At 40.3% G+C, this 71654-nt stretch overlaps 5 protein-coding genes and 1 pseudogene across 7 annotated transcripts; 2 read left to right on the forward strand and 4 right to left on the reverse strand.

Annotated features, from left to right (window-relative positions):
• Positions 1-11490: 11490 nt before the first annotated feature.
• On the reverse strand, positions 11491-12444 carry LOC113032089 (G-protein coupled receptor 1-like; annotated as a pseudogene).
• Positions 12445-13827: 1383 nt separating this feature from the next.
• LOC113032373 (chemokine-like receptor 1) lies at positions 13828-17093 on the reverse strand. The gene is made up of 2 exons (XM_026185275.1): positions 17016-17093; positions 13828-14933 (listed from the first exon to the last, which is right to left on the reverse strand). The coding sequence occupies exon 2, from the start codon at positions 14911-14913 to the stop codon at positions 13828-13830; it is 1086 nt and encodes a 361-aa protein (XP_026041060.1). The 5' UTR covers positions 14914-14933; positions 17016-17093.
• Positions 17094-21754: 4661 nt separating this feature from the next.
• Positions 21755-25207, reverse strand: fpr1 (formyl peptide receptor 1). Its single transcript, XM_026185342.1, has 2 exons — positions 25151-25207; positions 21755-24388 (listed from the first exon to the last, which is right to left on the reverse strand). Exon 2 carries the CDS (start codon positions 24375-24377, stop codon positions 23241-23243), a length of 1137 nt encoding a protein of 378 aa, XP_026041127.1. The 5' UTR covers positions 24378-24388; positions 25151-25207; the 3' UTR covers positions 21755-23240.
• A 5731-nt stretch (positions 25208-30938) lies between these two features.
• Positions 30939-32098, forward strand: LOC113032423 (trypsin-3-like). Of its 2 annotated transcripts, none has more exons than XM_026185343.1 (5): positions 30939-30994; positions 31120-31273; positions 31356-31636; positions 31733-31869; positions 31948-32098. In XM_026185343.1, exons 1-5 carry the CDS (start codon positions 30955-30957, stop codon positions 32095-32097), a joined length of 762 nt encoding a protein of 253 aa, XP_026041128.1. In that variant the 5' UTR covers positions 30939-30954; the 3' UTR covers position 32098. The 2 variants fall into 2 exon arrangements, with proteins under 2 accessions (XP_026041128.1, XP_026041129.1); XM_026185344.1 differs by having other exon boundaries at positions 31374-31636.
• Positions 32099-35818: 3720 nt separating this feature from the next.
• has1 (hyaluronan synthase 1) lies at positions 35819-37893 on the forward strand. Its single transcript, XM_026185315.1, has 4 exons — positions 35819-36514; positions 36612-36837; positions 36953-37085; positions 37218-37893. The coding sequence occupies exons 1-4, from the start codon at positions 35819-35821 to the stop codon at positions 37891-37893; spliced, it is 1731 nt and encodes a 576-aa protein (XP_026041100.1).
• A 21077-nt stretch (positions 37894-58970) lies between these two features.
• spaca6 (sperm acrosome associated 6) lies at positions 58971-64347 on the reverse strand. 2 transcript variants are annotated; one of them, XM_026185018.1, is made up of 9 exons: positions 63651-64347; positions 63474-63560; positions 63215-63286; positions 62965-62988; positions 62779-62856; positions 62186-62289; positions 61642-61798; positions 59356-59536; positions 58971-59197 (listed from the first exon to the last, which is right to left on the reverse strand). In XM_026185018.1, exons 1-9 carry the CDS (start codon positions 63862-63864, stop codon positions 59119-59121), a joined length of 996 nt encoding a protein of 331 aa, XP_026040803.1. In that variant the 5' UTR covers positions 63865-64347; the 3' UTR covers positions 58971-59118. The 2 variants fall into 2 exon arrangements, with proteins under 2 accessions (XP_026040803.1, XP_026040804.1); XM_026185019.1 differs by lacking the exon at positions 59356-59536.
• Positions 64348-71654: the final 7307 nt, after the last annotated feature.

The raw sequence follows: 71654 nt of genomic DNA on the forward strand, positions 1-71654 counted from the left end.
CACGGCAACCCCTCCTCTGCCTAATAGCTGGTGTTTCTAAGTAAGAACAAGACTCTCCACTAGAACCACTCACCTCAGCCCTTTAATTGTTTCCCAGATCAGTAAAACCTCTCTCCTGTGTTTGCAGAAGTTCCCGCCCATGTTCTCCTTGTGTTCCATGTCCGTTTCCCCGACCTCCGGTCTCCCTCAGTTCCTGCGTATAGTTTCTGCTAGACCCAGCCTTGTTTAAGTACTTTTCCCCTTCAATAAAATCAATCAATCAATCAATCAAGGCTTTATTCACCACGTGTAGGTTGCCCTGCAGTGAAATAGGACACCCCCCCAACCTTACACACACAACACAGACATCACATGGGGATACAGGTCGGAGATTGGTAGCGTTACAGAAGAAAAACCCCACTGAAATATACACTACAATGGGAAAGTACAGGAGGAAAAAAAGAGACCTCTACTCATGCTGGGCTCCTGGGAGGACAGCATGAGAACAGAAAACAAAAAAACTACTCTGCACAAAAAAGCACATAAATGTCCACAGCACAACATTATGGAACACGTGACAAGCCACAGGGTCGGGTGGAAGGTGAGGAGTAATCCAAAGCAAACACAGCAGCCATCCTGCCCAGCGCTACCATTCCAGCGCGGGCTCAGACCCGTCGTGTTCCCAGGAGGGAACAAGCATCGAAGGCGTTTGGAAAGGGAGGGGGGATGAGTGTGTGCATATCAGTGTATATGTATGTGTGTGCGTGTACATAGTTCGAGCAATTGAGTCTGCTCTTGAGCCCACAGCATTCTTGTTTGTGACATGTGGACTCAATTATTATTATGTGTTTTCGCTGCATTGTGCTGCTGTGTGTGTCCACATTTGTATGTATAGGCAGGCATGTGTGTGTGCAGTGGTATTCTGACAGGCACCTTCAGGCCTGGTGGGTGTGGCCCTGCTAGGGGGGCTGGCCACACCTGAAGACCATGTCAAGCTCGTTGGGTGAGCTATTTAAGAGCATGAGGAAGCTCCTAAGGGCAGGGGATTGTTGAGTTAGACTCTATGTTAGTGGTTCTAGTGTTAAGTGTATGCCTGCTGGAGTTTGGTGTCCTGACAGCTGCGTCTGTTGTTTTTCGTCAGGAGGAGAGCGTACCACAGGACTGCAGTATGCACAGGGTGGGCGGAGACACGGGAGCAGAGAGCAAGGAGTACAGACACTTGGGAGAAGGCACAACACAGGAGTTGAGGGAGCGCACTAGAGATTTATTTACTTCACTATAAATAAAAGCACTATTCCAGGATTTCGGTCCCTTCTCCAAATGGCAAACCATGGCAGGTATTTGCTAGAAAGCCAGTCAGAAAGTTAAGCAATGGATTAGGCTGGACAGCCTATCCAGCTGATGAGGCTTAAAGGACATATGCAGCTGATTGTTATCGGCATAGAAATGATAAGAAATGTCACTAAAAGATTGAATAATACTGGCTAAAGGAAGCACATAGAAAGAAAAATAATTATGGACCCAAAACTGAACCCTACAGAACCCCAGGTTAGGGAGGCAGTGTTAGAGGTGAACTTGTCAGTCCTATACCAGCCAAAACCTCAAGCCTGTTAAGTAGAATTTTGTGGTCAATGGTATCAAAGGCTACACTGAGATCAAGCAAAATGATCACAGAACAATTCCCTGCAGCAGCCATTAAAAGATCATTATAGACCCTTAAGACAACGGTCTCAGTCGAGTGCTGCTTTTGAAAGCCAGGTTGAAAAGAGTAAAAAGCCTTTAATCTGCATAGTAAGATTCTGAACATGATTTTCTACATTTTTTTTCTAGTAATTTGCTTATAAATAGCAATTTTTGAAATAGGCTGATAATTAGAGCTGGGATAGAGAGTCTGTTTTTTCAATAGAGGAGTCACCTCAGCATGTTTAGAAATAAGATGGAAGCAAGCAACTGGGCAATTTTAATACACTGCTCCTGTTGTCAGTTTTGGTGTTTTGGTAATTTCTAATCTTTAGGTTTTGCTTCTTTGCCTCCCTTGTGTTCCTTGCGTTACATCTAGTTATCCTGGTCTCAATGTTTGTGTATTCCATGTTTTACCTCCAAAAGTTCATTCTGTTCATCTGGACATAGCGTTTCGTGGGAGAAACGTTTCGTCACTCATCCAAGTGACTTCTTCAGTCTCACCTGAGATTCAGCCTCAGATGCTGACAAAACAGGATTATTACTAAAAGTCTGCAAATGAGCTCTTCAGTTAAAGGCTTCCGGGCAACAAAAATCCTCCAGAAGGCACAGCATCATTTGCGTCTCAACTGTTCCGATACTCCTGACACGTATGGGATCACCACAGGTTTTCAGTGTTGGGTAAGTTACTTTAAAATAGTAACTTAGTTACATTACTAGTTACTTCTTTCAAAAGTAACTCAGTTACTTCAAGTTACTCGTTACTTTCAAAGTAACTAGTTACTAGGGAAAGTAACTTTGGTTTTACTCAGAATTCTCTTGTTAATGTGTTTCTTCCATAACTTTGCCAGTCTTCTAGCTTGCTTACTTGCCACAAGTGCACTGTGCCACCTACCAATAGAAAGGAAACGATAATGTGCATATTTCCACGAGAGAAATCCCACGCCTGGATCGTCATTGACTGCTGCCATGATTCTAGCCTACGTCACAGAGTCATGTGCGCCTTTTACATCCAACACAAAAACTGCAGTCGTGGTGCTTTCGATTGTACTCAGAACTCAGAAATTCTGCCTTCTGAATAGGAAGATGTAGGCAACACCAGACTGCAGATGAGCTGCTTACAGGGCTGGACTGGGACAGAAAATTGGCCCGGGCATTTTGACTAGAGACTGGCCCACCATTAACAGGGAAAGGGGGCACAAAGAAATACTTTTCTTTCTTATTCCCATTTAAAATGTCTAGCTTTTAAAAAATAATTATCTGAATCTTACAACAAACGATTGATAGATTGATGCATATATACCATCAACACAGTGAACATCACTGTCACAACAGTGTTTATTTTCATTCAAAGGCTTTATGATTTTTCCTATAATGGTGGGCCGGTCTCTAATCAAAATGCCCAGGCCAATTTTCTGTCCCAGTCCAGCCCTGTATGCAGCTCATCTGCAGTCTGGTGTTACCTACATCTTCCTATTCAGAAGGCAGAATTTCAGAGTTCTGAGTACAATCGAAAGCACCACGACTGCAGTTTTTGTGTTGGATGTAAAAGGCGCACATGACGCTGTGACGTAGGCTAGAATCATGGCAGCAGTCAATGACGGTCCAGGCGTGGGATTTCTCTCGTGGAAATATGCACATTATCTTTTCCTTTCTATTGGTAGGTGGCACAGTGCACTTGTGGCAAGTAAGCAAGCTAGAAGACTGGCAAAGTTATGGAAGAAACACATTAACAAGAGAATTCTGAGTAAAACCAAAGTTACTTTCCCTAGTAACTAGTTACTTTGAAAGTAATGAGTAACTTGAAGTAACTGAGTTACTTTTGAGAGAAGTAACTAGTAATGTAACTAAGTTACTATTTTAAAGTAACTTACCCAACACTGCTCACAACACAGTTCTGAATTGTATTCAGACAGGACTGAGGAGAAAGAAAATGAAAAAACATATAAAAAATGACAAAAGGGTTGGGAAGGGAGTGCGATGGAAAGCACCGGGCATTAGCCCAAGGGTCCTGCCCTTCTGTAGGCACACCACCTGCAGGAGGCGCCGTAGGGTTTGTCTACTGCATACATATGTTATGTCATTTTAAGACAGATTTGGCCAAGACAGCAGCAAATATATATATATATAGTAAATATAGCATCACAGCTCTATAACCTCTTAAGACAATTAAGGGGGGGAAAGAAGCGTGTTGCATCAAAATGTCTTCAATATACACACATAATTCCAAGGTCAAAATGGGAGATGCCCCCTAAGGTGGTCCAGAATGACCGAACTTAGATCCTGTGGGACTTCCAGATACAGACGGACAAAAATGTTGCTAGCTAACCAACTATTTATAGGCTGTGTCCAAATTCAGGGGAAGGATGCTCCGAAGGATCCTACGATCATTCGACGGCCGGGTAGGACGGAAGTGAGCCGCTGTGAAATTGGACAGCCTTCTAGCCTTCGTTCAAGTCCGTCCTTACTTCTGTTTTTTCTGCTCACTAATGCCACAGCGCGAAAACTTTAAAATTGTTGTCTGCTACAGAGTTACAAGTATTATATTAGTAGTAATATAGCATCCACCATCTCCTGCTTGCATATTTCTGAAAACATCGTACTGGTGTAGATTGAGCCAGCCCTGCAAACACTGTGGATGGACGATGCAGTGGACAGTGGGAGGAAGCATCCTAAAGCTCTCTTTGCAGACAACCCTGTGTGATTCTCCACTCTATCTTATTCAGTCCCCAAAAATCTATGCAAGGCCGAAGTGTCTTATCCTTCTTTTCAACAAAAAAGAACTCCGCACCCAAGGGCAACGTGGAGGGTCCAGTTATACCAGTTGCCAATGAATCAGTGATGTAATGTTCCATGGATTCTTGCTCAGGCTTAGAAATGTTGTAAAGCCGACTAGTGGGCAAGGGAACACCAGGGATCAGATCAATCCTACAGCCGTACAGCTGGAGGGCGGGAGAAAGGAGGCCTTCTCTTTGCTGTATACCTGGGCCAATATAATGCTAACATTGAGCTAACCATTAAATACCTAGGGCAAATAACCATGGTTTCAGGATATGTTGATGTGTTTACGTGTGATGTACATGATAGTGAATGGCTTAGTGTTTAGTACTGTAAAGGCAAGTCATTTATAGCAGAAATGTAATATTTTGTTTTTCATTTCTGTATTACAGTTTTACAGTGCTTACAGTAACCATCTAAAATGTACCTGCTGACTCCTGGATGTTTATTATGGACCTGTTATGCTATCTGCCAGTCTAGAAACCAGCTTTACACCCTAGTCAGGGCAGAATAACCCTTAATTCCCTAATTACATCCTTAGGTAAAAAAAATGTACATGAAGAGAGATAAATGGAAAATTCAGCTTAAAAAAATAAAATGAGCAATAGTTTGTAGGCAGAGCATAACTCACATCTCCTGGCTTTACTTTTTCTGCATAAAACAACTGTAAAAGTCTATTCATCTCATTAATAGCCTTACAACTCTTTGCACCCACTTCTGAACATTGGGTTGGAAGGTATAGGAGGACCACGTCTCTTCCTGTATGGAAAATGTTTTGTCTGTTTTTTTGAATTCTCATGGGAAACTGAACAGCTGGCAGTTGTTAAACAGAGCATCAACATTTTCTCTAAGTCTTTAATCGTTGTGTCTTTGGTGGAAATGCATTGGAAACTTGTCACTTTTCTGTATTCTGGATCAGACTCTATTCCTTTGTTCAAAAGGAATTCCTCCTGCTTTTCATTTCACCTCGAGGTAAATGTGTTTCTCATAGAAACAAATGGGGACGAAGTAGCAGGTGGATATTATGCAGACTGCAGGACCTTAATGATTTTGAATAATCAAGATGAAGTATTCCTGCTGCTTTTTACCTAATCTGACAGCAATAATGTGTGTGCGCTTATTTTGCCCACAGGCTAAGAACATTTCATCTTATAAACACTATAAATCTTGTTTCATTTGTTTACTTACTCTTGATAATATTTGGCTTTGGAAATCTGCCAAAAGTACTTATGCTTCAGAAATGACAAATGATTTCACCCTTGCCTGTGTAATTGTAATTGTAAGAGAGGGCAAATGTCAGAGGACACTGACTTTTGCAACTTAGTCATGTGCTGCTGTGTTTTGTATTATTAACACGTGTTCTGTTATTGGCTATTTGATAATAATCTTCTTGTGTTAGATGTATTACATATGGGATCAAGTCATACACATTTGACACTTCATTTATAAATGCAGAATAACAAAAAAGATGGTGGTGTAGAGGCTAAGCCTACGCTTGAAGCCACTGAGATGGTCGTTAACGGGGGTGACGCGATGTCACTGGTATGCATGAATTAAGTTCACAGTCCAATAACTCCAGCAGTATGTATCTTGTCCTTTTTGGTCTTTATTCCGTATCGACTTAGCATAACAGCGCAATGGTCACAAACTGTTTGCCTTCTCAATGACACACCTGACGCCAATTACCTTAAATACCTTTACATTACATAACCAAAACAGAAAAAGGTGACCTCTAGTGACCACATAAGGTATTAACCAAAGAATGGCTCCTACAGGTGGTTTTGTGCATTCATGTAGTGATCATGAAATTTACATTATATGTGCATAGGCAGTAAAGTCATAAAATACTCTGGCCATACTAATTTAATGATGGTAAGCAAAAAAAAAAAAAAAAAAAATCACAATTGTCATTGTCAGTAGGGAGTCAGTAGGGATATATGCACAAACACACATCTATATCTATCGATCTATCGATCGATCTATCGTCCCGATTGAAAAATAGCAAGAAATTATGTTTTGAATGGTTGGATCTTAACAAGGTTCCAAGTAGAACTTCAACATGCAACAAGAAGAAATGGGAGTGAGACAAAAACATTTTTTGAGCATGCACTTTATTGAAAACAACACTTGAACTGAAACGGGCTTTTCAAATCTTAGGACCACACCCTCAAAAAAACCCCCTGTAAACCCCCAAAGCAGAAATCAAAGTTCCAAACATGAACTTAGTAATGAGTAGCTCCACCGTTATTATTGATCCCTTAAAAACTTTGTTGTGGCATGCTTGATGCAAGCATTTCCATGAAGTAAGTGTGAACATTTCTCCAAGTGGTGAAGATGGCCACACAAAGGGCATCTACTGTCTGGAACTGTTGTCCATTTTTTTTAAACTCCCCTTGTCATCCATCCCCAAAGGTTCTCTTTTTTTTTTTTTTTGCCTGTCCCGTTTGGCTCTTTTGCCATCAGAATTGTTGTCTAAAGGCAAAGAAAGATGCCCAACGGATTTACTTTACCAAATTGACCATCCCAGCCTTGCCGTAATGGTCCATTTGATTCACCTTTTATTGTTCATTTTATTTTCACTTACTGAATATGGGACAGACTTGACTGGGGGAAAAAAGGGGAGAAAGAAAGAGGGAAAGAGAAACAGCTGAGAAGAGGAACGGGGGAGAAGGGTAAAAGACAAAAACCAACAGAATGAGCAGAGAAATTTTTTTAAAAAAAATAATGCATATATCAATCACCTGGTTCACCTGCTGAGAAAGAAAAAAGAAAACAAGCAGAAGAGAACAAGAGTAATAGAATAAACAACATCACAATGATATATGGGAATATGACAGTAAATACTAAATATTAAACATTATTGTGCAGCACATAAGATCAACAGAACACAGTGTGCTTTGAGGTAGGAGCCAAAAAGGGTGTAGTTTGTGAGTGTGATCACCCGTGTGTACACCTGTGAGCATGGACGCGTTTGTTTTTTGTTTTTTAAAAGGTTCCTTCATGTAATGATCTGCTAGAGGGTGTGGGGGGGCCACAGCCCCGTCCTCCAGGGCATGAAGCAGGTATGGAGGAGATCAAAACTCCAGACATCCAGAGGCCCCCAGAACACAAGAGACCAAGGAAGACCAACAGAGGGGCAGCCGCGCCACTGTCCCGGAAAGAGCTGAGGAGAGTCCCAGATGAGGGCTCACTCAGCAGCCGCGGAGCAGAAACCAGGGGGAGTTGCAGTGACGCGCCCGTGATCTCTGATAACAACGAGACGGCCTACCTGAAGGAGATTAGGAATCTGGAGAACTGGTGCCAGAGGAACAACCTCCTTCTAAACGTCAGTAAGACAAAGGAGCTGATAGTGGACTTCAGCACTAAGCAGGAGAGGAACTACCAGACCCCCGTCATCAACGAGTGCCCAGTGGAGAGAGTGGACAGCTTCAAATACCTCGGAGTTCACATCACGCAGGACCTGTCATGGTCCTGTCACATCAACACCGTGGTGAAAAAGGCCCGACAGCGTCTCTACCACCTCAGACGCTTGAGAGACTTCCAACTGCCCTCCAAGGTGCTCAGGAACTTTTACTCGTGCACCATAGAGAGCATCCTGGCGGGAAACATTTTAACCTGGTTCGGGAACAGCACCATGCAGGACAGACGAGCTCTACAGAGGGTTGTGCGGTCAGCTGAGCGCACCATCCGCTCCGAGCTCCCTGACCTGCACTCAATCTACAGCAGGCGGTGCTGGACCAAGGCCAGGAAGATCGTGAAGGACCTCAGCCATCCCAACAACAGACTGTTCTCTCTGTTGAGGTCAGGAAAGCGATTCCGCTCCCTGAAGACCAACACAGAGAGACTGAGGAGGAGCTTCTTCCCGCAGGCGATACGGTCTCTCAATCACACCACCACACAGTACTGACCCACACATACAGTTCTTACACACACACTGGACTTTCTGGACTTTGGTTTTGCACAACACTGGTCACTATATTCTTCATTTCCGGTTAATACTTGTACAGCTGCTGTTATTGTGTATATATTTATTTATATTTAGATTTCTTCATACATTCTTATATAGTTCTATATTGTGTATTGTGTATTTTGTTGTACAGTTATTTTATTTTCAACTTTAATTTATATATTTATCTTTATCTTATTCTTCCCAGTTAAATTTACCCTTCATTCTAATTTGTGTTGTACAGTTATTTCATTTTTAACCTTAATTTATATTTTATTCCTTCCTAGTTAAATTTACCCTTTTTAATTTTTCATATTTATTTCCTATCTTATTCATAGCCTTTTCCTTTTTTTTGTTTTCTTTAGGTCACGAGCAGTTGTCCAAGCATTTCACTACATATCGTACTGTGTATGACTGTGTACGTGACAAATAAAATTTGAATTTGAATTTGAAAAGAGTAATCTTATTCTCCTGGAAGAAGTCCCTTCTCCTGCAGGCATTGTGTAATATAGCGATGATCTATTGAAAAACCCAGTCATTACCACACAGACGAGGGCCCTGAGTCATGAGGCGTTCTCTCTGCAACATCTGGACATAGCCAGCGGCTATGACCTCCTGCACCCCCCCTCGTCAAGCTCCATTGTTCCACTGAAAGAAAAAGCACCCCAGACCATTATGGCATCCCCTCCACTGTGGCACATAGAAAACATCTCAGGTGGGATCTACTTGTCATCCCAGTAATACTGGAAACCATCAGGACCATCAAGGTTACATTTTTTCTCATTGGGAAATAAAACTTTCTTCCACCTCTCAGTGTCCCATGTTTGGTGCTTTCTTGCAAAGACCAAACAGTCAGTTCTGTGGCGTTCAAGCAGACGAGGCCTTTGAAGACGTTTTTTGTTTTTGAAGCCCTTCAGTCTCTGATGGTTGTGGGGCTGCATTCGGCACCACTAATGGTCTTAATTTGTGTTGAAGATCGTTCAGTGTCTTGACAGACAGCCAGTTGGATCCTCAGACTCAGTGCTGGTGAAATTTCTTCAGGTCTTCCACTTGCCTTTTTTGTTCCATAACCTGCAGGATTATTTAAGAAATTCCAAATGACTGTCTCACTCTCACTTGCATCCCACCTTAGCAGCAATGGTGCGCTGCGAGAGACCCTGCTTATTCAGTTCAACAACCCAACCACGTTTAAAAAGGGAATGTTCTTTTGCCTTTGCCATCAGAATGTCATGACAATGTGACTACCTGACAGAAAATGACAATGAATCCATGTTTTTGCACAGATTTGGCTTTTTAAAGGCTGTAAAACAGTTGATCAGCTGTAAAACAACTGGTTTCAGTTTAAGTGTTGTTTTCAGTAAATTGCATGCTCAAACTAATGTTTTGTCTCACTCCCATTTCTTCTTGTTGCATATTGAAGCTCAAACCTTGTTAAGATCCAACTATGCAAAATATGATTTTTTATTTTTATTTTTCAAGTACTCTTAAACTTTTGATCAGGACTCTATATATACTATCCTAGGTACGTCTTAGATGGACGTACAATGGTTCTTCGTTTATCGTGGGAGTTACGTTCTAAAAATAACCCGTGATAAGTGAAATCCATGAAGTAGCCAACTTTATTTTTTACAATTCTTATAGATGTTTTGAGGCTGTAAAACCCCTCACTAGACACTTTATACAATTTATACTCAGGCACGAACATTTTCACACCTTTCTCTCTTGTTTAAACACTCAACACAATTTAAGTGAGATCAAACCATTGAACAGTTTTAAATATCCAATGATTAGTGGTTCAGAATGTGCCTTGTTTTCCCCAACACTGGGATGCTCTTTGCTATTTTTGTTTTTAGATTTCTAACATGAGGCTTCCAGCAGATTTTGCAGTCTGACGTCACACCCCTTCTATAATATTTTTTCTGATTATAAATCAAACATTCTAGATGTGGTAGAAGTGGAGACTATATAGACTTTATAACCTTAATTCTTTATTTGTAACAGGGACAATGCATTTTAATAAACATTGCTTTAAATGTACCAGATTTAGCTATGAGCCAATTTTTTATCTGTAGTTCCCAGACAGAAAGAAAAGATAACAGAAACACAAGCAAAGGTTGCAGGGCATAGACCCTTATCGTGATGGAGCCGAGGCAGTTTGTTTTCAGTAATCTCTAATGAAAAAAGAAAATATAAACAAACATAAATGATTATGATACTGAATGCCTGATAAACATCTAAAACAGGAAACAAAGTCTTAAATGTTGTTGTGATCATAAAAGTTGGGATCAGATACTGAACAAAACTAAAAATAGATATATATTTAGTAAAACTAAATACTAACATATGCAAGCAAATATGCAAAACATTTTCTCTCTCTTTTTTTAAGATGCCTAAATTAAGACTAAAACTAAATGGCATTTTAGGCAAAAGAGGGAAATGTCACAATTAACAATGGTGGAAAAGACTAAGGTGAGAAGAGTGCAATTGAATTTAAGTTATACAGTATATAATAATATGTAAAAATAAAGAATAAATAATTATACAAAGCTGCAAATGTTAAACACAATAAAACACAACAACCATAACTCGTATGTCATATATTAACAGGGAATATGCCAGACTGCTGTTATGCTAAATAAGTAAGAAAAAATATGAAAATTCACATGATGGTCTTACAAGGAACTCAGTGGTATTCCAGTCATAATAAATATATTGACTGAATGTGTTATCTTTATTATATAGTTAATAGTTTAAATGCCCACCTCTCTTACCTAATATGGCATTTGTGGGACAAGTCACATGTCCAAGTGTTGTGTTACACAAAGTCGACCAGAAACAAATGTAATACTTATTTTGAAATTACTGACTCATTCTATTTTCCAGGAAGTGGCATTTTACAACCACTTTTAGTTCCATAATTGTACAAACATAGCACAAACTGCAACTGTGAGTTAAAGAGACATGAACAACTTTAGCTACTTCCATCTAATTAACATTATATATTTTTATACAATTCAAACAATCAGGTTTAGAATGATTTCCTCTGGAGTAATGTTTCTTTTGTTTCTTTGTTTCTTTAAGTCATTGCAAGCCTTGAACATTAGCATTTAAAACTGAGTTGTATTTGTGTTTACTGACTTATTGTAAGTGTGAGAGTGTTTCTCCTCCTCCTGGACGACAGTTTTGAATACATTCATAATGGATTTGCAGACTTCTTTCTTAATAAAATCTTATTCCATAAACACATGCAGCAGTGGATTCAGGCAGCTGTTGAGAAAGGCCATATTGGTGGCCAAACGGATGCCAATGATACAATTTGAAGTATCCATTTTTTTTAGCTATCACAATTTGATCCATAATATGAATAGGAGCCCAGCACAGAAAAAAAAAACACGACTCAACTGGGTGGCCAGTGGTTTCTTATGAGATGATTGTTTTGATTGTGACAACATAAGAGGAGACAATGACAGTGGATGGGACTGCAAAAAGCACAAGGAACCGGGCGATGATAATGGGTGGATGATGAAATTGTCGCTGTATATTGGGAGATTCTGCATTACAGTCATCAGAAACCACGTAGCTGTTTAAGCAGAGAGTTTTGCTTTCATTCTTACCATGATGATGGAATATGGAAAGCCGATCATCAAAGCCACCCCCCAAACACCCAGAGTCACAACCCTTACATACATTTTTTTAATCACCACCACAATGTAGACACTATCAAACATGTTCAGAATAAGTACCATGGTGTTGTGCTTACATATGAGTTTGCCAAAAGGCCAGTGGAAGTCTAAAGCAAGATTTATTAAATTAAGGGGTATAAATGCTACAAAGTAAATGAAGTTGGCCACAGGAAGGTTGAGGTACCAAAATGTGGGTACTGTTTTCCTTATCTTGAATCCAGTCGTCCAGATAACCAGTACCATTCCTGAGCACACCAAAGACAAATATCAGGAAGTGAAAAATGTTAGACACAGTAATGAAAGACTTTCTAATTTCACTAGTGGTTGTACTGGTGTTAATACAAGAGTTAATGGTTTGTTATTGTTGGTCTCCATCATTTTCTTGCCAAAGTCAGTTATAGTTTGGTTATACTCAATTAATTACCCCCAAATAATTACTTGATGTCAAATACAGTTGAAGTTACAAAGAAAATGAATTTTGTCGACATGAGCCCCCAGTGCTAAAACAACACGAATAGTGATCCGGATTAAGGCACTAAACTATGCCAAATTACAAAAATTACAGTAGTAATGAGTAATGAGTAAAAATAAATAACTAAAAGTGAATAAGAGCAGTAATAATGTCAAGTTATGAGGTTAATTAAACATTTTAAATGTTCAAAGTTATCGAAAATTTATCTAGAGGCAAATTATAATACAAATATAGGGCGTTACTACAAAGTGAATCAATATATTCAAGGTTCATTCCATGTATTTGAGTTTTATTCAATATATTCAAAGTTCATTTTATTCCATTTATATTTATGTTTATTTGACTAGATTTTATCTTAATCTGAATAAATGTCTCTGAGAATATGCATTTGTATTTGCTTTCAGGTGCAACTGTGTGGCTGAACACAAAACTGTGCTGAAAACAAAACTGTTCAAAATGCATGTTTCATGAATCTTATATATTTGTTTGTGTTGTGTGTTTATTTATTTACACAGGATAATTACATGTCATCTTATAAACACTGTATTCTCTTAATTCACCCTTTATTTCACTTGTTTGCCTACTTTTAATAAATAGTTTTGGCATAAGAAGTGCACCAAAAATGATTATGCTTATAAATGGAAGATTTAACCATGCATGTCCTGTCTAGTCAACACATAAGAGAAACAAAGCGCATTTTGTCTGATTTTCTTAATTTAGTTTTTAGAAGTTGCAACTCAATCATGTGTGGGGGTGCCATGACGTTTTAGTATGCAAACGGCTCCCTCTACTGGTTGATGTTATAATAATCAGTGTTTTCTGTTACTTGTTTTTTGATAGTGATAAGCTGCTGTCATTAGATCAGTGGTTCTTAACCTTGTTGGAGGTACCGAACCCCACCAGCTTCATATGCGCATTCACTGAACCCCTCTTTAGTGAAAAATAAAATGTGATTTTTTTACTGGTGCACAAAATGAGCCATGCATGTCATGGCGAAGGCTCTGCCGAACCCCTGAGACCGACTCACCGAACCCCTAGGGTTCGATCGAACCCAGGTTAAGAACCACTGCATTAGATGCTTCTTATTAGATGTTGGATTAATTGATACACATATGAGGATTTATTTATAGATATACAATGCAATACAATATATATATATCTTGAGCCCACATGTGGTGATTATAGGATGTATAAGTGGAGAAACAGTTCACATATCTGAATCGTACTTAAGGTAGTAAAAAGCCCATAAGCAATTTGACATATGCTTTACAGCTTAATTATTTCGTTTCTTATACCTCAGTATTCAAATCTGAACTCTCTTGGTTCTGACTGGTGTCCACTGACTTTGTGTAAGTGTAATTGCGTGTCTCCTCTTCCTGGAAGGCACTCTCCAGCACAATCAGGATGGATTTGCGGACTTTATCTTTAAAATCTTGGCCCATGAACACATACAGCAGTGGATTCAAGCAGCTGTTGAGAAAGGCCACGCTGGTGGCTATCGGGAACCCAATTGTGATGATATCATCTAATATCTCACTTGAATATTCTGGCATGTGATATGCCATCTCAATTAGACCCATGATGTGAAAGGGAGCCCAGCAAAGAAAGAAAGTGATGATAATGGCAGCGATGATCTTAAAGGGGCGACTTGACTGATTGGCCAGTGTGCGGTTTCTTCTGAGACGATGGATTATAACAGCATAACACAAGACAATGAAAGTGAAAGGTACAGCAAATCCTAGGAGTACGTGTGTGATAGTCATGGCCTGATGACGAAATTCCCTTAACTTTTTCACTGATGGTGTTTCATAGTCATCAGAAAGAGCATAGTTGTCAAAGCAAATCATTTTGTTAGAGTCTTGTTCAGTGTCCCTGAAGATGAAGTATGGAGCACTGAGAATCAAAGCCACCACCCAAACACACAGACTCACATAGGATGCTCTGCGTACATTTCGGTAGTTCTGAGCCCAGACGGGCCACACCACAGACACACATCTATCCACACTGATCACCACCAGAATGTAGACACTGGCAAACATGTTCAGAAAGCTGATAGTGGTGTTCAGCTTGCACATGAACTTGCCAAAAGGCCAGTGGAAATCCAAAGCTGTGTAAGTCACACTGAGGGGCAAAAACGCAGTGAAGAGGAAGTCAGCCACAGCAAGGTTGAGGTACCAAACTATGTTAACAGTTTTCTTCATCTTGAACCCGGTCACCCAGATAACCACTCCATTCCCGAGCACACCGAGGACAAAAGCCACGGAATAAATTATGAGAGACATGATGTTAAGCCCACCATTGCTGTCACTATTCTTGGAGCCATTTCCATTAGGTGCAGCAGTTGTATTGATTGGATTGAAAGAGTTAGTGGTCATCTCCCTCACTGACTTTAGACCTGCAAAGAAAAACAATAAGTAAAAAGTTCAGCTCCCAGTCAAAGTTAATAGGAAACTGAAACTGAAGCTATGGTGACATTCAGTCTAAGGCAGTATGTCAACATAGCTCCCAGACAATTAGACAAACATGAAAGGACATTATCTCTACATTTGAAATCCTCAAAAAAGCACACATTTTCTGTAATCAAGTGTTGTAAGTAAAGTTGTAAAGTGTGATTTCGTTTTTCTTCTTTTCTCTGCTGCACCCTTTAAGGGTCACCAGAGTGGATCATTTGCCTTCGTGTGACACTATCCCACATAGCAGCAGTGTTGGGCAAGTTACTTTGAAAAAGAAATTAATTATAGTTACTAGTTACTTCTTCAAAAAAGTAACTGGATTAGTAACTGAGTTAAAAGATTCTAAAAGAAATTAATTACTTGAAAAGTAACTATTGCGTTACTTTAAAAAAAAAAAAAAAGTGGGGTCCAGGGTATGATTAGCCATTTTTAACTAATTTTCATGTTTCCTCTACATTTCACCTTTAAAAACTATTTACTTTACCTTGTTTGGTATCGTCCTTTTCAGCACAACCTCATGTGTCTGAATTTACAGTTATGTTTTCATTTTGACATACTGTATTAACACAATTGATCTAAATTGAGACAAAAAGCATAAAATCCGAGTAGGAAAAGTTATATTTTTTACTGTAAATAACCATTTCAAACTATTTACATAACAATCAGCTGTTCTGCATTCAATAAGATGCCACACAAATTATTTGTGCCACTCCAAATATTTCTGTCCACTATAGAGAAGAACATCACAGCCTGATACCTGCAGGTCTGACAGCAGGAGGTGTATCACTGCCGGTTTCTATCTGGAGACAGCAGTCGCCTCATTGTTCAGACATACAACACAAAACTATCCACAACACTACACAAGACTACACACTGGCTACACACTCCAAACACGCTAAACGTCACAAATCTCTTACATCTCAAAACTCGCTCTCTCTTTTTCTGCTCTCTCTCTCTCACTCCTAAAACTTCCCCCTCTTCCTAAACAACCAAATGTCATTTTGCCATATCATTTTTGATTGGTGGACGTGGTACATTTTCTCACCAACACAAAGGGCTGTTTTTGTCTTGTTTTTTTTACATTTTTGGTCATAAGCAGAGAGTGCTTGCTAGCACTGTCCTTAGACAGTAAACGTGACAAAAGTATTCAGGAAAAACAAGCATATATATTGTTTATCCCCCATCTTACACTTCCTTTGTCCAATATATATCCATTATCCCTCTGCACATGTCAAAACCATCACAGTCTTGCCTCTAATGTTCACCTGAGGTGTTCCTCTGAAGGACTCATTTCTAATTTATGTACTCAAAATGGTATTGTTTTTGCCACCCCATCTGAATCCCATGTCACTCAGAAGCCACACTAACAAAATTTCTCTAGATTTCCCTGCTACTCTGTCAATACCGTCACCTCTTCAGGTTCTCTTCCACCTGCTCAGTCCTCTCACTAAAGAACACAATGTCATCATAGTCCACAAAGACGCCTTGTTGACCTCATCTGTCAACCTAATGTTGCAAACAAGAAGGGGCTCAGAGCCGATCCCTGATGTAATCCCACCCTCACCTTGGATCCATCTGCCACTCCTACTGTCTCGCTGTTCTCATACATGTCCAGCACCACCATCACATACTTCTCTGCTGCTCCTGTATGAATTCTGACCTTCTTTATACTTTGCATCTACATTCTCAAGGCAAACATTACATCTGTAGTGCTCTTTCTTGGCATGAAGCCATAATGCTGCTTATCAAACATCTCCTCCCTTCTTAACCTGACTTCAGCAACTCTTTCACATATCCTCGTGGTATGGCAACAACTTTATCCCTCTGTAGTTTAGATACAGCTTTGCACATCACCCCTGTTCTTGAAAACTAGCACTAGTCCTGTGAAATAACACTAAATTAGCGTTTTTACATCATGTGACAGTGTAAGAAAATGAATTTCCTGTTTTTTTTATGCACATATACATATTTAGAGCAATATTCCTGGGAAATCTTTCATGCTTGGTGAAAAATGAAGTAAATACCTTGTGAAGCTGTCTTGTTGGTTGTTAATGAATCCTCTGCAGAAGAATGTTTGATCCAACTCTGACAGCTTAGCTGAGACTCGTGTGGGGTGTATGTCGCTGCTGATAAACATGCAAATCCACAGGAAGTTTGTAAAAGTTAAAACATGAGAGAGCATTCTATGATGGTTGGGAGCATGAGGGTTTGCAATGCCCTCATGCAAAATTTGGACTGCAACATATTGCATCAAGAATGCAGCATTATTTTTCTAAAAGCAAAAGACATGTAATATTAGAACATATATATTCTTGTGAGAGGGCCACAGTGTAACACGGCTAACAGCTGGCTGTTTTGCTATTTAACACCATTATCTTTCTGTTGCAACCTTGGGTTTGGTGAGTATCAAGTCATGAAATATTCTGAGGACAACCAACCTGTTTCCATAATCAGTAGCATATAATATAATTCAGTAAATAAAAGCAAAATATTAACTTTCTAACTTATTGCCTTGGGTGTTTATTTTGTTTTTGTTTTTATTTGCAAGAAACATAAAAAATACTTTATGTTCATGATTAGTGATTTTTAAAGTTCTTCAGGTTTATAGAAAAATATCTGATGTATCTGAAGTTCTACAAATATGTTATTTAGTAATTTAGCAAAGCTCTTTTTTTGTGGATGAATTCACTAAAGATTAATGAAACAGTTAATGGATGATATGTCACCCCTTATAAAGAACTAGATCTACAGGAAGTTTGCACAACATTTAAAATGAGAATGTTTCTATTCCTTTTCAGTGATGCAGTATGGGGCTCTTATCAGCATCCGGTTTTGCAATCTTGATAAAATACTTTTTATGCTGAAGGCCAGCTGTCCTTTTCTTGTGTCTGCACAATATTCTCACGAAAAAATTAAAAAAAAAAAACTCCATGTGGAAATGTAACTAATATGTCAACTTCTCAAGGAATAGCAGCTGAAACAGCATCTGTAACAACAGAGGATAATTTATTTAGGGTCTGACAGCAGTTTAGCATCTGTGTCCAGATGCTCATACCTTTTTTCTGGACTGTACATTCTTAACAGCTTCAGATCATCATCATCATCATCATCATCATCATCATCATCATCATCATCACCACCCTTCTTACATCTGCCATGCATTTGGGATTTAAAGGAAACTTAACTCAGTCTAACAATTACCAAAATTTGACCCTTTGAGCGAGTATGGTTAAATCTGATTTTCTGTTCCTTTTAACTTATGATCAGAATTGAGACAGAGAATTTTTTTTGCGTCAGTTCCAACACCTCTACTGATGTTGTATTACAACTCATTTCTGCTTAACCCTGAAATATGTGTATTGAGTCCTTTTCCATTCCATGAAAAACAAAACTATAATGTCTTCATGGCAAGAGGATGTCACTAAATACTCCTTGAAATAAAAATGTAGAAGCTAACCAGCAAACCTAAAAAAAAAGAAAGTGTATCTATATAGAGTGCTATATGAAATTTATCTGTGAGCCAAACACTCAGTGGTCCAGAAGAAGATGGAGCAGCTGCTGCTCGCCCTCCGACATGATAGCAGGACAGCATTACACTACTTGTCTTGAAGACCCAAAAGGAAAGTCTCCTCACCAGCAGGAGATTTAATAATAGTGTCATTAAGGTGTATCAGGTGTAAAATTTACACTGTTGGCTCACACAAGCTCTGCCAAAGCTCCAGACCACATGAGCTCATCGCCCATGAAACAGTCAGGCATGAAACAGTTATAAATCGACAATATAATAATACTTTAAAGTAAAAGTAGAGCATATTTTCTGGAACTGCAGTTTCATTACAACATGACACAGTTATACAAATAATAATAATAATAATAATAATAGTAATAATAATAATAATAATGAAGCGCACTCTCTGGACTATTCTCTTTTAAGTGAATAGTATTGCATTTGGTATATAAAGTAAGTAATAAATAATAGGCACTGAATGTTGCTTCTAATCTATGGAAGAAAAACATTCACTGATTCTAATCAACAAGAAGGATTCCCCTGCCACCTACAGCTCAGTTTGAGGTATATTGTGTTGATATCCCTGGAGCTACAAAGGAGTTGATTCTATGTGAGTTTGCAGTTTAACTTTGAGTGGGACATTTACATGATAATCCGTCCATCCATTTTCTTAACCAGTTCTCAATCAGTGGACAAAGAAAGAAATGAAGAAAGATTATATTTATATTTTCCATAAATCATGAAGGTTGGGGTTAGGATTCAGAGCTACAGTTAAGGTCATCGCTGATGTTGACTTAGGTGTCAGAGGGTTGACCTTTGCCTATCTCCATTTTATTAACTGAATAATAGTCTTTGACACCTGATTTCTATGAGACTCAGACCAAAAGTGCCTTTCTTTATGACGCATAAAGCAACTAAACTCATTTAAAAAAGATGGAAGAGTGAAGAAAAAAGAAGGAAAAAGAGGAAAATATGTAAAAGATACTAGTAGTAACTGAGTTTTATTACATAAAATAGCTTATCAAACTCCATTTATTTACCAGCAGCCTGACTTCTTGACCAGAATACACTTACAGTGACAAAAAGATGGGGGTTTACTGGCTGATTTGTACCCAAGCATGTTGCTGCAATTACATCATTAAAAACTGCAAATCAGCCCGTCTGTGCTCATGTCTTCTTCTCAAGACTGCTGCACTATATCAGTAAAGCAAAAGCGTAAAGAGTCCCTCTGCTGGACAGACATATACAGTGCAATAAAAAAAGCATTCGCACACTTCCTGATTTGGAAAGAAAAGCAACTGGACTTCTTTAAGTTGCTTGAAGACGTTTCACCTCTCATCCGAGAAGCTTCTTCAGTTCTAAAGGGTCAAATGGTGGAGAGTCCCAGATTTAAACCCAGTGGGAGTATCCTCCCAAAGAGGGATAAAGGACCCCCTGATGATCCTCTACCTAATCACACGAGCCAAGGTGTGAAAACGGGTGTTTATTGGGGTGTTTTTTGCATTCATATGTTTTAGTTACTTAAGATTACCAATTGTTCACCTAAATTTCTGTCATGAATTACTGTATTGCAGGAATTACTATACAAAAACAATACAAAAGCAGGAGCCAGGAACTAACAATCCAGGAAGGATCAGAGAAAACACAGCTTTGAGGTAGAACATGACAAAGAACACAGGGAGGCTTAGACAATAAATACACAGCAGGTAATGAGGCTGCTGTGTATTTAAGGGAAAATAGGTGGGAAACATAACACACATGGGCAAATAGACTTAACTGTGACAGTCCTGGGTCAGTTTACCCAGTGTATATATTTTGGCCAGAGGTTTTATTTATTTAATTATTTATTATTTTTAAATATATTTTTGTTATTATTTATTTTATTTTTTTATTTATCCATTGTGATCCCTGGTTTGTTAAAGGTTTATGTTCACTTCATGTGTTCTTTAGTGTTTTTAGGTTTGCTCCTAGTTCTCAGTTGGTTTAGAGTTTAGCTCTTTTCCCAGCGTTTCATCCACCGCAAAGTCCATTCACATGTCTGCGGTTTCCCTATTTAGTTCTGTCACTTCCTGTTTTATTTTGGAGGTTGTGTTCCTTTTTCATTGTCTTAAATTTTGCTTCCTTTCTCTGGTCTGTTATTCTCTATTCTGTTCTATTTGTTATCTTCACTGCTGTAATCACCCTTTTAAGTATATATAGTTATTGCCTTCTCCTTGATCTTTTTCAGAGTGTCAGTTCATTTTCCCCTCTTATTTTCCAGCTCCAGCACTCCCTTGCCTAGTATTAGTTCTCAGTTTAGGTTTCAGTTTCTTTTTTCCCTTTAGTTCTTTTTTTGTACTTTGGTCATCAGCCAGTTTTTTGTTTACTCCATCTACCTGTGAGTCTGAGTCAAAAAGCTCAAATAATCTCAAACAGCTTTATTAAACATGACAGTGAATTAGATGACCTCCACAGTCGCCAGATCGCTCCAACAGAGCATCTTTGGGTTTTACATAATGGATGTGCAACCAACAAATGTGTAGCAACTGTGTGATGCAATCATGTCAATGTCCTCCTGAAAAACAGAATATTCATTTATGTCCTATTTGAACTACCCTGTTAAGGCCTGATCTACTAAATAGAGGACATCCTGGGCTTTCCATTGACAGCTTGTGTGTTTGGGAGGCTTCTTTTAGCTCCAAAGAGGAAGGAAGTCTTAGGAAAAAGTTCAATGAGTAGATTCTTTTTGATATGGATCAAAATTTCCAATGTTTTATCCACTGCCTGAGAACTTCACTGTAACACACTAAAGAGGGGAAACAGATTGGAGCCTACTGACTGATTTAAGGCCTTTAATTGTGCAAAGTGGTTTAAGGCAGTAATCACTCGATTAAAAGCTACAAATCAGTCAGCATGAGCTTATCTTTATCTTTCAACACTGCTGCGATACTTCTCATCAAAGGTATAGCAAAATAATGTTATTTTAATAACTACTGTGTTTCTCAGTATCATCCTTTAACCCTCTCAGGCTCAAATTAAACTTTTTGTTGCTAATGCACAACCAAGTCCTGCAGTGGTACTTCTGAGTAAAAAAAAACCTCATAAAATATGTATGTGGGGTAATCAGGTTGTTAGTTTTTAACTGTTGCAAATCAGCAACACCTGCCTTGAGAGGGTTAAATATTCAGTAGAGGGAAATAAGTTGTTTTCTGCATTTATGTTTTGATAATGAAATGAGATGTAGGTCGACATTATCAGTGGGAAAGCATTAAAGCCAAAAATGTTTTATTGATGCAAATAATGTTGACAGAAATATTCACAATAGTAATACAATACTTATAGACATTTAAAGACAAGTAGATTTGGCCATTTGGGATTAAAAAAAATTAAAAAATACATTTTTTTCTTATAGTGGAATCAAGATTATATAATGTTGACGACATGCTTACCAAACTCATAACATTTTTACCGATTGGATGATTATTCATTTGATAGATCGAGGACTGGCAACAAGGCTGACAACTGTTCCTTCTAGTTTAGTTGTTGAGGTAAACCTCCAAAAGGCTGATTTTATCTCTGAAATGTAAAAAAATGTAGATTTGTAGTCTTTTTGGTTACAAACAGAATTAATTAATATTTGAAGAATTATAGCAATACTTATGAAGGCCACAGACATTGACCTCTCACTCCCTATCAGCTTTCCAGTGGTTCTATAGTCACTATGTATCCATTAGATCTGTTGTTCATTATGCTCAAATAAATAAATACTAGAATAGATTTCTGTCAAATGAGAATTTGATTACAGGGTTACACATTTTACTTTCATATGTACCTAAAGGTGCCATTTGTTTTCAATATTGTGAGCCAGTTTTGTCATTTACAATCATAATTGTTATCAGTTAGTTCAGTGGTTCAAAACTTTTATTTCAAACTCCACCATTTATACTGGGCAGAATCAGTTTTGTAGATTCATCTAATTTAAATTCTGTTGTATTTATGTATTGACAAATCATAACAAGGGTCACCTCTAGGTGCTTATTTACAGGGTAAAATTTGATAGGTTAATTAACAGGACAATGTATTGTCTAGCAAGAAGCACAGTCTTTATTACTATGTCAGTGATCAGTAAAACCATAAGTTAAGGCCTATTCTTGAACTGGTAATGCACTTCTAATCTGGTTTCTTTTATGTCTCATGCAGAGAAGAAGAAATTTACTGGAGTGTGAACAAAAGATGCTTCCTTCCTACAGATGATACATTGGTATTGCTTGTGTTGCATGAATTCAACCACAAACAAATTACCAATTCTGAAACTAGTTTCTCTTCTCGAAAAATTTGCAGATCTTTTTATACCCTGAGTCTGAGAAAGTGTGACAGCAAAACTAATAAAACATCACACCTACCATAGATCGATACATTTAACTCAGATTGTGAACACCTTAGAAGTAACACGCATCTCATTTCAGGTGTTGCTATAAATACTAAATAGTTGCCACTGAAACAATTTTAACCATCCTCAATGCTTTAACACATAAATGAATTGCAAGCTTATTGTACAGTATCACTAAAACAAAGTCTAAGAGGCTGTAGCTGAGAAACACTCTGCTGTCACAACAAAAAAGTGAAGATAAAGAGGAAATCCTCCTGTACACCTGACAGATTAACTCTTTTGATTAAGAGAACTTTTGATTAAAAGTTGTTTAAAAGTGATTTGTTATACAGTTATTTCTACTCAGAAAGTTTATTCATGTCTTTAACGGCCTTATAACTCAGCATCAGAAAATGACTTATCTTTGCTGCGAGTGGTGACCATTGAGTTTGTATAGGTGTATGAGCGAGAAACCTCTTCCTGGAAGGCACTCTCCAGCACAATCAGGATGGATTTGCGGACTTTATCTTTAAAATCCTGGCCCATGAACACATACAGCAGTGGATTCAGGCAGCTGTTGAGAAAGGCCATACTGGTGGCTATTGGTAACCCAATTATGGTGATATCATCTAATATCTCACTTGAATATTCTGGCATGTAATTTGCCATCTCAATTAGACCCATGATGTGAAAGGGAGCCCAGCAAAGAAAGAAAGTGATGATAATGGCAGCGATGATCTTAAAGGGGCGACTTGACTGATTGGCCAGTGTGCGGTTTCTTCTGAGACGATGGATTATAACAGCATAACAGGAGACAATGACAGTAAAGGGCACAACAAATCCTAGTAGGAAGCGTGTGAAAATCATGGCCTGATGACGAAACAACTGAGTGTCATTGTATGTGTCTTCATCATCAGAAAGAGCAAAGTTGTTGAAGCAGTTGATGATATCCTTATTGTGGTACGATGGCCCGATGTCCCTGAAGATGAAGTATGGAGCACTGAGAATCAAAGCCACCACCCAAACACACAGACTCACATAGGATGCCTTGCGTACATTTCGGTGGTTCTGAGCCCAGACAGGCCACACCACAGACACACATCTGTCCACACTGATCACCACCAGAATGTAGACACTGGCAAACATGTTCAGAAAGCTGATAGTGGTGTTCAGCTTGCACATGAACTTGCCAAAAGGCCAGTGGAAATCCAAAGCTGTGTAAGTCACACTGAGGGGCAAAAACGCAGTGAAGAGGAAGTCAGCCACAGCAAGGTTGAGGAACCAAACTGTGTTAACAGTTTTCTTCATCTTGAACCCGGTCACCCAGATAACCACTCCATTCCCGAGCACACCGAGGACAAAAGCCAGGGAGTACACAACGATAGACATGGTGTTCAGAGAATGTCTCAAATCGGCGTGGTCGTTTCTGTAGTCATACTCTGTGCTTTCATCATATATAGAGCCATTACTTCCAAAGTCATCTGTTCCATTAAAGAGATTTGGAGGGGTGCCAGTCATTAACTCCATCATTGTCTTTGAACCTACAACACAAACAAACATGAATATTAACCTTTTTAGATTTTCCTGAGATTACTAATGACCAACAAAGCAAAACTCTTTAAATTGAAACATAGAAAGCAGTTCAGTCAAATAAAAAGAAAGAAAGGTTGCCTTTATTTCATTCCCCCCAAAATCATACCGAAACATGACATAACTCCAACATGCCCTAAACAGGGCAACTCCATTATCCACCCATTTAGTGCACCCTAAAAGTAATTAGAGCAAATATTAAAAGCATTTTAATAAAGTTTACTTCTGCGTGCTTTTTAAAATTTAATTTAAAAAAGCTCAAACCTCCTCAAGTTTTGTGCAGCGTGCATGTGCAAATTTCCCACTGTGTTAAAAATCACATGAACGTAAGTTGGGGTTTTTTTGGGTGTTTTTTTTTTAAAAAAAGGAGAGAAAAATACGGAAGAGGATTTAAGGTTTAACCACAGATAACTACATGCAAGAAACAGTTCCCACGTATGAAAATATGGCTATACGTAATAATACTTACATTTAATACATATAATACGTTGCTAATTGCATAATGTTTATATAGTTCACGGCTCCACAAAACAATTAAAAAGCCCAGTTCCCGACGTTTTTCCAAAAAAAAAAAAAAAAAAAAGCCCAACCATTCTAATGTGAGATGCTTCGCAGAAACAGTGTATATTTCTTACATTTAATTTTCTTTTCCTACTTTTTCCCCCTTATTTTTCTTCGTCTGAATAACAAAGCAGAAAAAACTACAATCCTACCTCTCTCGGCGACCCACTCAGATCTCTTATGTCGAACACCCTCCCTTTACCTCCGACTGGGCTTTGAAAAAGCTGGAGCTCAGATCGCGGAGTCGTTAAATATGTGACGTCAAATCTGGGACGGGGGGGTGCTGAGGTCCCGCCCTCCAACTACCATAACTCTCACCGACAATGAACTTAAATTAACTTCTCGAACTTTTGATTTCCATGCATCGCAACATATTCTAATGCACAGTGCTAAACCAGCAGTTTGTCAGTGATGACTTATTAAATCTGTCCACGCAGAGTGGAGATTTAAGTGTGTGTTTAAATGTGTTGCCTGCACACATTAAATCCAACCCGACAGTGAAAATGATGCTCTAATCCGCAAGAACTGCGCTAGTGCTTCACTAAAACTCCTGCAAGATTTTCTTCAAATGTCTGCCACAATTGTCTTCATTTTTCTTCGGGAAACTCCAAAAGTGAAAACCCTGAGTAACCAAACAACTAAATGTATAAATTGTGGGTTGTTGAAATGACTACCTGAGAAGGAGTGGAGCCTGGACTTCTCATACGCCCACCTGGGCTCCTGCTGCGTAATGTGTTTTTCTCTGCGTAGGTTGAGCTCATGTTTGCTTGTGGTTAAGTGTAATTGCTCTGTGTTGTTGACTGATTTGACATCTTTGCATGTTGGTATATGCATCTCCAGCCTTCCAGCATCTGTCAGTATCTGTTGCGCTTCTGTAGATAACAACCCGCAAAAAACAAACAAACAAAAAAAAAATGATACTGGAAGCATTTTGGATATTTCAGTTATAAACTTGTTAGAATCAAATAAGCAAACTTTTACTTGTTAAGTAGACTTCATTTTGTTGACCTGTAAATTTTGGATGGACTTTCAAGTTAAACACACTGGGATATGATGCAACACTTTTGGTCACACATCACTGAAATCCATGTATTTCTGAGGCATTTTACATTTAGTGTATATGCCAAAAAAAAAAGAGAATGGGACCAGCAATCAACTCTAGACCTGATCACATGCCTTAAAAAAAGAGGAATTCACACAACTACCCTGGAGCAAACCTAAACTGTAATCCAGAGCAATTTCATTCATGACATCTATCTGGCACGTTCCTCTTCTTTGCACTTTATGTGTTTTCTGTTGTACTTTACGTGACTCTTGAGCTTCGAGAACTGAGAACTCATCAACAGTCATTCTTTAAATCAGTTTACCTTATTTTCTATGCTTACATCAACCACATCTGGACCATCAAACTGAATTATGACAATATCCAATTAATCAAGTTTCAGGAAGAAGAGGGCTGAATAGTAGATATATATAATAAGTTCAAGATGGTGGATCTAGGGAACTTTTAGCCACAAACATCTCACATCCCCCGAGTAAAGCCCTACCTTTCACTTGGGGTGGGGGATGTTCATCTGAGCTTAAATTCATACTCATATTTCCTCCCACATGGGCTCCTGCTACTCTTGGTTTTGTTGTTCTGCTATCCACACATTTCTACATCTGTGTTTTATGTTTAGGAGCTCATCGTGTGAGCATCAATACTTTGTCTCTTCACCTTTCACATGGCCTAACTCTAAAGTTGCAGCTATACTGTTTTCTAAATTGGCTGCTAGCAGATTTTAATCCTCTGAATCAACCTGAAATACCCTCCCAAAATATCAGTCTCTAAAACAAATATTTGTAGCACCAAAAGAAACTCTGATGATACTAATAATTCAGGAAAACATCAAGCTAGACAATGGCGGTTATAATAAGTGAACTTGTTCTCACAGTAAAGCACAACGAGTTTTAACTCCTTCACCGATCAGATTCACACAGTTCAAGCTTCTGCTAGAACCTGCCCAACCCAGAAACTGGGTCCCCCTCTAATGTACACACATCACACAGGAACTGGGTCCTGCCAGAAGTCCAGATGTGAGGGGGAGGAAGAAATGACAGAAAGTTGTGGGAGGGACAGAGGGAGGAAGAAACACTACATGTGTGCGTGTATGTGAAGATGTATGTGCTCTCAGTCGCTGCGTGTGTTCAGAACAACACCCTGATTTGAGTGTGTGGGAGGACCCATGAGTCTATTTTCTTTTCTTTTTGTCTTTTTAGTAAAAAAAAAAATCCCCAGTGAGCGATACCTGATGCTCGGACCAAACTCATTCCATTAGCTACAGGAAACTGCTCGCATCTTTTCATCTCCCTTAAACACAACATTAAGCTGTTCAGCTCCAAAACTAAAGTACATGCCTGTTTTAGCTGAAGTCTAGACAGCGTTTAATTTTATCACGGTTCTCTTGAGCAATACATCCACTATTTTTCTGCAAAAATGTGTGTGTGTGTGTGTTTTCCCCATTTTTCTGCTGTGCTGTTTTGTTACAGAACTTTAAGGCAAAGCATTTTGCTAGAGTCTGTAGAGGATATTAATAGCTATCTCAGGGCTATAGTTTGAGGGAAGCTTTCAGAGCCCAAGGCTTGATTTACCAACCAAACCTGCAATTATGTGTATGCCACACAAATACCAATTTGGGTGTGTAGAACAACCAGTGGAGGTTTAAGGAGAATATAGATTTAGCAGAGTGTGATGCCCACTGTTGAAGTTTGGGGAGGGGGGTTATTATTTAATACAGCAGCTGTGAGCAACTGTTCTGGAAGGCACACCAAACATATATGTACATTTATACATGTATCTTTCCCTGTCTGTGCATGTGTGCGCCTTTGTGTGTGGGATAGTGAAGTACTAATGACATACTGCAGCTTCCAGCGTCACTGTAATACACCCAGTATTTTGCTTTTGAGTGCAAAACAGTGTGACCTTGCAACTTTTCTAAACTCTAAAGAGGAATGTGTAAATTCCCGAGTTGTTTCACGGGGGAACATAAGTGTTGAAACTTCTACACCTCCATTACACTGCCATAAAGTCACAAACAGTGGGAATCTGCTGTGTCTTGCAACCTCAAAGGTTTGTTGATCTTATTGCGGTGCTGACTGGAAATCAAACCCTCATCTCACTTGTGCGGAGAGGTCAGGAATTTTGTTTTTTGAGTCAAAACCCGTGCCAACTGTTTTTGCTCATAAGGGTAGGAAATGTTATTTTTTTTTCCACAAATAAACCACACACAGGGAAAAAAGCTGCACCTCAGTAACCAAAACCACTTCCTTACATTCGTCCCCACTTTAAACCGCAGTCCCCCTCAGCAGACCTAGTGAATATGAATACTCAACCTCAGCTCTGTCTGACAGAAAACAAGCATGGCACTGCATAAGTCATACAGATCTGACACAGTGCTCTCTGTCTTGTCCGTCTGAGAGTGTTTTGAGGTAAAGTGGAACGGGATTAGGGGAACCGGAAGTGGTTATGCAGGCAGTGCCAGATGGTGAAATAAATGGAAGTTTTTATGCTTTCCATATAATCTAAGCAAGCGTTAGGGTAGCAAATGTGGAAAAACAGATGCTGCGGTGTTGGAAATAACTGGAGGTCAATGACAGTCTTAGGCTGCAGAGAAAGCAGCAGTGAACTTTTTTTTCCTTTCTTAATTACTTAATTCATCCAGCTGATCACATCCTGAATGATGTCTTGCAGATGTGCAACTAAACAGGCATCTGGCTATCATATGTGAGGCTGTCACAGATTTGAAACTTTCCAACAGTTAAATCAGCGATTTTGGGACTTAGTCTAATAAATACCACTGTGGGTTGCTGTGATGTCTTGCAGTGTTGTAACTTCTTTTGATATTGCGATGAAATTTGTCAGCAGGTCTTGTAAAATCTAGACTGAGAAGAGGTAAAGTGCTGCTCATATCGGGGAACAGATAAGCAGCCTGATGTGTTTTTGACTTTGGTGAGTAAGTCCAGTAAGTCTACCAGCAGAACCAAGCAGCTGTTTCCAGTCAGAAAAAGAAGAAACGAAGATACAGGTTGGACGAGGAGTGAAGCAGACTATGCGAGTGTCTCATAGCAATGACAGGGTGAAGAACCTGCCTGTGCTGGATGGGAATGCGTTATATTTTAACCTTAAGTGTATAATCACAGGGTTTGGGTAAATGGGCCCTAACATTTCAATGTTTTCCTGTCTGGTGCTGATAAACACCTAGGCTCACACATGAGTAACAGAGCTTTGTGCTTTTCAGTATATCTCTATTGTGAAATTATGACTCAGCAGTGTTGGCTTAATATTTTTGTTTAATATTTTAAACTGGACAGATTAAAATGATTCACTGATTTCCCAAGGTACCAGACAGACTGTGTATCAAGAGCTTAATACTCCAGCAGCACTTGTAATTGTGTCTCTTGATGGAAGTACGTGAAGTTGTGCCAGAAAATTCTACTCTGTACAGTTTCAAGACAGGATTACTTTACATTTTCTAGATTTACTTCTTTAATTTGCTGTGTTAGTAGATATTACTAAAAAGAAGAGATGAAAGGAATACTTTAAAGGTCAAAAGGTGACATTTCAGTCCTTCTTCTACTTGTTCTTCTTCCTTTTTTCCTTTAGAGGCCAACTGCCCACATTACACCCGATCGCTAGAATCTTTCTCTGTCCACCAACCTTCTGCATGTCCTCCTTCACTACCAACATTGGGGTATTGAAGTAGTGAAGTGGGGTTTTATCATCATTCAATAAAAGTTGTGTATTACACATTCCTTATAGGCCTACTTCTCTTAAAAGTAATGGAGTTTGTTGCTTAATTGCTCCCCAGAGAAAGTTACTTGGTACACTACCTATTAGATTACTTTTACCTTCTGTATTCTGTAACATGACCTGAAATGCATTCTAACATAATAACCAGTCCCACAAACAAAACACAATCCGTTTTCTAATGAGGACACACCTTTGATCTTTATTGGGGGTCTATGTGTGACCACAAAACTGACAAAAAAACCCAACCAAAGTTGAAAAGCAGCTCAAAGGGACTTCAAAGCGATTGTCACTGTGATGCTAGTGTGGAAACGTCTGCGTACACTCAGTTTCTTCAGTTGTGACACCAGCACCACACACCATGGTTCCTTTGCTAACTTTGTGTTAGCGTGCTGTCTGTCCAGATGTTTGCAAAGATCTGAAACTCTGCTAGCAGGATAATGCAGTTCTTTCTGTCCTATATGCAGCTATTATCCTTAGATGCAATAATAATATCACTACCATCTTGTAAACCTTCCCTTTCTCTCTTGCTGCTGTCATTCAGTCACAAATCCCCCCTGACACTCATCTCCAGGCAACAAATTTCTTATTCTACCTTAAATGAAAAAGGCTAACATTTATAGGTTAAATATTGCCACCTTAGTTCTCTTTAAATGCATTTTTTGCTGTCTTTGTGCTGAAAAATGGTACGTGAGCATCTGTAACCACATGAGTTTCACCCACATGCACAGTCATAACTTCCATTGACGTCACTCTGTGGGTCACTTGAAGGCAGTGCATGTCATGTAAAGTATTCAATTTATGATAAACCTGCAATAAAAAGTATAATGTCACATGACTGTTCTGTGAAGAAAATGTATTTAGGCAAAAGTGAGCTTTAAACATGCTCACGTAATGCAGCACAAAGGAAATAAACAAGAATGCACACTGTAAAGTGTAGCACTCACATTGTTTCCTAATCCAAGCTATGTTCTAACTTGTATTGAACTGCTGTTTTGTTTCTCCTATATAGTGTACTTCAAGCACAGTATCACTGGGGAAATGTAACACCTGTTTAGTGTCTGAGGCGTGCCTCTGGTGGCCCTGAGAAAAGACAGATAAGAGGGACTGAAATACCTGAAACCAGGAGAATTAGGGTACATTGATCTGCCAGTGAGAAAAACAGAAGGCATGAAGCTTTTCCTTCTCCTGATTCTCTCTGGAGGGGCAGGTATAAAATCTAATTTATAGATTCAAATGACGAACACTCAAGTGTTAAGGATAGGATGCCGAATCACTGATACAATAATTTTCTGATTTTGCCACTTATTTAATTGTATTTTTTTTACTCTACAGTTGCGCTGGAAGGAGATAACAAGATTGTTGGAGGATATGAGTGCCCCAAGAACTCTGTGCCCTACCAAGTGTCACTCTTCACTGGGTACAACTTCTGTGGGGGGGTTCTTATCTCTGATGAGTGGGTGCTCTCTGCTGCACACTGCAAACCAAAGTAAGGCACACAATCCCCATCAAGCCTGAATCCAAGCAGCTTTAAACTTTAAAATGAAGTCAGGTGTAAGAAACTCTCAAAGTGGGCTTTGTTCTTTCAGCTCAAATCTAGAAATTCGTCTGGGGGAGCACAACATCTGGGAACCTGATGGGACTGAACAGCACATCATGTCTGCTGAGTTTATTCGCCACCCTGACTACGATTCCCGTACACAGGACAGCGACATCATGCTGATCAAACTGAGTCGACCTGCCACTCTGAGCAGCTACGTGCGTCCTGCTGTGCTTCCTTCAAGGTGTGCCAGTGAGGGGACAGTGTGCCAGGTCTCAGGATGGGGGAATCTTCGTCCCAGCGATGAGGGCTGTAAGTTAAACTGTGCTATACGGCCTATCTGTGTTGCTTGAACAGGCAGTCAACTCAGGTATTTTTAAAGATATTGATCTGTTTGTGTCTTTGCAGCAAGATACCCAGATAAGCTGCAGTGCCTGGAGGTCCCTCTCCTGAGTGATGACACCTGCTTTAACGCATATCCTTTCCAAATTACTGAAAACATGATCTGTGCTGGATATCTGGAGGGAGGGAAGGACTCCTGCCAGGTAAGATCAAAACAGGAAATGTTTATGCGCCGTGATAAAAAGGTTGAACCACTGAAAAATCATTTATTTTAACTCCAGGGTGACTCAGGGGGCCCATTGATGTGCGACGGAGAGCTCCAGGGAGTTGTGTCATGGGGGCACGGCTGTGCACAGAGGAACAAGCCTGGGGTGTACACAAAAGTTTGCAATTATGTTTCCTGGATTAAGAACACAATGGCATCTGAATGAACAGAAAAGATTCATGCCAGCTGGTTAATTTCAGTAAAGTCATCTACATGATGTGTGGTGTGTACATATATGTCTGTTTGTGCGTCATTTGAAGTTTCTAAAAAGAGAACACGTGTCTGCCTTGTGCTTAATATTTTCCCAGACATACGAGTTCTCTTTTAGACCTTACCTAGCAGTAAAGTGACAGGCAATGTGCTAAAACAAGTGTGTCCAAAGTATTTGGCTTTGAAAAGCCCACTTGTGTGTAATTCAAACTTTAGTATGTAAGACCGTAAATCAAGATGTCACGCAGGAATTTTATGCAGTGTGTGACACATCTAGCAGCCTCACATGCCGTCACAGCATTTGCAGTTACAAGCCCTGATTCAAAATGGCTTTACAATGAATAGGCATCCAAGTTTCATGCTCAGGGATGTCTTAGTAGTTAAGAAGCAAACCGAGCACTTAAAGTCAGGCAACAATAAATCACAAAGAGCAAAATACGCCGCCACACTCCTCTCTGTGGGTTGAAACTGTAAAGCATGTTGCACACAGGGCGACTCTCCATAATCACTGATTATAGTAGAGTGCTGCTGCAAATGTGGTACAGTCAGTTTCATGATGTATCGGTTTAGCGTTAATGTTAAGCTATCAGCTAAAGAAGTAAGCATCTGTCACAGCAGCACAGCATCAGGTGCACACATGGGAATGCTCGATTAGAAAATCCTGAAATGATTTAAGTGGATTTCGGTTTCCTGGGTGTGGCGCAGAGCAGCTGAGTGAGTCACCAGGCACTTGCTTGACCACCACATAAAGACCGGGACCTAACAAGGTTTCTGAGGACTTTTATCCTCCTCGTAGCCTCCCTACAACGCCCCCCCCCCATAAAACAAATGCTATATGGCATGTGGGGGCTGACATGTTTTTTAGAAAGCATGATCCTGGTCGATATGTTTATTCTGGCAACACAGCTGTCTGTGTTTTGAATCCATCTGGAACCCCAGAAACCATGTTTATGAGCTACTTAGAGGTTATGGCAGGTTGGTAAAGGCATCTTCATCCTTCTGCAGTGCGCTTTAGAGGACACATTCTTGATGTGGCCACAAACTAATGCAGTTTAACCATCAGTAACTGTAAGGATTAGTCAGGCATATGATAGAAGAAACCACCAGTTTAGCCATGATCTTTTCAAATAAGCTCGGTTATGAAAAGGGATGGGAAGCAAAGGAAAAAAACTGAGGAGCTGAGTGGAATAAAAGTAACATGTGAAAAGCTTTCATGAACTCTAAATGTGTCCATCTTAATATATAATAACAAAAACATTTAATAGAGATGATAAATTGAACTGACAAAATCATAAAAACACAGCTTAATGCATACACTGATATCATAAATCAGTATCATATGAGACATTGGCACACAAGTATTGCCATATACAGCTGGACTTTAGGAGAAGTTTAAATCAGGAGCATTGTTTGAAGAAGTTTCTGTTTGAACCAATAAATCTGCAGCACATTGTTGGAAAGATTCAAAAACATAACCATTAAGTGAAGCTTGTTCACCAGCCCTAAGCACGCATGGGCTCCCTGCGTGACATCAACGTCCCTGTGGCTGCTATTTGGGCATGTTGATGGCTACGGCCAGCTCAGAGGGTGTGGACCATCATGAGTGGTCAACAGAGTTCCCTTAAAGACACTCTCCAGGGATGTGATCATGTTTAAATCAAGAGTTGTAGGCAGCTGTGGAATAAATCATCTGGGAGAGTTTTCTTCTTCAGAGAGGGCAGACTGTTTTCAGTTGTGACACAGAGGAGTGAGTGTCACATAGTGTGTGTGTATAGTGTGTGTGTGTGCATGTGTGTGCAAGTGTACACACACACACACACACACACACACACACACACACACACACACACACACACACACACACACACACACACAGAGGAGTGAGAGCTGGCAGCATTTACCAAAATTAGACATCCTCACCTTGGAGCTTCATTTTAAAGGCAGGTCAATATGACATGTTGCAAATATTCATCATTAGCAGTCTTGTTAAAGCAAACAGCAACTGTATTTTTATGATCCCATATGCTGTTTTCTTTACTTTGTTTGTTTTGTTTTTTAGTATTTTAGGTTCTTTTAATATGAAAACATAGCGCAATGTAACTGGTATCATATACATTGTTAATTTAAATCACAGCCTCAACCCTTTTTTTTTTAACTTGACGTGTGGAGTTTCAGAAAAGAACCACAAGAGGGCAACATCTAACTGTGAACAAACCCTTAAATGAGCGAAAATGCTGCACACACGGTAACAACAGCTTCTGTAAAACATAAAAACATAAAAAGGATTTTCAGCTTACAGCTTCGAACAGCCTGATATGGTTTTTACACTGTTAGTGGATGGAAAGCTTCTATCTGCAAGCTGCAGATCATTGTAAGATGAATTGTCATTGTAACTGAAGTTAAGATCGGTCTCATTGATAGGCTTTGACTGATTACATTTATCAGTTGATTGTCACCAACAATAAAACGGCTAGAGATTTTTCATACATTAGATTTATGACATTTTGGATTACACTTATAACACATTAACAATTAAAAAAAGAGTTAAATATATATTTTTTAAAAAACAACAACAATAAGTAAACAAATAAATAATGTTCGCACCAAACGTCGGTTCTTTGCTCCGCAGAGCATCTGTGAAATGCTCCTATAATGGGAAGCTTGGGAATTCCCTTCTTTACAGCAAACGGCAGCATGGTCGGAGGTCACTCTCTACACATCTCCATGGTAAAGAAAGAAAACATAACAGCTGTATGCAATCTGCACAGTGATGCCCTCACGTTAAATGGACCACCGCCTTGCTCCTGACGCACGACTGACTCAGCGAGGTTGCGTGAGCGTGAAAAAAAAAGGAGGCCCCCTCCTCTCCTACACTACACTTTAAAACTCATGCATTTCAAACCAAGTTCTGAGACAAAGAGAACTCCGGGTGGATATCACATAATTCTACATGAAGCCAGTGTTAACATCAGGTAGGGTTAAAAATATGTGGTTTCATTATTTTATTCATGCTCTTATTATTATTATTATTATTATTATTATTATTATTATTATTATTATTATTATTATTATTATTATTTGTTTTTGCTTGGAAACTAACATTCGACTTAAGTGGTATAATAATAGTATATAGTATTATCCTATATTGAAAGTTTTATATATAAAATAGAATTAGATACATTAAAATTAAACAAAAATTCTGATCAGTTACTTCAGCAAATTGTTATTTCTATATACATATATATGTTGTATCACTTTTTTCCGTATGCTTTCGCACAATAGGGCACAGTTCTTTTGACAACACCTTCTAGGATTATCAGCCGTGATAACTTGTTCACTGGTTAATACAGTGCAATTATAGATAAATTCTGTGGTGTATTTCACCCCTGACTGTAGATTGGTAATGAGTCCCACAAACGTTTTGCATAAAACAGTTGTTTTCACTGAATTCTTTTTCTCCCAGTCTGAGTGTCTGTGTATATTCCAATGGATAAATTTAAAGGTATGACAAAGAGATCTGCTCAGAAAAGTTTCAGTCTTTAACCGATTTTTGTCATGTGCTGCTAAACAGAAAACATCTTTCACTGCAATGTGTTGACATTTTGACTGACAAGCTTTCTTGACTGTATTTAAAACTTTACTGATATGTGTTGTCTGTGTCTCCTTAGGTGAAATAAATGGAGCTAAAACCTTTATTGAAGAAGCTGGGTTCAATAATCCGCGCCATCCTCACTTTTGTCTTTGCTTTGGCCGTCCTGGGTGTGATGGTGTGGGCCTACGTTCAGGGCTATCAGCTGGTGTCGTCCATGTATGGCATCATCTCATTTGGCATTTATGGACTCCTACTCTCACTCCATGTGTTGGTCCAGAGCTTTTTTGCCTTTGTTGAGCACCAGCGAATGAAATCTCGAACAAAACCATGCTCCTATACCAAAACAATCGGTTTTACTATATCGGCTTACCAAGAGGACCCTGTTTATCTCAGAGAGTGCTTGAACTCAATCAGGGCCCTCAAGTATCCCCCTGAGCTGCTGCGCATCATCATGGTGATAGATGGGAATTCAGATGATGACCAGTATATGATGGACATGTTCAAAGAGGTGTTTGCAGACCAGGATCTGGGCTACTATGTATGGAATAACAACTATCATACCTGGGATCCCACCCAGGTCCAACATGATGAAGAAAATGGCTCAGCAATGGGCATTGAAGGGGGTTCTGATTATGTGGTAGGAGAGGATCCACAGAGAAAAGAAGTAGAGCGCCTGATCCAGACCAAGAGATGTGTGTGCATCATGCAGAAGTGGGGAGGCAAGCGGGAGGTGATGTACACAGCATTTAAAGCCCTGGGGTCATCGGTTGATTACATGCAGGTATCTACTTTTACTTAAGTGTTTTCTTTCTTATTTTTTTATGAAAATAAAAATGAAATGTTTCCAATTTTCAATGACGTTATGTCTCATTTCTCAGGTGTGTGATTCAGATACGAAGCTGGACCCTTTGGCCACGGTGGAATTGTGCAAGGTATTGGAGAGTAATCCCAAGTATGGGGCTGTAGGAGGGGATGTGATGATCCTCAACCTTAAAGACTCTTACATCAGCTTCATGAGCAGTCTCAGGTACTGGATGGCTTTCAACATCGAAAGGTCCTGCCAGTCCTTCTTCAACTGTGTGTCCTGCATTAGTGGCCCTTTAGGTAAGGGAACTCTTTTCTAGCTAAATAGTATTATATTAAAGGCTTAAAAGCATTGATGTAACTCATTGTCACCAACATCTTTTGAATTTGTCATTTCTTGTACTTGTTCATGCAGGTCTGTATAGAAATGATATCCTTCAGCAGTTTCTGGAATCGTGGTACAATCAAATGTTTCTGGGAACTCATTGTACATTTGGTGATGACAGGCATCTCACCAACCGTATGCTGAGCATGGGCTATGCCACTAAGTATGTTTTCTAGATATTATTAGGCACAGAAATTACATAATAGGACCCAACAAAGCTCAGTAGCTACAATAATGATCCTACAACATCAAACAAGCAGGTTCTAAAGGTCTATTTTTTACCCCCTTTCTTCAGATACACTGCTCGCTCAAAATGCTACACAGAAACACCCGCTCAGTTCCTTCGCTGGCTCAACCAACAGACTCGCTGGACAAAATCTTACTTCCGGGAGTGGCTCTACAATGCAATGTGGTGGCACAAGCACCATCTCTGGATGACCTATGAGTCCATCGTATCAGGTATTTTCCCCTTCTTTGTCACGGCCACCATAATCCAGCTGTTTTGGACAGGCACTCTGTGGGACATCCTCTGGGTTCTGTGCTGCATCCAGCTTATCGGGCTGGTGAAAGCAGCCTACGCCTGCATCCTGCGGAGAAACATGGTGATGGTGTTTATGTCACTTTACTCAGCTCTCTACATGACCAGTTTGCTGCCTGCTAAGTACTTTGCCATTCTCACGATGAACAAAAGCAGCTGGGGAACATCGGGCAGGCGTAAGATGGTTGGTAACTACATTCCACTCCTTCCCCTGTCGGTGTGGGCTGCCATTTTATTAAGTGGACTTGGTTACACCATCTACAAAGAGAGCAAAGAGGACTGGTCAACTGAGGCTAAAAAAATGGAAACTAGATTTCTTATTTATGGCTGTGTAGCCTACGTATGCTACTGGGTTCTTATGATGTTCCTCTATTTTGTGTGGTTCCACAGAGCATGTAGAAAGCGTTCTGGAAGTTACAAAGTGAACGTATAAAGCTGGGCATACACTGTGTGTTATTCAGCTCCTGCTCAAACTGAATCGCAGGGGTTAGAAGTTTGTAGGTCACGATGCAGGGTCTCACACTATAAGGCCCGATGCTGTGATGCGACCTGAGTGCTCACACTGGTCGTGTTAGTCGTGTTAATCGCTTTTCGTTTACTACATGATGCACGGCACACGATTAAGAAGAAAATTGGGCTGATCCCCAAAATGGTCGCACGACTGAAAAGTCGTCTCAAAATGGGGCCAAAAATCACACAGTGAATGTTCAGCTTAAGTCTGAAGAGCAAAAGTAATTTATTCAAATTTAAACCTGACTATGTGTATTTATTTTGTGTCACATTACTGAAGGACAGGGATGTTCTACAATGCTGCTAAAGAAATAAACTGAAAACTCTTTTGAGAGTCAAAAAAAAAAGAAGAAGAACAGTATTGTTTCTAAGATTGGGGAAACCTGCAGTCAGCTGAGACTGAAGAAGTCTCTTGGATGAGGGACGAAATGTTTCTCCCACTGAAGACGCTACGTCCAGATGAACCGAATCAACTTTTGCAGAAAAAGAATGAAAATAATAAAATATTAAAAATCTGTATATAGAGACAAACAATTTTTTATATGGAGATGGTGTTACGTATTCTTTTTTAAATTACACTGAGATGTTTTGTTGTCTGAGGTTCTCTTTGAGGTTAATGGAGGTGATGCGTTTGCATAATATTTATTTATCAGAATTGTGGTTTTTTTTTAATGTTTGTGTATGTCTATGCTGATAATTTAATTTAATTTTAATTTTACCAACACAACAAGTTCAAAGGTGTGTAAGGTTTCTACAGCATTGTTGGTGTCATTGCACTGGATCCTGGATGCAACTTTCTGCAGCACTGCAAGCTTACTTGAAAATAAATGTTATAATATACTGCAGTATGAAATTAAAACAAGCAGAAAACTGTTAAATTACTGCGACATGAATCAAGAAGGACTTAAATAATGTATCACATTGTTTGCTGTATCAAGAAAAGTGAAGTAGGGATGTATTTTGTACAGTGCACTTTATTCAATGCTTTGTTGGAGAGAAAATTTGAGAAAACATATGTATTTTTTATGAATCACCTTAGCAATTGTTTGTAATGGTGGAATTTTTTAGGAAAATGTGAAAAAGAAATGACGAAATAAATTTGTTTTATCATGGACACTTTTGTCTCTGGTACAATTCATGTTACCAATGGAAAACTATGGAAATGCTGACTTGGTAAATGAAAGAAAAGTGGACACAAAGTTACATAACACAAGAACATTTCTAACATTCCCACATAATTCACAAAGCACAAAACCAAAGTCTTCAAATGTCTGTGCTGGAAATGCATGAATTCAGGGTGCGACTATAGGGGACGAAAATCAGTCATTCACACAGTGATAGATTATGGTGCAAAGCACATTTAGGAATATAAATCAAACACAGTTTTTCCACATATGGCTAGGTAGTATATATATTTTTTCACATATTAACAGATTATCGTGGTGACTATTCCCAGACTGGAAATTAGATTAGCAGTGTACACTACAAGTCTGGAAACACCCCTTATTTCTTTATATTTTGCTTCCAAGGAGACAGTCTTTTCTTGTGATTTTTAAAGTGGTCTTAAGCAGTAGGTCTCCAGGCTTTCTGAAGGTATTTCAGTGCTTTTCTTTGGACATTGGCTACTTTATTTTAAATTCGTTTGTGATCTAGTCCTATTCATTTTTTTTTTTTTTTTTTTTTTTGTGTCCCGTTTGGATCTTTAGCCATCAGAATTGTTGTCTTAAGGCCAAGAAAGATGCCAAGCGGATTTATTTTACCAAGTGGATCATCATGGCCTTGCCATATTGGTCCATTTGATTGACCTTTATTATAATTATGAATTTATTTTATTTTCAGTTGCTACAAACGGGACAGACATGACTGGGGGATAGGACAGGGAGAAAGAATGAAAGAAAGAGAGGGAGAGAAAGAAAACCAAAGGGGAGAAGAGACGATGAGAAGGGGGGGAAGAAAGAGAAAAAAAACAAACAAACAAACAAACAAACAAACAAACAAACAAAAAACAAAAAAACACCTGGGTCACCTGTATGGAGAAAAAAAAACAGAAGAGAAAGCAAACAACAAAGAGCAACATAATAAAAAAAAAGAACGGCACCATCACAATAAACTAGCTAGCAGTAGATACTAAATAATAAACGATATTGTGAAGCACGCAAGATAGACAGCGCACAATGTGCTTTGAGGCAGCAGCCAAGAAAGCTGTAGTCCGCGTCTGTGAATACCTGTGTGTACACCCGTGTGCATACCTGTGTGGATCAGCATGCTTGCATTCCAAAGGTTTCTCCATGTAACGATCTGCTAGAGGGTGTGGGGAGCCACAGCCCCGTCCTCCAGGGCATGAAGCAGGTATGGAGGAGATCAAAGCTCCAGACATCCAGAGGCTCCCAGAACACAAGAGACCAAGGAAGACCAACAGAGGGGCAGCCGCGCCACTGTCCCAGTAAGAGCTGAGGAGAGTCCCAGATGAGGGTTCACTCAGCAGCCGCGGAGCAGAAGCCAGGGGGAGTTGCAGTGACGCGCCCGTGAGCTCCGCCGGCAGCCAGCTGTGCCTGAGTGACCGAGCCCCAGGCCGAGAGGCCGGGGGCACCCCACCTCCGAAGTGGCCCGAGCGAGCCCCAGGCTCCAGGCCCCGATAAGCGGCCGCCAAGGAGTGAGCCGGTATGTACCTGGACACCCATCCCCAGACACAAAGAACCACCAACGCACCGACACCTGAGGGAGTCCGCCACTGGCAGGGGAAGTGGTGGTGGGTGGAGATAGGCCTCCAAACCTTGGAGGGCCTGAGATGTCCCCAGAGAGGTGGCGTCTGATACCCAACCTGACATATAGACACAGACATACAGGCACACACAGACACAAACATCCATTCCCACCCTCATGCTCTCATATGCACTTACTCCACACTCAACCAACGTGGAGACAGACATAAAGAGACGCTGTACACACGATCACACTCCCCAAGCGTACTCTACGAACCGGGTCTAGGTACCCTTGCCCCTGGAGGGGGGAACTGCACCCAGACCCAGGTGGTGTTACCCTTTTCCCTGCGGTGGGGAGAGGCAGACCGCCCCGACTCCGCAGCAGCAGGAAGGCCCCACACTCCAGACCGCAGTCGGACGGCCAACTCCTCCTAGCCCCCCCGCTCCAGCAGGCCGCAGAGAACGGGGGTGAGAGAAGACTCCAAACCTCCCTCCACCCGCTCATTGTAGTGTTGATGCATGTGTGTTCTAAGGTGCAATTAAAACCCAGGAGGGCATGGAGCTACCTGCCAGAGAGCAGCAGGTAAGCGCATAGTCCCTCCTGCTAGCCCTTAATGTCTACGTGTATTCAAAATTGAGAGGGGAGGGAAGGAAGGGAGGGGCAGGTGACCCCTCCCTGGGGCCAGCTCCCCCGGTGACCCCAGTAGGCACTCCCATACTCCGCGACCCGCCAGAGAAAGGGGGCCCAGGCCCATCCAGACTGGGGCCCAGCACAGCAGCGCCACCCGGCCCCACAGAGCCCGGGATAGTCCTCCCAACCCCACCACAGAGAAAACTGCACCCACCCCACCATCCACTCATCTTCCAGACTACATGAGACAATAGACGCCCAGGCTGAGATCTTCCTCCACCTCTCCTGTATCTCCCCCTCCTGCAGAGAGTTCCTGAGGAGAGGAAAGCTCCTGCAAGGTGTGACAATCTCCCCCACCAGTTGAAGAGCCCCCCAGGCGGCTCAACGCACCGGCGGCACCCTGCGCCAGGGATGGGCCCCCAAGCATCCACCCGCCCACAACCCCGGCAACACACAAACCAGGACCCAAGGCCCCGAGGCCCGGCCAGGGCCCAGCCCAGAGACGGAGCGCCCCCAGAACCTCACGCCCATCCCGGACCCACCCAGGGGCAGACAGGCTACCAGGTCAGTAACCCACGTCCGTCAGCACAGACCCTCCCCTAGCCCCGCTGCACGCAGCCACGAGGAAACAGTCACCCGAGAGCCAAAAGAGCCCCCAACCGGACATGACCGCTACCCCGGGTTGAGCCCCCCAAGGAAGCTGCCTCCGGGGAACCCCCCGACGCCCTACGCCTGTCCCTACCCCCACACCAATCACAACAGTGAAGGCGGGACCAAACTATGACCCAACTAAACTTGGGTTTGATCTAGTCCTATTCATGACCATTTTTGTTTGTTGGTGGTCTGTAGGATCACTCTGGAATCCATGAAAAGGAAGCGACTGACAAAGATAAAAACATGGAAGTTAAATAAGGAAGAATAAGGAAAAATGTTGCACAGGGTTCAGGAAGAAGTTGGGACAGGGTCTGTGTGGTAGGGAAAGTTACTATAAATAGCTGGAAAAGTACAGCTGTAGTGTTGTTGTACGAAGGTGTTTGGTGTAAACTCTGAACAGAGGAAAAAGGACAGGAAGTACAGGAAAGTATTCAAAGAAAAAGTGGGAGAGGCAAAGTACTGGAAGGCTAAGTGTATGGCAAAGAGAGAGGTAACAAAAAAAAAGAAAGGTTTATAGTGAGTTGTTTGTGAGACTGGAAACTGAGGAAGGAGAACAGGGCTTGTATCAGATGGCTAGGCAGAGAAATTGAGCTGGAGAGTGAAACAGGTGTGTCAGTAAGATGCAAGGATTAGATGTAGTGAACGTAGATGAGAAAATACTGTAAAAACAACTCAAAGTGCAGTTTAATTAATCTCTGCACCTATTTTTCAAATATTAAGAAATGAAGGGTGGCTCAAGACCTTTGCACAGCACCATAAACACTGACGTAAACACCAAATCAGAGGTGAAACTAATTAAAACGGATTAAACAAAAGGTGTGTAGCTGTGATAAAGTATGAATGACATCCATCCATCCATCCATCGTCATCCGCTTTGTCCGGGGTCGGGTCACGGGGGCAGCAGCCTAAGCAAAGAGGCCCAGACCTCCCTCTCCCCAGCCACCTCCTCCAGCTTGTCCGGGGGAATACCAAGGCGTTCCCAGGCCAGCCGAGAGATATAATCTCTCCAGCGTGTCCTGGGTCTGCCCCGGGGCCTCCTCCCGGTGGGACATGCCTGGAACACCTCACCCAGGAGGCGCCCAGGGGGCATCCTTGTCAGATGCCCGAACCACCTCAGCTGGCTCCTTTCGATGTGGAGCAGCAGCTGCTCTACTCTGAGCCCCTCCCGGATGGCTGAACTTCTCACCCTATCTCTAAGGGAGAGGCCAGCCACCCTTCGGAGGAAGCTCATTTCTGCCGCTTGTATCCGCGATCTCGTTCTTTCGGTCACTACCCACAGCTCGTGGCCATAGGTGAGGGTAGGGACGTAGATCGACCGGTAAATTGAGAGCTTCACTTTTACACTCAGCTCCCTCTTCACCACGACGGACCGGTGCAACGTCCGCATTACTGCAGCTTCTCCCATCACTCGCGAACAAGACCCCGAGATACTTGAACTTGAATGACATTACAGGCTTTATTACTGGAAAACATCCTCAAAGGAAGGGAAGCTATATTTGCATGACATTGTAAATTTTAGTGGTAAAGTTAGATAGAAATGCTTTATTGCTAAACATATATCCCATATGAAAATAACAAAATGTTTATTCATGGGGCTTAAAATGTTAAAATAAGTCAATATTCTTTTCAAATAGTATTACAAAACCATTTTTTGTTTTTGTTTTTTAAGACATTGTGCTTAGTAGCAGTTTGTAAGAGCGTGACCTGCTCCTCACCCATTAGCTTGCACAGGCTCCAGCCCTGCTAATTTTTGAAGGACAGATAGATGGATACCTTTATGGCTTTATATCTGTTTATTTACAATGCAGAAACATTGCTCAATAGTATCCAGTCTACTCTTGATTCCAGCATTTCAAGAATTATATAGCTTGAGAAATTCATTCTCAAGTTATATAATTCAGTCAAACTGACATATTGACAGATGACTTGTTTTACATAACATTCAGGGTGGGATACAGTATCTGTTTATTCTTTTTAAAGAACATGAGGATTGTGACCTGTCACTCAGTTCTGAAGTGGGGAATTATCCTATTGATGATCAACACTTGGGATGAACTAAACAGGTGATTCTTTGTGTTTAGTAGAAGAGAAACATCATAAAGGTAGGTGTTTCTCCTTGTACAAATATGAAAACACTATTGACAAATGAACACACAAATAGCATTATCAGTAATATCAGGTGCACCTTTATCACTCTGTGCATTCTGACGGTGGGTGTGGATAAGTGGGATTCTCTTTACACAACCGCTCATGTACACAGTGACATATGCAAAACCTGTGTTTATTCTGGATATTTAATGCAAGAGGTTGTATTTGACCAAGAACCAGTTGATTTTTTATATTATTACTAACTACATGAACAAATTTATCATAGAGCAACATAATAAGAAAGATTTGTAACAGAGAACTTGGGGCAACACCACATTACGTAGTTTCACTTTGAAGTGATTAAAAGAAGGTGTTCACTGGTAATGGTAATGGCCTGCATTTGTATAGTGCTTTTCTAGTCCATAGGACCCCAAAGCGCTTTACACTACATTCAGTCATTCACCCATTCACACACACATTCACACACTGGCGATGGCAAGCTACATTGTAGCCACAGCTGCCCTGGGGCGCACTGACAGAGGCGAGGCTGCCGGACACAGGCGCCACCGGGCTCTCTGACCACCACCAGTAGGCAAACATGGGGTTAGTATCTTGCCCAAGGATATTTGGCATGCAGCCAGGAGGCAGCCTGGGATCGAACCACCGACCTTCTGATTAGTGGCTGACCTGCTCTGCCAGCTGAGCTACAGCCACCCCTGTCAGTCTCACTGACAAATCTCTGTCACCATCTGAAAGGCAGGAGGAAAAAATAAATCAAAAGTGACCCCCTCATTGTCTGTGTGAGTGATTAGACTGGAAAGCCCCTGATAAGAAATGCACAGGGTAATGTGGGAGGAAGCATGTAGTTTTAAGCTTAACAGATACTCAATATTATTTTCTCTGGCAATATTATCTCCACAAACAACATTTTTGGACATTGAATCTTTGTAAAAAGATGATGTCCTATGTTGCAAACTCTAGGACCACACAGATATTGTCCTTTAAAAAGTTTTTATTTGAGGGTAATTTTATCATTTTATCATGAGACCTTCTGGAAATATCCTGACCCATGTCTGGTTAACTACAACACCACTAATGGGATCACAATAATAATGAGTGGACTCATATGATTTAGTCCTAAATAGTATCATTAATTCTCAGAGAAGAGCTGCTTTTGTGAAAGAAACAATTTGTAAGATTTTTTAGCAGAAAACATTCAAAAGTGAACTCAGTGGGAAGATATAGTAATAGTGACAGTCTCTGTGCTGCTTTGTATATTTATTAAACAAAACAGATAAACAAAAAAATTAAAGTTAGTATGTTAACTGTCCATATGTTATTTACCACTTAGTCCCTATAGCATTCACTCTGCTCTTGATTCCAGCATTAATGAAGAAGACAAATTACAGTGTAGCTCTGCCTAGAGATCATACTTTTATTTTATACATCTTGGATTCTAACCTCTCGTAAGTCATGCTGAAGGGCAGGCAGGCAGTGAATTGAACAATAACATCTGAAACATGCGCTAAGTAACCAGGGAGAACTGGTAAGCTAGGATTCATTTTTATCTAATAGCCCTTTTCCACTAGTGCCTACTCGGGTCAGCTTGGCACAGCTCAACTCGATTCTTAGGGTTTTCTATTAGATACCTATTAGATACCTGGTATCAGGTACTTTTTTTTTTAGTGTGTACACAGCTGGGGTTCAAAGTGATTGAAGACAATCTTAAAATGTGATGTCAATGGACTGCTTGCCACCGACTGGCTATTCAGTGATGTCACTCGATAAATCATGAGATAAAAATCAGCTCTGTGTCGTTACGAATAGGGCTTAATTTTGACATCATGGTGCACAGAGCACATAAGGAGGGCAAGGACATCAGTAATGAATAGCAATGAAAGTCTGGTCAACTTAAAAAATAAAAAACCACATGTAGAATAGAATAGAATAATCCTTTAATTGTCCCACAAAGGGAAAATTGGTTGTAACAGCAGCAGAAGAAAAGCACATATACAAACAGAACACGACACAGGACAGAAACACACACAATTTTTGTCATTAAAAAAACATTTACATCATGGACAATAGTATGTAGTAGTAGTAATGTAGACTAAATGCCCCACTTCTGTTTCATTTGGAGCTATCTCACAGAGAGAATAAAACTGCGTCACAGATTTGACGTCAAAGAAACACACCTGGTGTATTGCCAGGATGTTTCAGCAGATGCTATCCAGGGCCAGTGGTCGCAGACTAAAGCATTTTCTCATGCTCGGTAGATGTGACTAGAGATCCCACTGCGTTAGTCATTAGAGTTTGTAAAGATATGGTGGTCTCCAGCCAATGTGGGAATTAGAGCTGTGAGGTGATTTACTGGAGGAAATCACTTTTAGTTTAGCTGGAGTTTTAATGAGTCAGAGAAAGGAGAAGGAGAGAAAGAAATGTAGAAGCATGACGAAGCCAAACATCACTTCCCTTCACGTCTGTTTTTAATTAACTTGTCCGCCCCCACCCTGTCTCAGCTTCCCTCCCGTCTGCCTGAAATGGGAGCCATAAGTTGCGTTTCACACCCTGGTCTCATTCCATCTGAGCAGCTCACGTTGCTTTAGAGGAAGCTGTCCCCCCAACCTTTCTCACCACTGCTGTAGCTCTGAAAACCAGCATGGTGATCATGATTAGTGTAACCTCCAACGTGGCTGATAATCCATACAAGGTTTGTACAGAAAATCAAGAAAGGGACTGATGTGAATTAAATCAGTAATATATATAGCAGGTACACTGATATAATGTTGATTAACGTTATGTTACATTGTTACAACATGATTACTTTCCTTACTACAATAAGATGATAAAGTAAAACCCAAAATTTGGTTTTTATGTTTTTGTTTGGTGTGGCTTGTACTTGCAATTACCATTGTAATATTTTCCACATTAACTCGATTGCCTCCAGTTCTTTACCATACTAGTCTTTCCTGTTTAAAAAAAAAAAGGAAAAATGAAAGAAAACAAAAAGTAGATGGGCTGGGAGAAAAGAACCATTTTTTCGAACAAGAATGGACAACTCTGTTAGCTCATTTAGTTATTTCTGGCTCACAGTATATGAACAAATTAAACCGAGGGTGTTTCCCCCTTCTGCAGAGACAGCTTTAATCTGTCAACATGCAGTGGGCATACTCATGCTGGTGAAGCAGCCGTCACGTAATGGAAACTACGCGAAAACACATAGTTTGAAGCAGCATACCATGAAACACCAATGAGTGCCCACAATTGTTCCTAAAACTTTTTCAAGTTACTGGAGCAGTGAATTTTTTAAAAAAGCCTCTCTTTCATGATGACACAAACAGTGTAATGACTAGTCTGAGGTCTTTAGAGTCATTTGTCACGCTGGATCATCAAAAAACAAGCAAACGAAAGACTAACAAAATTCTGATGAAGTAAGACCGCACAGTGATTGCTTCACAGCAAAAGGTCCCGGGTTTGAATCCACCATCTGGCTGTGGACTTTCTGTGGAGCACGTTCTCTCACGGTGTGTTTCAGCTTCCTCCTGTGGCAGCTGGGATAGGCTCCAGCTCAACCTGATTTGAATAACCAGAAGAATATGGATGGATGATGAAATATCCTTTGGGAAGGTACAGTTGTATATCAGTTTGCCAGAAAGTTAGTCCCAGCTCCACTGTGAAGGTTTGGATTCATGGCGCAACTGGTTAGAGTCAGAAATTTCCTTCTGTCAAACAACAGTTAAATTAACCTTTTAGTATATAAAATTATTGCTACCCCTTTTTTTAAAAAAACAGCAAAACAGAGAGATATCAACAGGAAGTTTTAAAAGAAAGAAGAAACAAAAATATAGTTTTAGAAGAGAAAGCAGACACAAATTTTACTGTAAGTAATTTTTGTATGTAAAGACTACCGTGTGTATTTTTAACTAGATTAAAAAGATTCTAACTTTTATTGTAATTGCTTAATTCATTAAGGCGCAGACTGGAGGATGCCTTGGTAATTTAGTTCTATAGAGAGAGATAGAAAGGGTGCAGTGCATTTGGCTTATATGGAAAATATTCCTGGTTCAAGACTGGGATGAGACATAAAATCAGCCTCAGCCTCAAGCCTGGATAAATCGGACGGTTGCTTTAAGCTACCTGTAAAGAAATTATTTTCTTTACAGGTAGCTTATTTAGAGCTTTATTTAGGAGGGACAACGCTGATGACATAAGCTTCAAACCAAAATAGGTTTGCAAAGACTAAGGAAACAAAATGAACAGAAGTATTCACCAGCTACACCAGCAACATCAACTTTTCATTGCTGAGGATAAAAATGGATGCCAAACAACAAGGACACACACACACACACACACACACACACACACACACACACACACACACACACACACACACACACACACACACACACACACCAAATACCTTGTATAACTACTGCTAAAATCAAAGTGAAAAACAAGGACAGGCAACTTTGTGTTAAATTACCTTCAAATTATGACACTGTTTCAATTCAGTTTTGTTTTAAGGTATGACATATACACCTTCAACCTTTCTCACTGAGAGGGCTTGTCAGAGCTCTTCCCTTTGGAACCTACCTCTTCTTCTGTAAACTCAGCTAAAGTTTATCACAGCTGGAGCGGGAGGGCTAGGTGGAGTTGGCCGTCCGACTGCGGTCTGGAGTGTGGGGCCTCCCTGCTGCTACGGAGTCGGGGTGGTCTGCCTCTCCCCACCGCAGGGAAAAGGGTAACACCACCTGGGTCTGGGTGCAGTTCCCCCCTCCAGGGGCAAGGGTACCTAGACCCGGTTTGTAGAGTACGCTTGGGGAGTGTGATCGTGTGTACAGCGTCTCTTTATGTCTGTCTCCACGTTGGTTGAGTGTGGAGTAAGTGCATATGAGAGCATGAGGGGGGGAATGGATGTTTGTGTCTGTGTGTGCCTGTATGTCTGTGTCTATATGTCAGGTTGGGTATCAGACGCCACCTCTCTAGGGACACCTCAGGCCCTCCAAGGTTTGGAGGCCTATCTCCACCCACCACCACTTCCCCTGCCAGTGGCGGACTCCCTCAGGTGTCGGTGCGTTGGTGGTTCTTTGTGTCTGGGGATGGGTGTCCAGGTACACACCGGCTCACTCCTTGGCGGCCGCTTATCGGGGCCTGGAGCCTGGGGCTCGCTCGGGCCCCTTCGGGGGTGGGGTGCCCCCGGCCTCTCGGCCTGGGGCTCGGTCACTCAGGCACAGCTGGCGGCCGGCGGAACTCACTGCAACTCCCCCTGGCTTCTGCTCCGCGGCTGCTGAGTGAACCCTCATCTGGGACTCTCCTCAGCTCTTACTGGAACAGTGGCACGACTGCCCCTCTGTTGGTCTTCCATGGTCTCTTGTGTTCTGGGGGCCTCTGGATGTCTGGAGCTTTGATCTCCTCCATACCTGTTTCACACCCTGGAGGACGGGGCTGTGGCCCCCCCACACTCCCTAGCAGATCGTTACATGGAGAAACCTTTGGAATACAAGCGCGCTGATCCACACAGGTATGCACACGGGTGTTCACTGCTCGTAGACCCAAATTACACCTTTCTTGGCTGCTACTTCGAAGCACATCTGTCCTGCGTGCTGCACAACAACATTGAATAATTAGTATTTACTGCTGTTTACACTTAGCTAGATTAATGCGAGGGTGTTTCACTTTGGGGTCAAAAGGAAAAAGATAATCCAGAAATGGCTAAGCCCATTCCACGGCAAATGCATTTTCTCTCATGATCTGGCATAAGTATCAAAATACAGTACTGTGCAAAAGTCTTGAGTCAAATGAGAAATAGATGCAGTGATTTAATGAAAAATATGTAAATGTGCATATACAGTATGTAAGGCAAAAACAGAGTTGGTACAATTTTAACAAGCTCGAAAGTCAATATTTGGTGTGACCATCTTTATTCTTCTACACAACTTGAACTCTTATTGGTAGCTTTCTTGTCACTTCTTTAAGTCGTCTTCAGGAATAGTTCTCCAGGCTTCTGAGAGGATCTCACATTGCTTCATTTATACTGATTCTGAGGAGGAAAATCCATGAGTGAGTGTGTTCCACTGTATGTTTTTCTATCCAGGTATGTTTTGGCTGCACTGCCATTGTGTTTAGAATCACTGGAACACTGAAAAATGAAGCTGATGCCAATCAGATATTTTCCAGATGGCATTGCATAGTTGATCTAAAACCGGACAAGATCACCAAAACCACAGACCGAAGTGCAACCGCAAACGGATCAATTGAGGTTCTTTGCAGGATAATTTTTTCCCTCTTAAGGACATGACTTTCAGATACTGTTTATGTTGTGTAGATAGATTCCACTACTACTTGTTTTTTATTTTATTTCCTCAGACTTTTATATTTGTGTTTTAAGGAACACATTGCACACCTTGTGTGTGTGTACCATGTGTTTGTGTTATTTTTGTGTCATTTTTTTTCATAGATTAAACCAGAGGAATGGAAACAAATTGTGCTGTTTTGCAATGCACTGGTATTAGTAGAGTGCCTGAACATACAATTTAAAATTGGTTCTTTGCTAAGTTGTCTGTTATGTATAGAGACAAAAAGGTTCTTTAAGTTGGGGGCTTTTTTCTTTTCTTTTTTTTTTCTTAGATAGATATGTGTTAAGTGTTGTAACAAACAAACAAAAAATCCTCTGAAAATGGTGACGTACAAGGACTGGACTAAAACTGAGTAAAGAAATTTAAAAAAATGTAAGAGTATAAGATCATCTGGACAACTATTGCTAAAGCCCAAATAGCAAAGAAATCTTGTTCCTTGGAACTAAAATATTAAGATTTCAGAGGTGACTAAGGCCTTTTTTTTGCACAGCACTGTAAAAACTTATGTTCTCATTTTGATTGCATCAAATGTTGGCCTGGCAACATGGCAAGCAAGTGGAAAAATACAAGTGATCTGACGGTTAGATGACATGATGAATGTTGAGTCATGTGTGACTAAATTTAGGATCGCCACAAGAGCTTTATAAGGGTTAGAGATTGTAGGCTGTCTTCATATTGTCTTTCTCCACCAACAGGACACTATTCATGTCAGGAAAATACAGACACTCAACAGATTTATTTCTCTTTTGGACCAATTGTTATAATCTTACAAGTAGATTTAATAACATTCCTCTAGCTTTCTCTCAAAGCAATTAACCAAAAAAAAAAAAAAATTAACAGAATAAAAGTAAAAAGTGTGTTATAGAACATTTTAAACAACAACAGGTCTTTTAAACGTCATGTTAAAGTCCTGTTGCTAAAATAAAGTATTTTATCTGAATTTTTAGAGAATAATGATAATGAGTTTCAAATTCATCCTTTTATCCAACAGGCTAACAAAACAGGAAGTAATTTTTGAAGATCCGTGTTGATCCTGACCTTTGGTCCTTGGTTTTGAAAGTTTAGCTTTACTTACAAAGGTAAGAGAGGTGGGAGGCTTGACTTGAGACATGGCAGTAAAATAATCCTGAATTAAAATTTGTGGCTGAATTCTGTAAAGATGGAGCAAAAAGTGTGGCTGTGACTTGTGCAGTTAGAGAATAATGTCCTAAAATTGAGTAGCATGATCTTTAGTGCAGTGGTTCTAAATTGCTGAAGCTGTACAAGCATTAAACAATTTTCATATCAGTGTGATCTAGCCATCAGGTTAACTCCAACTAAATTACAGTCATTAAAGATAAGTTGTTACTAGGTTACAGCACTGTTTGGCTAAATGATCACTGAACAAAAAAAGATTTGGCGTTGCTGGAAAGACATTCAGAAGTTGATTCTCAGTGAATCTGTTTAAACACAAAAAAAGACAAAAATCTCTTCAATGTAAGATCTGATCTTTTTATATTATAATGAGCCTTTAAAATGTCAGAAAATATTTGCCTTCACATTAAAAAATTATCTTCCTCATTATTTTCCTCTCTCTGAACAAACTCTGTGTAAACACTCTTGGTATCAAAATAAAGCGAACACTTGTGAGATTTCATCAGAGGTGTAAATATTACAGCAGGTGTTACTGTGTCAAAGTTACTGAGGCTGGAACACAGAAAAAGTAAGTAGATTTATTCCTCCCTTAATTAATGAATTAAAAAAAAATTTGAGCATGTAACCCCTTTAAAAATATGCTTTAGTTCACATTTTAAATCAAAAGATCATTAAACAACATATATACACATCACCTGTGCAAAGATTTATGCTTCTGAAGTGAAACAGTGAAAAGTGTCTGCACTTTCAATAAATAAATATTCAGGTGTGCAATGTGTCCAAATCTGGCACACACTGCACACCATATATGAGTTGAATTTTTCGGGTATGAACAGCAGAAATTATTTAATTTAATTTACGTGCCTAGAAATGCTTGTTTCTTTTGTTTTTTATATATATATTTTTGAAGAATTACCCATACACTCATGTCCAGTGGGCCCATTCTCCCTTGTGTCATATATAGTATAAATGGACTCTGGCGCTTTAATCTACAAATCTGTGATTTTTTTGTGTTACATTGAGTACTCACAAATGCGTGCTTTGACTAATAAGTAACATTCACTAATAAGTAAAAAGCCATTTGAGGACATGTACATCTAATATCATATAAAAATATTTTGTATATCTTTGAACTTGAATATTTATCATTTGCACAGAAACGTAAATTTTTTTGGTTCCACAAATCTGATCCTTTTTATGTTCAAAGAGCTTTGTGCACGTAAAAATATCATAAAAAAGATGGTTAAATGCGCATGCACGGATCACCTGCTGTGGACAAATGTCATGTTTTGCATGCAGGTTTTGAGACTCATCGACAGCAATAAAAGATATGTGCAGCCACAGTTTATGAATTCTGACACATGAAGATGTGCAATTTCTCCATCTCGATCCGGATGAGTTGAAACTGATGTTACGAGTGAAGGGTGGATCTCCCTCTTAAATTGTGTGTGGAAGTTTGCTTAGGAGGAGTAAAACATAAAGTTCAATTCAGTTTTATTTATATAGCAACAAATCACAACAACAAGGCACTTCGTTGTTTTTCTTTTTTAGACTCCTTTTTTAAAAATTAACTAAAGTGAGTGACTGGGCCCATAAACCCGTTAGCAAAATGTAACGAGGTCAAGTCCGGTGGTCATTTTTAAGACTTCTATAGAACAAGAAGCCTTCATATTCACCATACATTCATCTTTTATACCAGAGCTTCCCAAAGTGTGGAGCCCGCAGAGCCATGGCAGGGGGGGACAAAACGCTTGGACACTGCTAGCACGGGCGCCCACAGAAACGCAAAGCAGGAGATGAAGCATCGCTGAATATGTTTCCAAACAAACTTCATTCTAAGCCAAAGGCTAGAAAATATGGTGAAGCATATCTTCCCGTTGGCTTCACCTGCACAAGTGCCGAGGCAGGTCTCCCCTGCAGAATTGGTTTTCCCTTCGTCGGGAGCAGCGCTGGGCTCTTCAAATCACGGACAAACAGTATCCCACATTCTTGATTTTTAGTTCACAAACACTTGTTGTAATGACTAACTACTCCTGACATTTTGGAGATGTTAGCTCTTTATACAGTAAAGTTACAGCGGGATACAAATAATATCAGGCTGATCCTGCCACGATTTGTCCCCGATTCAAATCACGGATAACCAGTATCCCACAGTTGTTTATGTTTTTAAACCCATTTTGCACAGAGAGGCATTTTTTGATATTATAGCAATGTTGAATATTATTACACAGGAAAAAACAACTACATGGAGGGAGAGTAACTGCGTGTATATATGTAAGCTGTAAAACCCAAAGATAGTCAGATTAACAGTATTTTGTCTCTATCTTCCATTCTGCAATTCATCTCATGTAAACAATAACGTGGCGCACAGCGTGACGTGAAAAAGGCACATATCTTTGACGTTGCGTGACCAACTCTGTATTCCTCGTCCACACGTAAACGCAAAAAAGGAGTTTTAAAAAAATCTCCGTTTTCGGTGATTCGAAACGCCGTTTACATGTGGACGAAACAGCTGCGTTTTCAAAAATACCCGTGTAGTTGCGGACGTAGCGTAATAGAGTTAGTAGTTTATTTTCTTACTACCTGTAATTTATCGCAGATTACTTGTATTTACTTAATTGTTTAATAAATGTTTGAGGTGTGAAATAAACCGTAATGGAGCAAAATATGGGTGTGTGTGGTTGGAGGATGTGTGCGTGCATGTGCGTGCGCGCGTGGACGTGGGGGCGCGAACATTTTTCTTGTAAAACAAAGGGGGGCCTAGCAAAAAAAGTTTGGGAACCACTGTTTTATACTATCATTGGACTCCTTTTACATGCAAAAATCCTCAAAGTGTCAAGAATTGCAAATTGTGGACCTAAGTAGAGATTGACAGGCAGACAAACAACAAAACAAAAGAAATGCTGGTCAGTGCTGCCCTCAGCTTCCAGAAGACACACCTGTGTCATCAGTTTCAAAATCTTACGTCACATTGTTCTCAAGTTATTGATTTCTCAAAATTTTCAGAAAGCTTACTCTGACCATGAGCTTAAGATTGCTGAGATTGAAAGTCATTCAAGATTTTTAGTAGATACATCCATGGTATGAATTTGAGAGTTATCGCATTCACAAGATTTTTACAAGACTTGACCTTAGACCTTGAGGTCAAACTCACTGAGATTTGAACTCATCCAAGATTTTTAGTAGCTGTATTGATAGTATTAATTTAAAGCTCCCATGTCAGCTCATTCTTGAGATATCACATTCACAAATCTCGGTGTCCACACACCAAAGAAGAGCTTTATCTTTATTGGCATCATATAAAGAAATGCATATTAATTGGATCGAGATCAATGGTTATATTGTTGTCATGTGCTTTTATGTCTGTGTGCATAAAACTGAGGGCAGGTGTGGCTTTTTTGAAGAACAAAACAAAAAATATAGTTACTAAAATAATTAAATGCTGATTTTTTTTTTATTGATAGTCTTTTATCATCATAGGCTATTGGTGATTTATAACATTTATCCATCATAAGACATGTCTACATACTAGTCAAAGTACAGTATACAGGGAGTGCAGAATTATTAGGCAAGTTGTATTGTTGAGGAATAATTTTATTATTGAACAACAACCATGTTCTCAATGAATCCAAAAAACTCATTAATATCAAAGCTGAATGTTTTTGGAAGTAGTTTTTAGTTTGTTTTTAGTTTTAGCTATTTTAGGGGGATATCTGTGTGTGCAGGTGACTATTACTGTGCATAATTATTAGGCAACTTAACAAAAAACAAATATATACCCATTTCAATTATTTATTTTTACCAGTGAAACCAATATAACATCTCCACATTCACAAATATACATTTCTGACATTCAAAAACAAAACAAAAACAAATCAGCGACCAATATAGCCACCTTTCTTTGCAAGGACACTCAAAAGCCTGCCATCCATGGATTCTGTCAGTGTTTTGATCTGTTCACCATCAACATTGCGTGCAGCAGCAACCACAGCCTCCCAGACACTGTTCAGAGAGGTGTACTGTTTTCCCTCCTTGTAAATCTCACATTTGATGATGGACCACAGGTTCTCAATGGGGTTCAGATCAGGTGAACAAGGAGGCCATGTCATTAGTTTTTCTTCTTTTATACCCTTTTGTTAGGTATTTTAGTACCATGGTAGCATTTACTGGATATTGTTTTATAGTGACATTATACAGGAAAACTCTGTCATTCAATAAGGCCCCTTTGTTTTAGTTATTTTTCTCTTTGACCCAAGAATTGATGTGTGAGAATCACAGGCTGGTACAAGGTTGAAATACCACAGAGATCACTCCCTCAGCTACATTAGTTTCTTAATCTTTTAGACGCCTGTTGAAGGCCAAATGGTTTGTTTCAGATTTCACTAATGAAAGAACTCTTTGTTTTGTGCCTTGAAAATATGTCGCTGAGATAATCACAATTGTAGCTGAACTGATAAACTACACAAAGGATGCTTCTTCACCCAAGGGCAGGAAGACGCTGCCTTATCTTGGTCTGTACTGGTTTAAACTGATAATCTGCTGTCTCGTGAATTTTACCCTCTATATAAACTGTTATACTTGTGAATAAAGTTGAGTCAATTTGGGAAGACAATCTGAAGCAGTCTCTGTTTTCTTGTTCTCCCAAGCTGCTCCCGAGCTCGTACTAACACGCTGAATGGCATGCTTGAATATTACTTGAGAATATATTTGACTGTGTTACAGACTAAGGGACATTCTCTGCTGATAGGTGAAGGTACATTCTCTGCTGATAGACGTCCACGCCTCGAAGGAAGTCGATCCACGGATTAGGCCCTGGAAACCGTTTCCTTCACCTTTCTTGCCAGCCACGCTGTGGAGTACTTGGACGCGTGTGATGGAGCATTGTCCTGCATGAAAATCATGTTTTTCTTGAAGGATGCAGACTTCTTCCTGTACCACTGCTTGAAGAAGGTGTCTTCCAGAAACTGGCAGTAGGACTGGGAGTTGAGCTTGACTCCATCCTCAACCCGGAAAGGCCCCACAAGCTCATCTTTGATGATACCAGCCCAAACCAGTACTCCACCTCCACCTTGCTGGCGTCTGAGTCGGACTGGAACTCTCTGCCCTTTACCAATCCAGCCACGGGCCCATCCATCTGGCCCATCAAGACTCACTCTCATTTCATCAGTCCATAAAACCTTAGAAAAACCAGTCTTGAGATATTTCTTGGCCCAGTCTTGACGTTTCAGCTTGTGTGTCTTGTTCAGTGGTGGTCGTCTTTCAGCCTTTCTTACCTTGGCCATGTCTCTGAGTATTGCACACCTTGTGCTTTTGGGCACTCCAGTGATGTTGCAGCTCTGAAATATGGCCAAACTGGTGGCAAGTGGCATCTTGGCAGCTGCACGCTTGACTTTTCTCAGTTCATGGGCAGTTATTTTGCGCCTTGGTTTTTCCACACGCTTCTTGCGACCCTGTTGACTATTTTGAATGAAACGCTTGATTGTTCGATGATCACGCTTTAGAAGCTTTGCAATCTTGAGACTGCTGCATCCCTCTGCAAGATATCTCACTATTTTTGACTTTTCTGAGCCTGTCAAGTCCTTCTTTTGACCCATTTTGCCAAAGGAAAGGACGTTGCCTAATAATTATGCACACCTGATATAGGGTGTTGATGTCATTAGACCACACCCCTTCTCATTACAGAGATGCACATCACCTAATATGCTTAATTGGTAGTGGGCTTTCGAGCCTATACAGCTTGGAGTAAGACAACATGCATGAAGAGGATGATGTGGACAAAATACTCATTTGCCTAATAATTCTGCACTCCCTGTAGGCTGAATTGGTTACATAATGCTAAATGACATCAGTTATACTGCCGTGGTCCTTCCTTGCTTGGCTAACCTGTCATTTCTTCTTTTGTTTTTTCTTCCACCTCTAGCTCTTTCTTTGCTTCCTGTATGTGTGTATATGTTTGTATGCATGTGTTCTTGTCTTTGTGCAGCATAGGGACCTTGAAGAAGTTCCTGCTCTTGAGCCACACATCTGCTGATAATCCACACTTGCTTTGATCTTGACGCCATCAAGGGTCACTTTAGTAGAGTGGCTGAGCTTCAGTCAACGCTGGATCGTTGATTAACAATAGCCATTGGAACCCTGCCTCATGCAAAGAATTGAATTTGTTCAAAGTTCAAAGAATTTAACTTGTCATGTTTTTCTGAGTGAAGGAAATTAATCCTCTGTCCTCTCTGTGTCCATCAAATCTGTGGAGAGTTTTAGAGAGAGCACTAAGGCTTTTGTAAATATTTTGGAAGGAACTATGGAGTTTTTTTGGGTTTTTTTCCTAGGAATCGCCGCACCCACCGGGAGCTGGGACTATCACCACTGAGGAAATCACATCTTGTTGGAACTGTTGTGCACTTAGTTTTTTCACTGTAAATAAACTCACTGTAACTGTCCATAAAGTCGTGCGACTGGGTCCTGTTCCTCTGCCATTCAACAAACCTGATCTATACATTCTTGCGCAAACCATAATGACACACTTTGACATCAAAAGCTTTTGATTGTGGTTTTCAGATTTGAGGATTGGGCCCAGTATATGGGCGACTTTTGTAAAACAGTGTGTTTTGTAACAGAATTTCTTCATCATGTGATATGTAATGGGGGGGGGGGGATTTATCTTTTGCTGTTGTTTACGCAACCAAATATTTCTTGGCCCACAACAGTAATGTGACAGTGTGTCAATGTAATAGCAAAGTTCAATGCAAGTTCCTGCTGAATATATTTAAACATGTCAAGACTTACTACTTCTTGTGGTTTCATTCAGACTGACTGTAGTCGGTAGCTTGTTGCTACCTCTGTCTTTCTCTGTCCTCTCTGTTTCTGTGTTCTGCTTGTGGATGATGAAACAAAGGATTTTCCTTTTACCCTTTTGACTGCACGACTGTCTGGACAGAACTGAGTCCATCAGCCACTCAGAGTGTAATCATGGTCACAATGTCTACACATGACCTGTTTTACCTCATAACTTTTCCTTACAGTATTTCTCAACTCATACTAGATATCGGGTCCTTCTGTGTTGATAGTTAATAAATTCTGTCTTGGCAAAATGTTCTGTCAGGATGCCTCGACTGTGTAAATATTTTGCTCAGCTTCATCTCTCTGATTTTAAGCTCAGCTGCCTTCTGGAGTAGCCAAAGTATCTAACCCTAACCCTCAAAGTCAAAGTGCCCTTAAAGTACCTTAAAGTTACTCGCTAAGGTCAGTTTAAAGTGGTTCCTGCTTCATGACGAGTGATGAGGGCCATTTTTCTTTTTCATACAAGGACACACACACACACACACACACACACACACACACACACACACACACACACACACACACACACACACACACACACACACACACACACACAAATATGAAAGCAAGCCCAGCTACTCTACACTATGGTAGTAAAACGTTTACTCAGTACTACTACTAATAAAGAGGTGGATCCTGCCCTCTAGTGGTGGAAGGAGTGACACACATGTTGTCTGGACTATGACGTATCACTCTGCAGACTTGATGAAATGCCTTTGTTGCGTCACATACATCTTCCAAACACTCTAGAATAAACCTAAATCTTCAGCCTGATGTGTTTCTTCAGCATGACTTTGCTCTTGTATGGATAACCAATGCAGAACCCTGAAACAACCAAAGAAAAAGAAAAAAAAAACATGAATACCACCTCATTTGTGCGCCCTGGAGCATCATGTATTCATATGACAGGTGTGAATGTCTAAATGACTTTGCGGTTAAAATCTGTTAAAGCTGATACTGTGCAAATAATAGTTCTGTTTTACCCCAGGGAGAGACACAGCAGCAGCAGTAAAGCAGTTAAACAGGCGGCGAGAAGCGGTAACAATGAGGCGAGGAAGGAGCGGGGAGAGTCACCAGACGCGGGGAAAAACTGCCCTCCTGGGAGCAGAGACAGGTCAAATGTCTCCTGCAGCTCTGTGTGGCCTGCCACAATCTGGGGGGTCACTAAGACAGACACGAAGGGATGAAGACAGGGAATATAGAGGAGAACCGACGATGAATGAAGTGAAAGAGGTTGGTTGAGGAAGTCTGCAGTTTTAATTGTATTTGCTTAGTAGGAGTTTCCTCATTTATTAAGCACAAATACAGAGTTAGTTAGTCTTCTGTACAGAGTAGTTGACATGTATCATTAGTGGGTTATAACCCACCAATTCAACAGTTGTATAATTTAAGAAAAAATGTGCTAACCCAGAAAACTAAAATAATTATTCAACTAATCATATAATGTTCAGGAGGTGAGATGCACATAATATTATACATATACATAATTACACATGCTAAGCTGTGTAAAAATGCATAATCATGAATGCTAATAGATGCATTCATATAGTCAAACAGTTATTTTTGTTCTTTCCTCCTTTCTAAAATCCCCTTTAACTCCACTTTTCAGTAAAACACAATCTGTACACAGGGAATTGTCTGCACAGAGCTCATTTACATTCTGATATATTCTTCCAGATTTCTTTAAATGTGTTAACAACTTTGCTACCAAAGGCATACATCCAGCAGGCCTGATTTATTTCCCTGTAAGAAGAATTTGGCTATAAAAAGCAAGGGTATAGTCAAACTGGATGTGCTTTAGGTTAGTTAGTATTCAGTGTTAGTTATTAGTGCTTTAGATGGGTTAGCCTTTAGTTTAGTTAATATGTTCCTCTTTTGTTTTCATGCATATCACTCCCTCTTGACTCCAAACAGCCAGTGCTTGCTTTGCCAGCCAACAGCTGTATTAAGATACCTGCGGCAGCACGTCCTCGCAGCAACACACTTTCCAAATATATTTTATTTGCAAGGTCACTCAGTAGTAGTGGAATAGTGTTTAGAAACCTTGGGTTCATCATAATTATAATTTTATTTTACTGGATGTGAACATGTTTGGAAGCGCACCTGAGCAGTAGACTCAGAAATAACAAGCTTCTCAGCAGCTCAACAGTCCAGTCTCTTTTTATTCCCTTTTTCTTCAGTGGATTAGTGTGCTGGATCTACATTGCAGACTGGTTAGACAAACTGAAGAAAAATCAAACTAAGAAAAAATATTTTTTTTTGAGAAAACAAAACAGCTAGTGTTTTCAACTTAAATATTATATTTCAAAACTAAATCAACCTTCTAAGGAACAATTCTGCAACAGGCTAAACCCATTATCAGTGGGACCTTACAGCCCTCTGACCTGCTCAGCATCACAGACTGACACGCAACAATCCCTGAGAGAAACTCCTGGCTATATAGTTAATAACTTCTCTCATCCCAGGAAATAATACTTAAATACCAATAAATATTAAACTTATAGCAGTGCACAGTGTCTCAGTCAAACACAATGGTAAAAAGTTAAGTTTAAAAAAAAAAGTAGATATATTTATCTGTCATCTATTTATTTCTTAAACTTCAGGCTAAAGTCCCCCTCCTTCATACCACACTTCCAGGAAGGTCACCATAAAAAGCAGTCCCAAAGTGCCTGGACATGCACAGCACAATGGAAATATAAACACTGTGGAGTATGTTTGGAGGTCACAGGCCTCCCTGTGACACACAGTAGCCAGCTTATTTAGAAAGGTGCGTGGCTAATTTACAGTGATTTTCCAGAGGGTGCTAATTTTGGACAGAGAAGGCTTTCAATTAAATGCACTTACTGGAGACTTTAGAGACTTTCTAGCCAACTACTTAGAGTGTCTCTGAGTGCAATCAAGTGGTGAACAAGACAAACAGGAGCCAGCACTCACGTCTCTGGAAATTTATGGGAGAAGATTTGACTGGTGATGGCGAATTTAGAAACGAATATGAAAGTTCAATGTACCCTCAAAAACATTTTTAAGCTGTTCTTTCTCATTAAAAAAAAAAAGTAAAACTACAATGTAAATAATATAATATCTTTAAAATAGTTTCAATACATGTCAAAGTTTGGACCTATTTACTTATTTCATCAAGTGTTCAAACATTTCTCTGGTACAAAGTAATGTTGCTTTAAATGTGAAGAAGTTTACTTTTTCCTGGTACAAGGACTCTCCCCTTGATCAGTTAAAATTTCCAAATATCCTTCTAAAGTCAGCTGTTTTACCTGAGACATAGTAGTATACTCGGATAAAGGAGAGCTGGCCCGAGTACACCTCACACTGGTAGGTGCCCTGATGCTTCAAAGTCACTGAGGGGATGGAGTAGAGCCTGTCAACGCCCACAGTCACTTCTTTAAACTGATCCAATTGCTGCGTTTCAACCTGAAGGATTAAAATGTTCTCAGTTGTTGTCTGCTTCACACAAACAAACAACAAAGTGTTAATAATAACAGCTCAGTATTTTATATTTATTAAATCTGTTGTCACAAGAAGTCAACTCTGTTCATGTGGTTATAAATTTGCAAAAATTTGTAGGCAACTGAGCAAAATCACGCACTGACAAACACACCTGTTATTAGGAGACATCTTTAAGTCTGTAGTGCAGAGCTAACTGTCTTCCAGCTCCAGCCTCAAATTTCAAAGATTTGAAATCACGTTGCTCATTCCGTCTAACTCTAACTCGAGTAAGCTGGTGTGTGTATTTTGCAAAAATGTTGAACTGTTACTTTTAACAGTGACCCTGAATGATTCACCATATGCTGAGCGTACCTCCTCTGCGAACCTCCAGATCACTTCAATATCAGTTGGCAAGGCAAATGGCACGTCGCACCACATTCGAATCCTGCTGTTTTCCATAACTTTAATTTCTTCCACTGAAATAAACATATAGCCACCCACATGCACACAGACAAATGCACACACTCAGATAACATTCGCACAGGGGCAGCTCTTGCAGCCTGAGCTCTCCTTAATGATAATATTTAAGCCCAGTCTCAGAGGAGTCGAGTAAAAGTGATGATATGCTGAAGAGTGGCGGTGCTGTAAAGGCTTGATACGAATACCATGTGTGTGGGAGTCAACTGTCACCTTGCATAAAGAAACCAAGGACTTAAAGAGTACCTCGGGGGCTCTGTGCAAAAGATATAATGTGTGGAAATAAAACCTTTCCTCTGTCTCTCTTTCAAATCCTCACTTTTTGCTAAGAGCATTTCAAGGATCAAGAGTGGATGCTTATGGAGGTGAAAATAGGGCTATTTAAGGATATGTCACATCTGGATTAGTACTTATTTCTTTAGTTGGAAATTGTGACATAACAGAATCAGTGATGTGTTAGAGGTAATAATACGAATAACAGTGCTCACCTGGGCAGTCGAGAGGAAATTCACAGGAGTCGTACTGGCAGGTAACACAGTCGTACACTGCACCTGCACTCTGAAAACCTGATGGGTGAATGAAACCGATACTGATGCCATTATTATTTGGTTTCTAAAAGCAATGATTGTTATGTTGTAGAATCAAAAAAAAAATACAATAAAATCAAGACAAACCACATGGAGGGATACATCCAGAGACTGTGAAGAGAATAAAAAACTTTGATTAATAAATATTACTGATACAGCATCCAGGAGTGAAAGCCAGTTAAAGCAAACCACCTTCTGGATCCTTCATGGTATTTTAAAGACTCTAAAAATGTAACTGGCATCTTAGAGAGAGTACAGAGATCACTGTAAGATGTGATGACCTAATATAAGTTATTATGGACAGAAAGATGGAGGAAAAGGGAAGTCCGTGGCTCACCTCTAGGCAGTTTGGAGGCAGCTGAGATGAAATTGTCTGCTGCTGTCTGCAACCTTTGCTCGTACACAGTGTCTGATAGATGGAGGGGAGGAGGAGGAGGAAGACAGAAATATTTGGCTCAATTCATACTGGGGAATTGTGTGGCTGGGGGCATCGTTTTTTGTTTTTTCTAACTTCTCTTTTTCTGACCTCACTTAGCAAATGTATTACTCTTTTATCAATGCAGCTATACAGTCTGCTTAAACAGGTGTTTAGCTACCGTTATTCAGCTTTTGGTCAAACTCTTTCAACAGCCGGAGGACCTCTGCATCCAGAATTTCCTTCAGTTGGATGTCATAGCCTTTACCTAAAAAAATCAAGAAATTACATATCACCTAGATTTTTACATGCTGTCACAAACTGTTCCTAAATTGGCAAAGAAGAAACTCTTTCGCACCTACTCTACCAGCTTCAATCACTGTCTCATTATTGTTGAATATGCGGTCCAGCTTCTCGAAGCAGGCGTCAACGTTTCTCACATTGTACTCGGTCAAAACGTGACCCCAGCACAGACGGAGACTGTCTTCCACATCCACAAAACACTGATAGCAGCTTTGAGACAGGCACAACAGCAGGCTCACACACACAAGCCGCAAAGCAGATGTCTGCATCTTTCAATGTGAGCTTTAAAAACTCAACTAATGTTTCTCTGTAGGTGTTTTGATTCAAATCCTGGTCTCATAGCGACTAAAAATGTGCAAATTCTAAGGTTTTTGTTTTCTTTTTTCTTCAGGGCTTGATGAATTAGAGCCCTGTATTTATGTTCACATCCCACACGGGGATAAAAGTAAAGTCTTGAAAGTGTATCACGCTCATCTTTTCTCGACACGACAGGAGAGCATCACAGACTCCTATCTGTATTTCCCACCATTCTATTGTCTCTAGTCCCCATTTCCTGCTGCCTCAATGCACCAGTTTTACTGCAGAGCACAGAGATGAAGCGAGCCAAGGAGGGAGGTGGCGGCAGCGAGAGGGAGAGGGGCAGATGAAGATGGAGTTAAATGCTTGTGTACGTGTAGGGGATGGAGTGGGAAGGGTGCCGACGTGAAAACCCAAGAGAAATATATAATATGCGATAAATGAAAGTCTACCCGGCGGTGTGGGGTGGGGGGGGGGGGTGGACGGCGAGACGGAGAATGAGAAAAAGCCAAATATGAAAATAAAGAACAAAAGGGACAACAAAATCGATGGGGTAGCAGAGATAGAGAAGGAGTCAGTGCACATTATTGATGATGAAGTTTAGAAAAAATAGAATTGGTGAAAAACAAAAACGTGAGAGAAACAGAAACAAAGAAAAGACAAGAGGAGGTAAGGGAGGACACGCAAGTGACAGGCAGAGGCAGGCAGAGAGGGAGCGGGACTACAAATCAAGTCGACTGCCTCATCGCATCCTGTATCCCCCTCTCGTCTCCCATCCTCCTCATCCCCTCCACCACCACCCCTTCTCCCTTGTCCCTCACTCCTGGTGCATCTCCATGGCAACCAGACAGGGTGCCTAATACATGAACTTAATATATTTCCAGTGGCAGGGTGAGCTGGGTACTAATGCATTCATCTGTCTCCACACAGACAGGCCAATCAATATTAGGCAAGAGTGTGCTCCAGGACTGCCAAAGTCAGACAGCTAGTCAGATGGTTGGACATGGAAAATCCCAAATGAATGTGTGTGTGTATGTTTGAGGGCATTTAATTGTGTCTAGTGACAAGGACACTTTGATCATTTTTGCTGCTACATATCCAAACTCACTCAGAGCTTTCAAAATGTCTGGCTGTGAGAAAAGATGACTTTATGTATATGGAAGATTTGACACAACAAACAAACAAAACAAAAAAAAGAAGGAAATAGTGCAGGATCAGAGAATTCCCTAATCTCAGAGACTGTCTAGATAACATTAGGGGAAAGCTGGGATACAGTATATTTAGTGATTTTTTGTTCATTATCCAATAACATGTTTGATTTAAAAAAAAAAAAAAAAAAAAAAGAAATACACAGAGTACGTTTTCACATTTTATTAACATACAATTGTTAAAAACAAACAGGCAAGTATGAAAACTTGTACATGATCAAAAACAAATGATGCCATAGATTTTTGAAGGTGTCATATATGGCGGGGTCACAACCCTTGGCTGTCTTCTTATTTTGCCCCCCAACTGGGGTCTGTAACACAAAGTCAGCCAGAAGGGTTGGCTCCCTGAGATGGTCTGTGCTGCAGGACAAGCAGCCATTCTCTTCTTCAACCTGAAAAGTCTTGACGGTCACTTACAGATACTGAGATGCATGAAATCCAGAAGAAACAGTGACAGGTATCGCCTGTCACTTTTCTTGCACTTAAATTCCTTTTAAACATACCACTTTAACTCCAAGTGGTATCAAATATACTTTGTAGAAGAGACAGAGTGTATCATGTCGAATATAGTGCTAAAATGATCCCCTCCTCTACAGGATGTTGAAACTGAATGCAGCCCTGTTCCCGAGGACCTCACCTGTGACCTGCTTTGACCTCACAGGTTAAGGGTCTCAGGGACAGAGGGGCATACTGTAAAATTAAAATACACTGAGAAGGTGTAAAGACGGATCCAGTTATTATACAAAAATGCCAAAGCAGAGTTTCAAGCAGTTTAAACTCATTCGAGTTAAATGAGAGAACTGCAGAGTCACTGCACCGAGACAAAGAAATGACCTCATCTGACATTTGGATTCTGCGGCACCAACCGGTCTCCTGGTTTGCTGCAGATTAGAAGCAAAGCTGATCAGTTCAATTAAAACATAATCGGTGCATAATCATGACAGATTTATCCTTGTTTTATCCACGCTAATCTTTTTGTTCTGCAGTTCATCAAATCAGATATAAAGTAACATTTTTAACAGCAGGCACACATACTCTCAGAAACGCAGCCGCTGAGAGCTCATTGCGGAGGAGACACAATTAATTTAGAGGAAACAATTAATTATAAACTGTTGGTAAATGCCACAGGAGTTTTGAACATAATTTCTCAGCTAGCATGGACAAATTACAGTTTCTAATAGCTTTTCTGAGCCCACTGAGCTGAAGAGATTTTAAAAATCTATTTGTGCTCATGTAAAATACGTTACTAGACCATTTCACATGCTGGAACTTAACACACATACACTGAAATCTTAAAGTTGTCAAAGCTGACAAATAATTATTTAAATATGTAAGCATACTTTGCATAGGTCGCATTTTCTTTTTGTTCTCTAGTAACTGTGGCGATACGACTGTTAAATTTTCCACAACTCGCTGTAAAGAGGACTTCAGATTACTCCATCCAGTCTGAGACTTTTTCATTTCAAAGCATCTTTCAGGATCTCCGTGCAGTTCTTATCATTACGGCGTCGCACTGTGCTTTGTCCGTCCACTTCTGAACGCAGGGCAGCATGTGTCTTCTGACTTACCAGCAAAAGAGGAAATTAGTTTTCAAACATTATGAAGAAAAAAGAAGAACCCGAGCAGGACACAGGCGGCATGCAAATTATCAATCCACCTGTAGATGACATAACATTATTACACTGCTTGGTCACTTAAACTATGGTGATATCACTATAAAACACTTCAAAGAAATAAATAAATGTCATTGCGTAGAAGTATTAGAAGGCAACGCCACCCACTGGTAGACAGACAGAATGACTGGAGAAGACTGCATATGACCATACCTTAAAATCCAAAATAAAATGGAAATATTTGTATTTCATAGCTCATCTGTGGAGAAATAATGTTTCATCTTGTTTTAATACATTCGCATTAATTTGAATAAAATGAGACGCATTGTGTCCACATCAGTTTGCTGCATTAAACTGAACTCCATTAATGCATATTAATGCATCACGAAAAACCTACAGGTTAACTTTATAAACGTCAGGCCTTCACATTTTGGGACACATAGGTGCGATTTTTGAGGTTTTCTTTGTTAACAGTTGCAGCTGGGGCAGACCACAGGGAACAGCCGAAATGACTGGAATAACGGCAAAAGAGGTGGAAATGAACATTTGTTTAAATCTTGTCAGTATCCAGAGAACAAAACTCTGAGTTAATTACACAGCTCACAGAAATGATTATATCCAGGTTAATTAAAATGCGTGTCATTTTATTGCCTGTCATAACACTGAAATTCATTGACAGCTGTGAAGGGGAATAAATTAAAAAAGAGATGCACGAATGAGGTGCAAACAGAAAATGTGAATTAAAATGAAGGGCAACTTAGACACAAAATGCAGACATGACCTCGACAGCATGGAGCATGGATTCTAGATACTAATTGAAAGGCTATTCAGCATACGGCAACAAAGACAGAAGAGCAGAATAAATACCACAAATACAGGCACTTACAGGAGGGCTCTCATGCTTTTCCATGCACCATGTTTTATTACAGTCAAAGAGAAGAATGTGAAGTGAATTAGTGACGACAAAAGTTTCGTATTATAATGCATTTTAAAAGTGGCATAAAAAAATATCACTCTTACTCTACATTGAACTTGTGACATAAAATGCGTTTTAAAAAAAAGAAAAGAAAGAAATTCACCTTACACTCAGCCTCTTCTTTCCTTTTCTTCCCCCAGTCAGAGTGCTTCTGTGTTTCCTCTCAGCTCCCTCTATTTCTGATGGTCTCTGCCGGGGCCAGACAGGGAGCCCGGTGGCAGGTAGGTTACAGACAATAGTATTGATTCCATTATTCTTCTTCTCACTGCCTACCTGCCTGACTAACAGCAGCACCTATACAACACTTCACCTTTTGTCTCTGCAGGGCTGTTGTCACAAACACACAGAGCTGCAAACAAGGGGAAAATAAAGAAGAGAGAGGGGTGAAAAAAAAAGAAGAGAGCTCACTTGTGCGCTCACATTCACGTGTACACACCAACCCGCCTGGTGCACATACTATCCAACAGTTAAAAACGACACACACACAGACACACGCACATTTACCCTCCATGCTGCTCCTCTATCCAAGTCTCCTCTCCTCCTTTTCTCTCTCCTTCTTTTACACTCTCTGGTCGTCATCCTTCCATCTCCCTCTTTTTCCTCACACGTATTTCCGAGTCTCGTACAAACCCGGTAACCTCCCCAACACGCTCGCAGGCACACACGCACGCACGCACGCACGCACGCACACGCTCGCACACACGCTCCAGTCTGCAAGCTCCATATATCTGTGTGAAAGTGTGAGTGAGGGAAGGAGAGAGGGAATGTGAGTGCCGCGAGTGCATGCAGGCGTATGTGTGTGTGTGTGTGTACGAGACAAACTCTGTGTGTGTATATGTGTGTATATGTGTGAGGGGGGGGGGGGGGGGGGGAGCAGGGAGGCTAGCAGAAAGGGGGGATGGAGGGGGAGGGTCAGAATCTCTAATAGGATGAGAATAGAGAGAAAATATGAAGCCCAGGAGTCTCATGAACCTGAGAGGCTGACATTACTGCCTCCTCATATGTGTACAGCAATCATACCGTCATCAAATTGATTACAGGATTTATGATGTTGCTCCAACACTGCTGTAAATTGCAGCTGGAGTGACTTCAAACACACTAAATAAAGCCGTGGTGGAAAGCTCTGCTAATTGTAAAATGCGTCTTGATTATACAGCTTGACATCAGAGGTGAACAACATGCATTTAGCCATCCTGTACAGCCGAATTCATCCAAATGAATCTGAAATGTGGGGAGCTGCTTAAGGAGGAATGAGGAAATAACATTAAACCTGCACCCGTGTTGCATGCATAAGTAACAAAACTGCAACAGCTTTGCACGTACGGACAAATACAATCAATATTTCCACTCTTTGTTCAATCAGCTCACATCTCTTAAGGCAGTTTGATTCTAATATTTGAGCTCGTCTCCGGGAGGAAAGAGAGTTGCCATTGTGCTTGTTGGGTAACAGAATCATACAGCCCCCAGGGAAATTCAGAAATGAAAGTAAATCCAATTTGGACCCACTGATTGGCTGTCTCTTCAGCGAGAGCGAGCATAAACACTACACTTGATGGGTAAGCGTCATTAATGGCTCTAAAGTGTTCTGACCATGTTTTACAACAAAGCATATCACCAGTGCCTCACACATTTAGAGCAAATGGGGGTAAACTGACAACAAAAACACATTGCTTTTGGCCACAAAGTAGCTGCAGTGAGGAATTGATAAAAAACCTCAATGTAATGAAAAGCTAGTTAAGACCTTGGCAACTATAAAAATAAAATAGGCAAGGAGATAAAGAAAACAGCAGGAATAAATAGAAGCACACTGATTGCTTGTATCATTAGGTGAAAGTTTCAAAAGCCTTCTCACTAAAAAGCAAGAACTGACCAACAGCAAATGAAGTGAATCCATCTTCACCTTATTTCAAAAGGGATTTTTTTCATAAATACAAAAAGCAGGAAAAAGAGCATTCATTAATAACACTTGGTTAATTAACCTGCATGCATATAGGCTATATAGTAGTCTGTGTCACCTTCAGACTTTTAACATCCTCCTCCATAGCTGCAATCATACTGTAATGGCAAGACACATACATTTGCATAGAAACAGCACTACAGAACGTGTTTACACAATCTGCTGGGATTTGTGCATTCAGTGGTCGGCACAATTCCTCTGCACCGAATGCGAGTTCCTCGTCTTGTGCAGCACATATAATCCACCTAATCCCGCTTTAATGTCACACAGACAAACGGCTGTGCGTTTATAACACACATATTCTGGCTGTGGATGGATTTCAGAGTGCAGGAGCCTTTGCCTGCTCTCCTCTGCCAGTAAACTAAAGCACCTCTTTCCAAGACAGAGGCAATGTGGGCGCCATTTTGGCAGAAGAACCAAGAAAAAGTCCCTCTCTAGCAGAACGGCAGTATCCGAACCCAAGTCACAAATGCATAACGTCACAGTCACAGACAGGTGTGTGTGTGTGTCTGTGTGTGCCTGCAGCTGCACTCTGCAGTGCCGCTGACAGACAAAGCACTGGGAGTGCTCCACAGGGATGACATCATCAGTCTGGGATGATGTCTGCCTTGTCTGTCTTAGGATCAGGATGCTCTAGTTTGCCGATGCACCCCACGAGACTGCACATGGCACTGTTTGTGGCAGCGCCGATTTTCACAAAGTATCGTGCAAAGTCTGATGTAGGCAGAGTAATGTAAGAATTTCTGCCTGAGTGAGAGGGCGCTTCAAGGAACTCGCAGCACTTCATATAGAGATTGTAGCATTTCAATCACAGTCCCAACAACTCCTGTAGGCGTTTTTGTAAGGAGCATATGCGCATGCGGACGTCATGAGAATATGTTCACATAACAATCTGTTCACACATATGCACAGCCTGCTGCATATGCAGAGATGGAAACCAGGTACAAAAGGTCGCGAACGCAAACAGTCTTTACTATGTCAGCATGTGACACAGACAGAACAACATGCGAGGTCAATCGCACTTCCTCCCATGCACATTATTATCACTGCTCCACACACCTAGCAGTTGTCTGATGTTCAACTGTCTGCTCAGGCAAGAGAGCAGTGTTGCGCGGTGGATGATAAAGAAGGCTACGACTGACAGTGCAGAATCAGCACATTTCTGATATATGCCCCCTATTTTCCACCCCTTCCAGGAGGCGCGGGGGGGGGGGGGGGGGGGGGGGGGAGAGAGAGACTGTAACGCACTGCAGATGGCTGCTGTTTGAACCACCAGTCTGACTTGCTGAGGGGAAGAGGAGAGGGGGAGGAGGCAGGGAAGGTTTCAGGGTAATGAAACGGGTATAAGTACAACGGCAGACACGCAAGGCTTCTCAACCTGTGGTAGTATACAGCAGTCCGTGGATACTGTGAAATGGTGCAAAAATACAGGCAGGGAATTCATGAATGTCACAGTGAGGCTGTGTATGATGAATGTCACTTATGTGAGGTAACTGAAAGAGGGGGAGAGTAGTAGGTTATTTTCATTTAACGAGTGTAGTCTTACATTTTTATATTAATTAGAAGTCTTATTTCATCATTTGGAGCTTTAAAAACACCTAAACTAACCTGTGTGGTTATATGCGAACAGCTTGTTAACCCTTTAAGACCTACCATAGAACCAAGTCCGCCAGAGCTTATATTATATTTTTACATGCTGTGGAGCCATTTTTGGGAGCATTTCAAGTTGTTATACATCAATACAACCATTATAGCCCAGATTTTAATAATATGTATTCATTAAGTGCATAGTAATTACATAAATTGCAAAAAAGTGCAATAAACTACAAAAGAATTGAAAATCGTTTTTGCTTTTTTAACATATATTTGTAGTTAGAGAAATTTAAGAGGCTTATCTCTCAACACTGTAAATACAAAAAAGTTGCACAAAATAGTTTCCCACCACAGGAAATTTATTTTGAGTGTCTTCATAGTTTTATTTTTGAAATATACCAATTTTTATACACTG

The sequence above is a fragment of the Astatotilapia calliptera genome, chromosome 11 (assembly GCF_900246225.1).
Source record: "Astatotilapia calliptera chromosome 11, fAstCal1.2, whole genome shotgun sequence".
NCBI lineage: Eukaryota > Metazoa > Chordata > Actinopteri > Cichliformes > Cichlidae > Astatotilapia > Astatotilapia calliptera.

Excerpts from the sequence above, each read along its gene's own strand:
- LOC113032373 (XM_026185275.1), bottom strand. The coding sequence starts at position 14,913 with ATGACCACTAACTCTTTCAATCCAATCAATACAACTGCTGCACCTAAT.
- fpr1 (XM_026185342.1), bottom strand. The coding sequence starts at position 24,377 with ATGATGGAGTTAATGACTGGCACCCCTCCAAATCTCTTTAATGGAACA.
- LOC113032423 (XM_026185343.1), top strand. The coding sequence starts at position 30,955 with ATGAAGCTTTTCCTTCTCCTGATTCTCTCTGGAGGGGCAG. Across the intron at positions 31,274-31,355 it reads GCTGCACACTGCAAACCAAA|TGGGCTTTGTTCTTTCAGCT; the intron begins GTAAGGCACACA and ends AAACTCTCAAAG. Across the intron at positions 31,870-31,947 it reads GAGGGAAGGACTCCTGCCAG|GGTGACTCAGGGGGCCCATT; the intron begins GTAAGATCAAAA and ends TTTTAACTCCAG.
- has1 (XM_026185315.1), top strand. The coding sequence starts at position 35,819 with ATGGAGCTAAAACCTTTATTGAAGAAGCTGGGTTCAATAATCCGCGCC. Across the intron at positions 36,838-36,952 it reads CTGCATTAGTGGCCCTTTAG|GTCTGTATAGAAATGATATC; the intron begins GTAAGGGAACTC and ends TTGTTCATGCAG. Across the intron at positions 37,086-37,217 it reads AGCATGGGCTATGCCACTAA|ATACACTGCTCGCTCAAAAT; the intron begins GTATGTTTTCTA and ends CCCTTTCTTCAG.
- spaca6 (XM_026185018.1), bottom strand. The coding sequence starts at position 63,864 with ATGCAGACATCTGCTTTGCGGCTTGTGTGTGTGAGCCTGCTGTTGTGC. Across the intron at positions 59,537-61,641 it reads AGTATACTACTATGTCTCAG|TGACCCCCCAGATTGTGGCA; the intron begins GTAAAACAGCTG and ends TGTCTGTCTTAG. Across the intron at positions 59,198-59,355 it reads CTGCTGTGTCTCTCCCTGGG|GGTTCTGCATTGGTTATCCA; the intron begins GTAAAACAGAAC and ends TGGTTGTTTCAG.